The sequence below is a fragment of the Lactuca virosa genome, chromosome 4 (assembly GCF_052849685.1).
Source record: "Lactuca virosa cultivar CGN04683 chromosome 4, Lactuca_virosa_CGN04683_v6, whole genome shotgun sequence".
Taxonomy (NCBI): domain Eukaryota; kingdom Viridiplantae; phylum Streptophyta; class Magnoliopsida; order Asterales; family Asteraceae; genus Lactuca; species Lactuca virosa.
The window spans coordinates 8,151,492-8,223,580 of record NC_136429.1 but is presented as its reverse complement, the minus strand read 5'-3'; the positions used below and the strand labels follow the sequence as shown (position 1 = coordinate 8,223,580).

Genomic DNA, 72,089 nt, shown 5'->3' with positions numbered 1-72,089 from the left:
AACAAGAATTCCTTAGTTGATCTTGACTTCTGAAATATTAGTGTCTCAAGTGTTGCACCTCTAATGGAGTCACAAACACCAATAGCAAAGGATGAAGGAGAGAGGTGATGTAGCACTATGAAAATCGGTTAGGGTTCTCTTAGAAAGAATAGGGCCGAAAATCATATGCTAAGGGGGTCTTTATATAGCTGAGGCTGCTAGGGTTTTCAGGTGGAAACCCTAATTTCCTTGCTTAGGCCTTAAGCAGTCCATGGGCCTCCACATTAGAAGCCTTGGACAAAATTCTACAGGGTCTCATATAGATTTCTTCCACTCCCTTCTAAAGGAGTCCATCAGCCCAACATTGCAACTATCAATGATTTGCAATACTAGTCCCTGTTCTTTTAATCAGATCCTTTAATCCCAAAATTAATACCAAATTAATTTCTAATTAATACCAATTAAATAATATGATTTCTAATTAATATATTATAATATATTAGTAAATCATTAATTAACCTCTTTCTCCAAAAGTCATCCTATCAAGTTGCTATGGTGAACGCAACCCAAAAGGACCATGCTACTATCAAATCATGTACATACCAACTATAGTTATGGGCTTAGACACCTAATCCAACAGTCTCCCACTTGGATAAGTCTAATAACTATAATTTCAAGTATGACTTCAGAATATGATTAGAAATCGTAGCTTTCAAAAGCCATTGTCGAGCTCTGACCTAGTCAATGACGCGTCTTTTAGATAAGGGATCATATAATCCTCCATTCTGCAAGATATCGTGTGGACAAAGACATGGAACAGAATCATTCTCAATGTCCAACAGTTTGTTTCCCGATTTCAGAATTGTTTGACAACGAACTTAATTGAACACATCAATTAAGTCATGACCGGGCCTGACACATAATTCAACACAAAATCATCGAGGGGCCCAAGATATCGGTTTTACCCCTTAAGATAAAAGGAACAAATAAACTTTGACATATATGCTTGTACTATTTACTCATCAAATCGTACACAACAATACGTTTTATAACATCAAGTTACTGATGTATTTACGCATTATCAATGCACAACCAACTCGCAAACAACAACTCATATGTCTCGGGTTAAAGATTATACGATATTATCATCTCACAATCACTCGTGATAAATTACATGAAGTGGTTCAAATGAGCGTGAGTTTAATCCAATAATCAAATACTATTTCAGAAGTACTCATGAACGTTGCAACAAACTTTTGCTATGTCTAAGCACTTAGACAATCTACAAGCCAATTCCTGACAGTCTTAATTCACCACTTACTTCCAAAGTGTGATTGATTGTGGAGAATTTGAACAATCCAATTATTTAGGAAGTAAAACATGCAAAAGTGAAACACAAAATATACAATTGACAAAAGATAGTAAACTTTACTCATAAATAAATCTTCCATTACTTAATCATCAAATGTCAATTACATTTATATTGTTACAAGTTTATAAAATATCTATCTAATCACTAAAACTAATATCGTCCTTCAGACTAATGCCCCTCGTATGCTGAACGTGCTTAATCCTACTCAGACCCTTTGTGAGGGGATCTGTAGGATTCTCTTATGATGATACCCTCTTGTCGACGAGGAGTTCTTCTTCTACCCGATGTCCGATGAAGTGGTATTTTCTGTCGATATGTCTCGATCTGCCATGATCCCTTGGTTCCTTGGTTAAGACAACCGCTCCTTCATTATCGTAGAAAATCTCCATGGGCTCCTTTATGGCTGGTACAACTCCAAGGTCTCCAATGAAGTTCTTCAACCATATAGCCTCCTTCGACACTTCGCTCGTAGCTATGTACTATGATTCGCACGTTGAATCAGCCACGGTCTCCTACTTGGAACTTTTCCAAATCATTGCTCTTCCATTTAGGGTAAACACCCAGCCCGACTGGGAGCGGAAGTTATCTCTGTCGGTCTAAAAGCTAGCATCACTATACCCTGTGACTCTTAAGTCATCACTACCACCAAGTACAAGGACCCAGTCCTTAGTCCTTTGCAGATACTTAAGAATGTTCTTAACTGCTATCCAGTGAGCTTTACCCGGGTTCCCTTGATATAGACTTACCATGCTCAATGCAAAAGCCACATCAGGGCAAGTACATGTCATAGACTACATGATTGAGCCAACGACAGAAGCATATGGCACTCGACTAATTTCTGCTATCTCTGCATCGGTACTCAGGTTCTAAGTCTTACTCAGTTTGGTATTGCTCTGGATAGCTAACTCTCCTTTCTTGGAATCCTCCATGCTAAAACGCTTTAGCTCTTTATCCAAGTAAGTACTCTGACTAAGTCTAATTAGTCTTCTACTCCTATTTCTCAAAATCCTTATTCCCAGAATATAGGCAGCATCCCCTAGATCCTTCATAGCGAAACACTTTCCAAGCCAGGACTTAACCTCCTGCAAGGTTGGAACGCCGCTTCCTATGAACAGTATGTCATCGACGTACAATACTAGAAAGCTAACTATACTTCCACTAGCTTTGACATATACACATGACTCATCCTCACTCCTAGAGAAACCAAACTCTTTGACTTTCTCATCGAAGCAAAGATTCCATCTGCAAGAAGCTTGCTTCAATCCATAGATGGATTTCTCAAGCTTGCACACTCTATTGGGGTATTTAGCATCCACAAAACCCTCTGGCTGACACATGTAAACATCTTTAGCCAGTTTCCCATTAAGGAAGGCGGTTTTGACATCCATCTTCCAGATTTCATAATCATGATACGCAGCGATGGCTAACATAACCCTAATAGATTTGATCTTGGCCATTGGTGAAAAGGTCTCATCATAGTCAACCCCAAGGTTTGAGTAAAGCCCTTCACAACCAGTCGTGCCTTAAACGTGTGCACCTTTCCATCCATGTCAGTCTTCTTCTTGAAGATTCATTTGCACCAAACTGTCTTTCGACCTGGTACATTGTCAACCAAGTTCCAAACTTGATTGTCATACATGGACTGGATCTCACTGTCCATTGCCTCTTTCCATTTGGCAGACTCAGAGCCCACCATGGCTTCCTTGTAGTTAGCAGGTTCATCAAAATTTATTAGTGTGCTATCACTAATAAACGTTTCACCTTCTGCAGTTATATGGAAACCATACAACACAAGCGGAACGCTAACCCTACTGGAACGTCTAAGAGCTAACGACTCATCAACTGGTTCAACAGGAATCTCTTCCTCAGGTTGAGTGCTAGTTTTAGAGGTTCCTTCACCGCTTGATTCTTGAATCTCTTCAAGATCAATTGTCCTCCCACTGTCCTCTTGGCATATGAGTTCCCTTTTACGAAAAAAACTCCTCTCCTTGCTACGAAGACCACGTTATTACTAGGTCTGTAGAATAGATATCTATTAATGTATCCCTCAGGGGAACATCAAAAAAGAAGTCAAACTAACACCGGGATTGGCCTGGTCAGAACCTACTCTAAAGCCAAGTCTGGGCCTTCACCAACGCGAAGAGCGCTGATAGGCAGTTAAGGTGAAGAGCCGCGCCTTAACCCCTTTTCCAGGAAGTTATATCCCGGCAAACGTGGGACCAATCAGAGAGTCCCACTCGCCCATTAGACGATAGCCACGATCTTCATAAACGTTTAAAAGATCTCCTTCCAGCCAATGAGGGAATGAGGCAAAAGACGTGACGGAGGACCCACCAATATGGGTCTGCCACGTCGCAGCTCATGAGGGAATCCTCAACAGAATCAGTTGAGGGACACGCCTATTGAATAGGTATAAAAGGATCCTTCTTCCTCACGAAGAAGGGGATGAAATTCTCTCTTTCCTGTAATCTACTACAATCTCTCTCAGATCTCATACTAACTTGATCGTCGGAGCTTCGTCCCGGGAACTCCTCCCGGACGTCGACTAACGGTCATCACTCTCTTTTGCACCATCAGAAGAAATGACGACACTCCACCACCACCACCCCATCAATTCGATCCCGTTATGTTCCAGGCAGCTGTTACTGCTGTTGTGGCTGCCGCGATGTCACAGATTAATCCTGGCGGATCTGGCGGGCAGGGAGGTGGTACTCATCCTTAAAATCCTGAAGATGGTCAGGGACACCAGAAGGAGTGCTCTTATAAGGACTTCATGAACGCGAAACCCACATCTTTCAACGGCGAAGGAGGGGTTATTGCCATGACCCAATGGTTCGAGAAGATCGAGTCCATCTTCGAAATCTGTTCCTGTTCTGAAGTCAACAAAGTAAAATTCGCCGCTTGCACTTTTGCCAACAGAGCACTGACCTGGTGGAATGGTCGAGTCAAATACCTAACCCTGCCAGTGGCGAATGCTATGGGTTGGGAAAGTTTAAAGGAACTCATGCTAGCTGAGTACTTCCCACGGGGCGAGATGCAGAAACTGGAGCCCGAGCTATGGAACTTAAAGATGAAAAGTTCCGACATTTCTGCCTACACTTCTAGGTTCGAAGACCTATCACTTCTTTGCCCAGGAATGGTCACCCCGGAAAGCAAAAAGATTGAGAGATACATTTGGGGACTGACACAACCCACCAAAGGAAATGTCTTGGCTGCTAGGACAAACACCTTTGACAGCGCTAAGTGTCTGGCGCAGACTCTCATAGATCACGGAGTTGATCTTGATGATGTAACAGCCGCTCCTGAGCCAGCAAAGGTGAGCGGTGAGAAAAGAAAATTCTGGAAGCAGCGCAAGGGCCAATCTTCGCAGGAGCCCTCAAAGAAACAGCAAACGGTGGCAGTCCACGATGCTACTACTCCTGCCACTCAAGCGCCTACCAGTAAATATGCTGGTACCCTTCCTCGGTGCGACAAGTGTAACTATCATCATAATCCCGGCCCATACCGAGAAATTTCATGCACCAGCTGTGGCAAAAAGGGGCACACAGCTCGAGTTTGTAAGACACCAGTCCAACCAACCAATCAGGCATCTGGAGCAGGCGTCGGTCAAGCCTGTTATGGTTGTAGAGAAGTCGGGCACTACAAGAGAAACTGCCCCAATGCAACAACAACAGGTAGCACGGGGAGAGTGCTAGCGATGGGTCAAGAAGAGGCAGTCGCTGATCCCACCGTTGTTTCGGGTACGTTCCTCCTCGACAACTCTTATGCATGCATTCTTTTCGATTATGGTGCGGAGAGAAGTTTTATTAGTCATGCATTCAAACATATCCTCAAACATAAACCTCAACCACTAACTAAAACATTTACCGTCGAGATGGCTAACGGTGAGAAAGAGAGCACTAATGATATATACGTAGGTTGTACCCTTACCTTGAACGATCATTCTTTTCCTATCGACCTTATGCCCGTTTCCATAAAAAGCTTTGATGTCATTATCGGCATGGATTAGTTAAGCCCCAATTGTGCTGATATCCTTTGTTACGAAAAAGCTATCCGTATCAATATTTCCTCTGGTGAAACTCTCATAATTTACGGCGATAAACTCAGTTCAAACCTCCGTATCATTTCGTGCATCAAAGCCCAGAAACTCCTGCGAAAGGAGTGTCATGCATTCCTAGCCCATGTCATCAATGAGAAGCAGGAAGTTAAGGACCTCGAGAGCATCCCCGAAGTCTGCAACTTTCCCGATGTTTTTCCCAAAGATCTCCCGGGAATCCCTCCCGAGCGCCAAGTTGAGTTTCGCATCGACTTAGTCCCCGGAGCTACCCCCGTAGCTAAATCCCCATACCGATTAGCGCCAGCAGAAACGCAGGAGTTATCCAGTCAGCTCAATGAGCTGCTCAGCAAAGGATTTATCAGACCGAGTTCCTCACCCTGGGGAGCCCCGATCTTATTTGTGAAAAAGAATGATGGATCATTTCGGATGTGCATTGACTATCGCGAACTGAACAAGCTCACTGTCAAAAACCGTTACCCTCTTCCTCGAATAGATGACCTCTTCGATCAGCTTCAGGGAGCCAGTTACTTCTCCAAAATAGACCTAAGATCAGGGTACCATCAGCTGCGAGTCCATGAGAGTGATGTTCCTAAGACAACATTTCAGACTCGGTATGGTCACTACGAATTTGTAGTAATGCCCTTCGGTCTAACCAACGCACCGGAAGTATTCATGGACCTGATGAATCGGGTGTGTCGTTCTTTTCTAGACAAGTTCGTAATCGTGTTCATCGACGATATACTTGTCTATTCCAGAAGTGAGGAAGATCATCGACAGCACTTGAGATCGATGCTGGAAACCCTAAGGACGGAGAAGCTGTACGCAAAATTCTCCAAGTGCGAATTCTGGATTCGAAAAGTAACCTTCCTAGGTCACGTGGTAAGCGAGGAAGGCATACACGTGGACCCCTCTAAAATCAAAGCGATAGAGAACTGGTCAGCACCAAAGACCCCCACAGAAATCCGTCAATTCTTAGGTCTCGCTGGCTATTATCACAGATTTATCCAGAATTTTTCCAGAATTGCCAAACTCTTAACCACTTTGACTCAGAAAGGGGTACCCTTTTGTTGGAGTGAAAATCAAGACACTGCGTTCCAAACGTTGATGCAGGCCCTGTGCAGCGCACCTATCTTGTCTCTACCCGAAGGGATGGAGACATTATCTCTACGGAACCAAGTGCACTACCTTCACTGACCATAAAAGCCTGCATCATATCTTCGACCAGAAGGAACTGAACATGAGACAACGGCGATGGGTTGAGCTACTCAGCGATTACGAGTGCGAAATCCGCTACCATCCCGGCAAGGCCAATGTGGTGGCAGATGCCCTCAGCCGGAAGGAGTACTCAGGTCGTAGAGTGAAGGCACTGACCATGACTATCCATTCCCATTTATCCACACAAATCAAGGAGGCTCAGCTGGAAGCCTTAAAACCAGAGAACATGCCGGATGAAGCCTTGAGAGGAATGGAAAAGAACTTAGAGATCAAGGGAGACGGAGTCTACTATCTCATGGATCGGATATGGACCCCAAAGTTCGGTGGTTACAGAGAGGTTATAATGAACGAAGCTCACAAGACCAGATACTCCATTCATCCAGGTTCGGACAAGATGTACCTCGATCTCAAGAAACTGTATTGGTGGCCGAACATGAAAGCAGAGATCGCTACCTTCATGGGCAAGTGCCTGACTTGCGCCAAGGTGAAGGTCGAATATCAGAAGCCCTCAGGTCTACTCCACCAGCCGGAGATACCTGAGTGGAAGTAGGAGAGAATTACTATGGATTTTATCACCAAATTACCCAAGTCTCCGAGTGGGCACGACGCCATCTGGGTAATTGACCGACTGACTAAATCCGCCCACTTCCTGCCGATCAAGGAAAACTTCAAAATGGAGAGACTCACGCGAATCTACATCCGAGATATAGTTCAACTGCATGGTGTGCCTGTGTCCATTATCTCCGATCGAGATAGCAGGTTCACTTCGAGGTTTTGGCAGTCACTGCAGAAAGCTCTTGGAACTAAGTTGGATATGAGCACAGCTTACCATCCCCAGACAGACGGGCAGAGTGAGAGAACCATCCAGACCTTGGAAGACATGTTGAGAGCATGTGTCATTGACTTCGGTGAGTCGTGGGACACCCATTTGCCCTTGGTCGAGTTTACCTACAACAACAGTTACCACATCAGCATCAAGGTTGCGCCTTTCGAAGCCCTCTATGGTCGCAAGTGCAGATCCCCTCTGTGCTGGGATGAGGTGGGCGACACGCAGCTAGCCAAGGGGCAAGTCCCTGACAGCACTCTCACTGGCCCAAAAATCATCCGCGAAACCACCGAAAAGATCGTACAAATTCGGGAACAACTTAAGGCCTCACGAGATAGACAAAAGAGCTACGCCGATAAACGAGGAAAACCCTTGGAGTTCCAGGTTGGAGACCGGGTTCTGTTGAAGGTCTCGCCCTGGAAAGGCATGATACGCTTTGGAAAGCGTGGAAAGCTAAATCCAAGATACATAGGACCCTTCGAGATCCTCGCTAGAATCGGTCCCGTAGCCTACAAACTTCGTTTACCGCAAGAACTTAGCAACATTCATCCTGTCTTCCACGTTTCGAATCTTAAGAAATACGTATCCGACGAAACCCTTACGATTCCTCTCAACGAAATTGGAATCAACGAGAACCTGAACTTCGTGGAAGAACCAGTCGAAATCATGGATAGAGAGATCAAACGAACGAAACAAAGTCGCATCCCGATAGTGAAGGTTCGCTGGAATGCCAAGCGGGGACCCAAATTCACTTGGGAGCGCGAAGATCAGATGAAACAGAAGTATCTGCATCTCTTTCCTAATCCATGATTTGTATTCTATGTTCGAATTTCGGGACGAAATTCCCTCTAACGGGGGGATGATGTGACAACCCGAAACTTTTTCCGTTATCCTTAACCAATTTCCGTTAATAAAATTTGGGTTTTTATTTAATTCCGTAAAATTCCTTAGTTTGGGAAGGACTTTACGTTTTAAATAAATCAATTCGGATTTATTTCCATTCACGTTAGTATTATTTTTGGACTAACGGAATATTCTAAGTTCAGTTCAATTGAGTTTTGGATTCAAAAACGAGGTTTTCTAAGTCAAAGCATAGCATCCGGGCCAAACAACTGTTCGAGAGGAGTTTACGGCCGCAAACTCAGTTTACGACCGTAAACCCTGTTTACGACCGTAAACCCTGTTCACGACCGTAAACCCTCCACCCCACCCCTTGGCCGTAAACTCACCCCTATATAAGGGATGAGTGGCCTTCATTTCTCACTTTACACACTCCAGAAGCTTTCTCTCTCTACTCTCTCTCTCTCTCTACAAACTTCGAATTTGCTCAAGGATCCTCAAGAATGTAAGTGATTCTTCACTTTGATTGTGTTTCTATCCTTATTCTAGTGATGAATCCATGTCTCATCTCCTAAATTTCATCATTTTCTAGGTTTTCTCTCTCACCAAGAACACACACTAGTTCTTGGTGGCTAAAAACCTCATTCCAAGCTTCTTAACAGTAAGTAACTACCATCTGTACTTGTTATCTACTAGAAACCATCGATTTTCGCCTAAAAATCGACCTGAAACGCATGAACTGAGTGTTTACGGCCGTACACCCTTCAATGGCCGTAAACTCCATTTTTGGTCGATTATTGACATTTAAACTCTTCCTTGAGATGGGCACGAGGCTTAGGACACTTCCAGAAGGCTAGAAAGGACATTGAAACACCGAAAATCGCACTTTTCACCAAGTGTTTACGGCCGTAAACATATGGGCCGTAAACCCATGGACCGCAAACACTTGGGCCGTAAACATATGGGCCGTAAACCCTTTTGGGCCGCAAACCCTTGACCGTACACTCCTTTTACGACCGCAAACTCCCCATTTTCAAATCACATGTGATTCTAACACTTAGTTTTAAGTATTTCCTAGTCCCTAAGATGGTTCCTTCCATAACAAATAGTGTTAAGCTCTCACCTAATGCATATATGTACTTTTACATGCTAAATAGGATCCGTTTGTGCCCGAGGCTTTATTTGACACTCAGCAATTCCTAGCAACTTACACTCGAATCCCACGTCAAACAGTGAGTTCATACCCCTACGCTTTTTCCGAGTTTTTCATGTTTTCAGGGGGGGAATACAAGCAAAAGTACAAGGAAACTTGTGCTCAAGTTATATTATTTTGTATAAAATAATTATATGTTCAGTATGCTTTTAACACAGAAAACAGTTTTACCAAACGATTAAGAAATCAACTCGTAGAAACAATTTTCAAAACTAAAGCAAGGAACTTGTGAATCTTGTCATAAAATGTGATATTTTACAAAGCATTCATACAAAACATAAACAGGATTTTCGGTATTATTACATACAAATTGTTAGTCTAAAGTTGGAGACACGTCCTTGGTAACACTCCCACCGGATTCGAGAGTGTAGGACTAGCACTTGTAACCAGAATCTTTTGGAGGGAGAGCGTGACTATTGTGTATAGATCTATACGGGACTGAATATCCCGCACCTCGCTGTTAGCTACAGTTGGACCGTCAGGTCTACGGGTGACAAAGTCATAAAAGATACTGGCCCCCATTACGTGTCATATCAAGTCTAAGTACGGTTATGACACTCACAACCTAGATAACAGAATTTACTTTTGTAAAAATGAAACAAGTGAACTAACCTCAAAGTAATAACCGATTTGATTACTAGAGGGTATTAATAATACCCTTAGGATTTAGTTCACCACCTATTTATTAGTTTTATTTATGTAATAAGGCTAATACACCTCACAGGGAACAAACAGGATTTTTCAAGGAAACTACATCTAACGATACAAGTATGGTAGATACTTGTACACCTCAGACAAGAACATATAACCAACTATCAACTTTTAAGGAAAATATAGGATTTTTCTGGGATAACTCAACCTTACATAAACAGGCTGTTTAACATACAACTAATGGATAATCAAACATCTTTCATAAGAAAATATAGGATTTTCTTAGGAAACACTTTTCAAAGGATCAAAGAAACATTTCTTTCACCAGAACTAAACGCTTATGAACTCACCAGCTTTATGCTGATATTTTAAAACTGCTTGTATTCTCAGGGAAAAAATAGACAGGTACTCTTGCTAACTTTTGGAGAAGACGGAGCATTTTGGAGTCACGTCTTTTACTTTTGTTATATACTGTTATGAACAAACTATGTTTTCAAACAATGTAAATATTTTTATTATAATGTAATGGTTGTGTTTACTACGCTTACTATGATACAACTGTTGTGATACTACGCATGACGTCACCCATCCCCGGACGTTTCCGCCGTCCGTTCCGACAGTTCGGGGGTGTGACACCAGCTTTCAGACCGACAGGGATAATTTCCGCTCTCAGTCAGGCTGGGTCTTTACCCTGAATGGAGGAGCAATAACTTGGAAAAGTTCCAAGCAGGAGACAGTAGCTTATTTAACGTGCGAATCAGAGTACATAGCAGCAAGTGAGGCGACGAAGGAGGAAATATGGCTGAAGAACTTCATCGGAGACCTTGGAGTTGTACCAGCTACAAAGGATCCTATGGAGATTTTCTGTGACAGCGAGAGTGCAGTTGCCTTAGCCAAGGAACCAAGGGATCACGGAAGATCCAGGCACATCGACAGAAAATACCACTTCATTAGACATCAAATAGAAGGACTCCTCGTGGCAAAGAGAGTATCATCTGATGAGAACCCGACAGATCCCCTCACGAAGGGAATGAGTAGGGTTAAGCATCTACAGCATGCGAGGCGCATCGGGCTGAAGGACGATATTAGTTTTAATGATTAGATAGTTTTGAAACTTGTAATAGTTGAAATGTAATTGGCAGTTGATGATTAAATAAAATGTGTTCTTTATTTATAAGTAATGTTACTATCTTGTGTCAATCATTTACTATTGTTTCACTTTGCATGTTTTGACTTCCCGAATAATTATATTATTCAAACTATCACAGTCGATCATACATTGGAAGTAGGTATTGAATCAAGACTGTCATGAATTTGGCTTGTAGATTTGTCTGAATTGTGTTAGACATAGCAAAGTTTGCTACAACATTCATGAGTGCTCATAAGGTCTGAGTATTGGATTAAACTCGCGCTCACTTGTATCACTTCATGGAATTTATCTCGAGTGATCGTGAGACGATAATATCATGTAAGTCTTCAAACCAAGAGATATGAGTTGTTGACTATAAGTTGGTTGTGCATTGATAGTACGAAACCGCTTCAGTAACTTGATGCTATAAAATGTGTTGTTGTGTACAATTTGATGAGTAGTTAGTACAAGCATATGAGTCAAAGTTTATCTGTTCCTTTTAGTCCTTGGAGGATTAAAAGCGATATATTGGGCCCCTCGATGATTTTGTTTTTACTTATGTGTCTGGCTCGGTCAGAACTAAATCGATGTGTTCGATTAAGTTCTATGTCAAACAAATCGGAAATAGGGAAACAAACTGAGACATCCCCTAATTTCTCGGCCAGAAAAGACCGATTTAATTTATGCCTTTAAAAAAAAGTCAGAGAAATCCTTTTAAAAGATGTTGCGGAATTGGTCCCCGAAACAAAACATGATAAAAATTTATCAAAACCTTTCTTTAAGAAAGTATATATTTTCCTTTTATATCAAAACCTCGGGATGTCATGTTCCGATACAGATCAAAAGCATAAACAAGACATTATAAGCCTTACAACAGTTATTTACAACTACTGGCCTATAATCCAAAAATCTCTCATCATCATCCGACTATGCTCGGGGTCCACTACATGTAATATGAAAAGCTGAGTGGGTCAGGCTTGGGAGCCTGGTGAGCATATAGGGTTTTCAACCCACAATAAATAAACTTATTAATTTCATCAAACAACAATAACCCGATTACTCATTCCTGTTATCCTCACTTTACGTCCCTAAAACATCTATCACAAGGGACCTAGTCTAAGGATTTTCATCGGCGCGAAAACACTGCTTTGGGGGTTTCCCAACAATTTATGTCAAATAAGGCAACCATGTGGGGGATGGAATACAACAAATGAACACCCAAGCTCATTAACACCTACAAGTTGCGAGCCTGCCAGCGTTCCACTGGACTGTCTAGAAAAATCTGTGGTCGTCATCCATACTCCGCTAGATGACTGGATAACAATAACATCGAGGCATCTCATCATTTTAACACACATCGGCTATTTCGTCTACCCATGTTTTACCCAACATATTTGTAGATAAAATACATATACAGTTTAAAACTTGAATAAACCATCTATTCAACAGTCACCTCAATTAAACAATTAATATAATTACACATAGCACGTATTTTATAGAAAATACTTCATATCTAGGTGTAAGATGAAGGTGACTACACACTCACCTGATTTAATGATAATCGGGCAGCACTTTGTTTCCTAAAACGATCGTTTCTAATAAAACTTGGAGTTTTATTGAGAAACCGGGCTCTGCGAGGCTTGGGCTTCAAAACCGAAAAGATAAATTTCTCGGGCTTCTCGGGCACTTCGGGACGTGTTTCGGGTGTTTGGTATAATACCGGGGCTTTGGGGGAAGTTGGAATGGAAGAAATATTGTTTAAGGGGTGAAAAATGACAAATTTCCAAATTACCACGGGGGGGTCTCACACCCTTCTATTTATAGGGGCGAGACTTCTGATCCGAGGGCTGAGAAGCGGCCAGGTGTCAGCAGATGTGAAGAGAAGGCTGATGGCTCGCACGTGCGAGGGTCCATGTGGCTGCTTCTGATTGGACCGAGGTCTAGGGTCCGAGGGTGGAGTCGTGGCGCGCCTGCGAAGCTCGGACACGCAAGAAAAGGCACGTGTCGCTCCGCGGTTGGACCAGCACTTCGGATGCAAGGGAGTAGTTCGGACACGTGGCGCGCATGGAGCAAAGGTGACGTGGCCGAAGCATGACTATGCGAAATTTCTCGGTTTTAGCATTTTTTTCTCGATTTTTGTGCAAAAACTTCTAAAATCCATAACTTTCACATACGGGCTCCGTTTTTGACGTTCTTTATATCCACGCATAGGTAGAATTACGTTTTACAACTTTCGTTTAGACTTCGTCGGCTAATTTTGAATTTAATTTTAATATTATTATTTTTAACAGACTGGGACAGGAGATCCGTTAAAAATTCATAACTTCTTCATCTGACGTCCGTTTTCGTCTATCTTTTTACCGTTGTACTACTATTGACTAGACCTTCGATTCTCGTTTAGGTCGTGTCGGCAAAAAATCACTCAATCTAAAATTCGAGTTCTTAGTTGTCTACTGCTAAGCTGAAACTTAGAAAAATCATAACTTCCTCATACGAAGTCAGATTTGGGCGTTCTTTTTATACATACTCTCGGTTTAACGAACACTACGACTTTCGTTTAGATCACTAAGGCTAAAAAGTAGTTTATCAAAAACTCACTTTTTACGTCATTCGGCACCGTGCCGGTTTTGTCGCGGAACTTCGACAGGTCATAACTTCTTCGTTATAACTCGGATTTCGGTATTCTTTATGTATCTGTAATCCTTGTCACGACCACTACAACTTTCTTAATAGATATCGGCTTTATCTAATATTTATTTTCGACGCTCATTTTTATTATTATTTAATTAAATCCTAATAATTAAGCATAAAACACATAATTCACATAATATTCACATAATTCTTTTTCATTTCTTCAAAATGAGTTATAAAGGTTAACCTAGACTATTATGTCAATATTAATGCCTAGCCTAGAAACACGGGCGTTACAATTCTCTCCCCCTTAGGATGATTTCGTCCCCGGAATCACACATCAGCAAACAAATGTGGGTAGCGACTCATCATGTCACTCTCCATTTACCAGGTGAGATTTGGCCCATTCGTATGTTTCCAACGCACAAGCACTAAATCGACCATCTTGCGTCGCAACTTCTTAGTCTTACGGTCAACGATTGCCTCAGGTTGTTCAATTAACCTCTTGTTTTCATCCAACCTTAATTCAGAAATTGGAATTATGTCGGGCACATCTCCCATGAAGTTTCTCAAATAACACACATGAAAGGTGTTATGAATACCCTCTAGTTCTTCCGGTAACTCTAGCTTGTAAGCTTGATCCCCGATCCTCTGAAGAACTTTAAATGGTCCAATAAACCTTGGACTCAACTTTCCCCTTTTACCAAATCTTATAAGTCCCTTCCACGGCGAGACTTTAAGTAAAACCGAATCTCCAACTTCGAATGATATCGGTTGTCTTTTCTTGTCAGCATAGCTCTTTTATCGATCTTGAGCTGGTAACATCCTTTCCCTGATTACTTTCAACTTTTCAGCAGTCTGATGGACTATTTCAGGTCCCATAAACTGCTTTTCCCCAGCTTCCAGCCAACATGACGGCGTTCGACACTTTTCTCCATACAAAGTGTGATAAGGTGCCATCTTGATGCTCGAGTGGAAACTATTATTATAGGAAAATTCTACTAGAGGTAAGTGTTCATCCCAGTTACCTTGGAATTCCAGGGTACATGCTCTCAACATATCCTCCAACGTTTGAATTGTTCGTTCGCTCTGACCATCGGTTTGCGGATGGTAAGCTGTACCGAAACACAACTTGGTACCCAATTCCTCTTGTAGACTCCTCCAAAACCTTGAGGTAAAACAGCTGTTACGATCTGATACAATTCTTAATGGAACACCGTTAAGCCTCATAATTTCCTTCACGTAAGAATTTGCAAGCTTATCCATAGACCATTTCTCGTTGGCTACTATGAAATGCGCACTCTTAGTCACAAAATCCATGGTGATGTCTTCCCATTTACCCATGGGTATAGGTAAAGGTTCTAGACTCCCATATGGTTTTTGATGTTGTGCCTTAACCCTAGCACATGTCACACACTCGGCCACATACTTAGCAACATCGAGCTTCATCATCGGCCACCAGTAGTAGGGTTTTAAATTCCTATACATTTTTTTGCTGCCGGGATAAATCGAGTACATGGTCTTGTGAGCTTCTTCCATCAGAAGATCTCTCACTCCTCCCGTCTTAGGTACCCAAATCCTATCTTGGAATAACTTCAACCCTTGTTTGTTTGTACCGAATACTAACGTTTTGCCCAAACGTTCTTCCTTTCGGTCATTTTTCTCTAAAACTTCCTCTTGATCTTTCTTTATACTTTCCATAATTTTCGAGACAACTTCAATTCTCAACGCTCTTGGCCTTTTCTTTTCAAGGTTTACCTTCCGACTGAGAGCATCAGCAACCACATTTGCTTTACCAGGGTGGTAAAGTATCTCGCAGTCGTAGTCCTTGAGTAACTCTAGCCAGCGTCGTTGCCTCATGTTCAATTCCTTCTGATTAAAGAGATATTGAAGACTCTTATGATCAGTGAAAAGTTTACACTTTGTGCCATAAAGATAATGCCTCCATATCTTTAAGGCGAATACTACCGCTTCCAACTCCAAATCATGAGTGGGGTAGTTCTTTTCATGCTCTTTTAATTGCCTCGATGCATATGCTATCACTTTATCCCTTTGGGTCAGAACACAACCTAACCCAACTCCAGATGCATCGCTATAAACTGCGAAGTCATCCACTCCTTCAGGCAAAGAAAGAATCGATGCTTCACACAATTTCTTCTTTAACTTCTCAAAAGCCTCCTTATGCTTATCATTCCAACTATAAGTAGCTCCCTTGTGGGTCAAAGCTGTTAATGGAGTAGCGATCAAAGAAAAGCCTTGGATAAACCTTCGGTAATATACAGCTAATCCTAAAAAGCTTCGGATCTCCGAAGGACTTTTCGGTTGTTCCCACTTCATCACAGCTTCAATCTTCGCTGGGTCAACCATTATCCCTTCTTGGTTAACCACATGACCCAAAAATTGGACTTCTTGAATCCAAAATTCACATTTAGAGAACTTTGCATACAGCTTCTGTGACAACCCGAAACTTTGTTCGTTTCCGTTACGCGAGTTTCGTTAATAAAATTTCGAATTTGTTAACTTTTCCGTCAAACTTTTTGGTTTAGAAAATAATCTAGTTATATTTAATTAAATTATTTACGAGTCGGAACCAAAAATCGCGCGGAAACCCAAAAATCTCGAAAAATCAACATTTACGGTCTAAGTGAGGATTACGACCGTAAACTAGTTTACGACCGTAAACTCGTTTACGACCGTAAACCTGTTTACGGTCAGTGAAGAGTGGACCCCCACTACACCCCTATAAATACGATGCCTCCACCTTCATTAGAACATTTATGGCCAACAACTCTCTCTTTCTCTCTCTAAGAACCTTAACCGTAAACACTCAAAACGCCTTCAAACTTCGGAAATCATCGAGAAACCACGTTTGGAGTCACTTGGGAACGCCTGGAAACGATTATCTCTTCGAAATCAGCAATCAGAACCATTTTTCTTGAGTTTACGGTCCACCTTCAAGAACCGTAAACCCTGTTCTTGAGTTTACGGTCCAACCTTCAGAAACCGTAAACTCTGTTCTTGAGTTTACGGTCCAAGCCTTCAGAAACCGTAAACTCTGTTCTTGAGTTTACGGTCCAAGCCTTCAAGAACCGTAAACTCCTCTTCGACCGTAAACACCTTTTAAGTGGTGTTTTTGACTGAAAACTCACCTTCTTCGAATCGATCAAGTCTCGGTAACATTCCTCAACCAAATTCAAGTGTACCTCTAACACGTTATCTAACGAAATCGCTAATTTAGATACATATATGTATTTATTTGATAATAGGATTCCGTTAGGTGTCACGTGCAACATCTCGAGGATCTTCATTTCAGTCAACGATTTCACAACAAGAACTGTGAGTTCATACCCCTACATCTTCCGTATTTTTAATGTTTTCAGGGGGGAATACAAGCTAATCATAAATGTTTTCAAAACTTATGCAAATCTCATACTTTAACCCTTTTGTACTGTGTTGAGCATAAGGGACGTTTTCACAAAAATTTGCATAGTTTTCCGGACACGCTATTCACTATACATGCAAACTATAATTGGTATAGTTTGGGATTTTCTAAACATCACGAGTACAGAAACTTTCACTATTAAACATATGCACGAAGACAGAAATAGTTTACAGTTACATCACCACTTTATCATGGTTTTTTTTCATAACTGTAATTATCATTATATACGGTATACATACGGATTTTCACTACGGTAGAACGCTACTACACTACATGTAAACTAGATTGTACGATACTGTGAGGCGCTACTTCACTACTGTACCCTTAGGTGTACAGGGATCAATCCTACCACTGTATAACCAGAGTCTCCTGGAGGGAGAGCGTGAGATTTGTGAATAGATCTATTCGGGACTGACAATCCCACATCTGGACTGCTAGCAACAGTTAGGCGGGCACGCCTGAGATGTACAAATGTCATTTAACTCGACGCCTGAAGAACGTTGGAAAGGTCTCTAGTCATATCAAGCATGGTTATACGACTCACAATATGTATAAATCACCTTTAGTTTACAACTTAACACTCTTCAACAGTTTTATTTTTACTAAATAGGACTGATACACACTACATATACTGGCTAAAGCCAGGGTTTTCAAACAGAGCCGATTAGGCAATGGTTTCACATACAAAATACTTGCACTTCATGATTAGTTTTAGCTAGTCACATAAGGTAGTATTTTCGCATATCACTACAGTTTTCAGTAACGAATATTCACGGTTTTATCCGAAATCGATTACGCTACCTTTTCACTAAAGAAAATATCGGATTTTCTTTGAAACATACAGATATTCATGGTTTATCACAGAACTGATAACATTACATTTTCACTAAGGAAAATATCGGATTTTCTTGAAACTGTACAAATATTTTCCGAACTCATCAACGATTTTCACTACAAACCACCGCTTATGAACTCACCAGCTTTATGCTGGTACTCTTTTAAACTGCTTGTATTCTTAGGAAATCAATAGACAGGTGCCTGCTGGGTTTTTGAAGAGTTGAAGCAATAAGAGTTTAATGTTATATTCATACAAGTTATATGATGTAATTCAAACAAGTTTCAGAATTGATGTAAACATTTTTACTTAAGTATTCACTGTAATGGTTGTGTTGCTATGATTGCTGTTATTCATTGGTTGTGATGCTATACATGACGTCCTCCACCCCGGAACGTTTCCGCCATCGGTTTTCGGGTGTGACAGCTTCTCCTTTTTCAGAACTTCTACCACTTCACGCAGATGCTTGTCATGCTCCTGCTTGCTTTTTGAATAAATCAAAATATCATCTATGAACACTATCATGGATTTATCAAGGTATAGTTTACAAACCCTGTTCATCAAATCCATGAAAGCTGCCGGAGCATTGGTTAGTCCGAACGACATAACCATAAACTCATAGTGTCCATATCTTGTTCTGAATGCAGTCTTTTTGATATCCTGCTCTCTTACTTTTATTTGATGATATCCTGACCTAAGATCGATCTTCGAAAAATAGCTCCAACCTTGCAACTGATCGAACAGGTCATCAATCCTCGGCAACGGGTACTTGTTCTTTATTGTCGCCTTATTCAGCTATCTGTAATCGATGCACATTCTCATGCTCCCGTCCTTTTTCTTTATAAATAACACCGAGGCTCCCCAGGGTGATGAACTAGGTCGAATAAAACCTTTGTCCAATAACTCCTGAAGTTGTGTCATAAGCTCTTTCATCTCTGTTGGTGCTAATAGATATGGTGCTTTTGCTATCGGCGTCGTTCCTGGTAACAAGTCGATACAAAATTCTACTTGTCGATCAGGGGGCAATCCGGGAAGATCTTCGGGAAAGACTTCCGGATAGTCACACACCGCCGGAATATTATGCACCTCCTTCTTTTCCTTCTTAGCATCGATCAATAACGCTAGATATGATGTACATCCCTTGGCCAAACACTTTCTGGCTTTCATTAGGGAAATGATTCCAGAGTTTACTCTGCGTTTGTCTCCATACACCATAAACGACTCTTTCCCTGGCGGTTTTACTTTTACTATCTTATTTCTACACAATATTTCGGCATCATTGGTGCTAAGCCAATCCATTCCTAGAACTATGTCGAAACCATTTAACTCGATAGGTAATAATTCCTCGTGGAACTTATTCCCATTCAAGTCAATGAGGATGTTTTTCATACGATGGCCCACAGGTATAAACTTGCCACTAGCAACCTCAACTATTAAAGCATTAACTAGTCTATCAACAGGCAAAGCTAGTTTTCTACCAAATTCATGCGAAATAAAGGACTAATTGGCTCCAGAATCAAACAAAATTTGGGCAGGCAATTTGTTTACGAGAAAGGTACCTGAAGCGACATCAGCTTCTTCTTTCGCAGCTTCAAGTGTCATCTGAAAGGCTCTCGCCTTCGGCTTTGGTGGAAGATTGGGCTTTGCTGCATCCTTCTTCTTCGGACAGTCTTTCAAAATGTGCCCTTCTTCGTTACATCCAAAGCATACCCTCTTGTTGGACGGACACTCATTGGCATAATGCCCAGTCTTTCCACATTTATAGCAAGTCACCTCCTCACTACATTTCCCAGAGTGCTTTTTCTTGCACTTTCACACCATTTCACTTCGCCTCCTCCTCTTCCTCCAAACTTATTAGACTTTGAAAATTTGCTTTTCTTGTTGGAACCGGAAGTTCCTTCAAACTTTCTCTTTTCGCCAACTTCTGCCCTCTCCAGGCCCTTTTCTCTGATCTGAGTCTCAACATTCTTAGCAGCCCAGATGGCGGCTTTCAAAGTGGTTGCTTTCTTGACCATCGGACCAAAGTCCGCTGGTAATCCGAGGGCAAACTTGTTGATCTTGGAGAGTTCAGTTGGAACTAGATAAGGAACAAGCTTCATCTTTTCCGTAAAACTAGCAGCATATTCAGTAACGCTCATCTTTCCATTCTTCAAATTCTGGAACTCATTATTGATTTCCAGAAGATCATGCTCAGAGCAGTATTGCAATTTCAGTTGTACCATAAAGTCTTCCCAAGACATCTTGCTAGCTTCTACCTTGGGCATCGAATTAGCTAGTAACTTCCACCAGCTCAATACACCAGATTTTTAACAGAGGATTTGCAAGTGTGGTCTTCTGTTTGTTGCTACACTCACAACTTTCGAACATTGTCTCCATGTCGGAGATCCAATTCATGACTTCCACCGGTGTCGGGCTTCAAGATAGACACGGTGGTTTGGATGCCATGAAATCTTTGTATTTGCATCCACATCCATCAACTCCTCCATCCTGGTTGTTTCGTCTAACTATCGGTGGGTTGGCTTGACCAAGAGTCCCACTGTAGTTCCCTCCTTCTGATTGCCTTTCATTCAATTCGGGTTGTTCAACAGGTATCGTAGTTTCTTCCCTATTATGTTGTAGTAATCGCCTTGTCTCCTCCATTTGGCGATCCAACATCATCTGCATCATTGCTTTTATCCCATCCATCGTCATTGGCTCAGGTGCAGCTCCTGCAATAGGTACTTGCTCAAGTACTTGGGGTTGAGGTTGTTGATTCCTGTTTCCGTTTGCATTTCCAACTCCGCTGCGAGTTCTTGCCATTATAATCTATATACCGAATAAGACGAATTTAGGTCTTTATCCTCGATAGATATTTAAATTCTCCTTATCACTCCGAAACGTTTACATGTTAGTTCTAATATCGTAATCGTACGCTTAGAATCCTACACACATAAGGTTTCTAGATCCGGTCGGCAACAGACCATAGATCCGAACAAATAATGGCATATATGGCAAACATATAACATTTAGCACATAAAAGCATCTTAGGTATCTTTCCTAAAATAAAGTAGTGCTCGTGTCTAAAATATACTAGACACTCATCTCACAATCACCACTTAGCATTCTAAGTTTAAGTCTAGAAATCCTACAAATTCCTAGTTCGCTTAAACTAATGCTCTGATATCAACTGAGACATCCCCTAATTTTTCGGCCACAAAAGACCGATTTAATTTATGTCTTTAAAAAAAAGTCAGAGAAATCCTTTTAATAGATGTTGCGGAATTGGTCCCCGAAACAAAACCTGATAAATATTTATCAAAACCTTTCTTTAAGAAAGTATATATTTTCCTTTTATATCAAAACCTCGGGATGTCATGTTCCGATACAGATCAAAAGCATAAACAAGACATTATAAGCGTTACAACAGTTATTTACAACTACTGGCCTATAATCCAAAAATCTCTCATCATCATCCAACTATGCTCGGGGTCCACTACCTGTAATATGAAAAGCTGAGTGGGTCAGGCTTGGGAGCCTGGTGAGCATATAGGGTTTTCAACCCACAATAAATAACTTTATTAATTTCATCAAACAACAATAACCCGATTACCCATTCCCATTATCCTCACTTTACGTCCCTAAAACATCTATCACAAGGGACCTAGTCTAAGGATTTTCATCGGGACGGCAACACTGGTTTGGGGGTTTCCCAACAATTTATGTCAAATAAGGCAACCTATGTGGGGGATGGAGTACAGCAAATGAACACACAAGCCCATTAACACCTACAGGTTGCGAGCCTGCCAGCGTTCCACTGGACTGTCTAGAAAAGTCTGTGGTCGTCATCCATACTCCGCTAGATGACTGGATCACAATAACATCGAGACCTCTCATCATTTTAACACAAATCGGCTATTTCGTCTACCCATGTTTTACCCAACATATTTGTAGATAAAATACATATACAGTTTAAAACTTGTATAAAACATCTATTCAACAGTCACCTCAATTAAACAATTTTTAATATAATTACACATAGCATGTATTTTATAGAAAATACTTCATATCTAGGTGTAAGATGAAGGTGACTACACACTCACCTGATTTAATGATAATCGGGCAGCACTTTGTTTCCTAAAACGATCGTTTCTAATAAAACTGAGAGTTTTATTGAGAAACCGGGCTCTGCGAGGCTTGGGCTTCAAAACCGAAAAGATAAATTTCTCGGGTTTCTCGGGCACTTCGGGACGTGTTTCGGGTGTTTGGTATAATACCGGGGCTTTGGGGGAAGTTGGAATGGAAGAAATATTGTTTAAGGGGTGAAAAATGACAAATTTCAAAATTACCACCGAGGGGTCTCGCACCCTTCTATTTATAGGGGCGAGACTTCTGATCCGAGGGCTGAGAAGCGGCCAGGTGTCAGCAGATGAGAAGAGAAGGCTGATGGCTCGCACGTGCGAGGGTCCATGTGGCTGCTTCTGATTGGACCGAGGTCTAGGGTCCGAGGGTGGAGTCGTGGTGCGCCTGCGAAGCTCGGACACGCAAGAAAAGGCATGCGTCGCTCCGCGGTTGGACCAGCACTTCGGATGAGAGGGAGTGCGACACACCTCACCAGCTGGCCTCGATGATTCAGTAGTTCGGACACGTGGCGAACATGTAGCTAAGGTGACGTGGCCATAGCATGACTATGCGAAATTTCTCGGTTTTAGCATTTTTTTTCTCGATTTTTGTGCAAAAACTTCTAAAATCCATAACTTTCGCATACTGGCTCCGTTTTTGATGTTCTTTATATGCACGCGTAGGTAAAGTTACGTTCTACAACTTTTGTTTAGACTTTGTCGGCTAGATTTGACTTTAATTTGAATATTATTAGTTTTAACAGACCGGGACAGGAGATCCGTTAAAAATTCATAACTTCTTCATCCGACGTCCATTTTCATCTGTCTTTTTACCGTTGTACTACTATTGACGAGACCTTCGATTCTTGTTTAGGTCGTGTCGGCTAAAAATCACTCGATCTAAAATTCGAGTTTTTAGCTGTCTACTGCTAAGCTGAAACTTAGAAAAATCATAACTTCCTCATACGAAGTCAGATTTGGGCGTTCTTTTTATACATACTCTCGGTTTAACGAAAACTACGAATTTCGTTTAGATCACTAAGGCTAAAAAGTAGTTTATCAAAAACTCACTTTCTACGTCATTCAGCACCGTGCCGGTTTTGTCGCGGAACTTCGACAGGTCATAACTTATTCGTTATAACTCGGATTTCGGTATTCTTTGTATATCTGTAATCCTTGTCACGGCCACTACAACGTTCTTAATAGATATCGGCTTTATCTAATATTTACTTTCGAAGCTCATTTTTATTCTTAATTAATTAAATCCTAATGATTAAGCATAAAACACATAATTCACATAATATTCACATAATTCTTTTTCATTTCTTCAAAATGAGTTACAAAGGTTAACCTAGACTATTATGTCAATATTAATGCCTAGCCTAGAAACACGGGCGTTACACAAACTGTTGGACAATAAGGATGACGTTGTTCCATGTATTTGTCCGGCTGATATCTTGAGAACAGAGGATTATATGATCACTTATCTAAAATGGAGCATCTCAGTTCGACAGAGGCTTTAAGAGCTACGATTGCTAGTCGGTGTTTTAAGTCGTACTTGCAATTATAGTTATTAGACTTATCTAAGTGGGAGACTGTTGGATTTAGTGTCTAAGCCCATAACTATAATTGGTATGTACTTGACCCGAGAGTAGCATGGTCCATTTGGGTTGCATGGCACTGGAACAATTTGTAAGGATCGACTTTTGAGAAGAGGATATTTATGATTTATTAATATATTATAAGTTCTAATATATTAATATGAAATCACATTATTTAATTGGTATTGATCAAGAATTAATTTGGAATTAATTTTGTGATCAAAAGAGACTAATTAAATATATGGGGATTGATTGTGTAAATCATTCATTCTTATAAAGTGGGCTTATGATCCATAGTTCTTTATCTTGGGCTAAACCCATGTGGTGACCCATGGATACTCCATGGAGGTTAAAACCCATGGAGCCTAAGGAATGTGGAAAGTCATGCACATTAGGGTTTACATGGTGTAACCCTAGTTGTGTCACACTATATAAGACACCTCATGGCTACCAAAATCGGCACTTAAGTGAGATACAAGAGGGCTAGCCGATTTTGTGTGTGCAAGACAATCTCTTCTCAAGTCCTCCATTGTTGGTGGTGTTGTGTGAAGAATTTGAGGCATCACACTTGGGGTGCTAGGCTCTTAAAGGCTTAAGGTTTCAAAGCTACAACAAAGGTAAGTCATCTAACTAATTTTGTAGTGTATATACTCCATAGTATGCTAGTTAGGATGATGCCATGGAAAATTGAAAGTTTGCATGTATAATAGAGAAAAAAACAGATCCAAGGCATCTAGGGTTGCATGTACACCATAAGAGTGTTAGAATGCTCAAAACCCATCAAAAGAGTCATAACCTTTACCTACAATGTGCCAATAACATCTCAGAGCTGAGAATATATAAATCCCAATCAATGGCACAGAACAAGGGGTTCTAAAAGATTCATAACCTTTCCCCTGATAATACAACAGTAAAAGGTCTTGAGGTGACAATCTCGGCCTATGTATTGGTAGCTAGACCATACAGTACAGTCCATAGCAGTGACTAACATTTCACGGCATAACACAATAAGCCTAACTAAACATACAAGTCAACGAGCATAGCTCAATAGCAGCAACTATGCGACGTCTGAAGCACACATTAGTCGATTAACGCAAACCCTAGAACAATGGAGTGTGCAGAAGGGAATTGAAATAAAATAGCCTGTCCTTAAAGATACCACAGGACAATTCAAAATATGTGTATACATACAAAAAGAAAACAGAAGAGAACACTTCCATGCCAAGTACAAAACAAAATGCACAGTTTATGGTTATTAACAACCAACATTTTTTACTATACACATAGTATATAGAAAGGCAACTACATTACAGAACAAACAAAAGGGAAAAATAGAAATCAACATTCGGAGCCTGAGGAAGAACCTCTCGGACTCGTACTGCGACAAAACTGACGGAAACCATCATAATCCAGCTCCCCCAAGCGAAAGAGGCCCGCGAAATCCGTCTCAGCAAGGCACGATATAGCGACATCCACCTCTTAAGCCCTTCTCGCAACACGGCCAGGATCTGGGACTCCAAGTTCTCTGGCACCTGTGGAGCAACCACCTAGTTGCTTCCCCTTTTCAAACCCAAGGGCCTCACGGGCCTCACGAACACCCTGGATCCCGTTGGCGAATTCCGCACTCTGGATAACTTTATCAATTACACGAACCACCCCCTTCTCCAGCATCCATTGCAAACTACCTCGAGCGACCGCACCATCAACACGAGCACGAGCTAGTTTGACGTTGGCACCTGGACAACTCACTCGCCAACACACCTTTCTCCCGAATAAGAGAACTCACTTGGTCTTCAAGTCGCTCTGATCGGTCCTCCAAAGTGGCCACTTGATCCTCCAAAGCGTCCTTCTCACAGGCCACAATGCAGTTATGCTCGGAAAGAACTTGGCACTCCGCCTCTGAATCACGAACTTCCTCCCTCATGCCTGCCAAGGCACCCTGCAATAGTTTCAACTGCCGCTCATTCGCACCAGCGCGACAAACCCGGTCGACGGAAGCGACCATAAGGGCAGAAGTCTGGGTCGCGGCATAACAAAGGTCATCAGCCATACGAGCACTTGATTGACCCGCAAGCGATCTCATTGTAGCTGGAGGATGAGCGCATCTACTCTACTCTTGGGTGGTAATGTCTTCCGATAGTAAGGAATCTCTAGTAATCGCCCAACCCGGAGCATACGCCTCGAAAGACAGGGAGTGAGACGAAGTTCCTGTTTTGTCAACCAGGGAAGGCTTCTCGCGCTGAAAAGAACCTCCAGGCGAACTCGGCGCACCCCCAGACATCGAGTCGGAGCCAAGATTAACCAAGGGTAAACCAGAAAATGGTGAGGGCGATGTCTCCGTTAAACTAGGCACCACCACTATCTCTTTCTGCTCAGGCATAGAAAATCGATCACCAAGAATACCCCCGATACCGACAAGAAGCCTGGCCACAGATACAGTCCTACGCGCTTTACGAGGACGAAGACCCACATCATCGGACTCTGTCTCCTCATCTGACGATGGCACCACGTGCAAACTTCGACTTTTCTGGATAGGAGCACTACCTCTTCCTGCTTGTACCCCCACACGCAAACCAGAAGGAGCAGGAACCAGCGAATGAACGGGGGAAACGACCCTAACGGCTGGCTGGGAAGGCGATGCAGGCCCGCTAGAACCAGCATTTCCCTCTTCCACCAAGAGCAATCCAGCAAGCTCTCGCATGCGCCTTTCAGACACAGGAGGGGGAAGAGCCTCTACAAGATCGATCTACATGTGATAGAGCCTACCCCGATAGTGACCGCGCAGGGCCATCTCCAAAGAAATCTCGGCTTCAACACCTGCGCAAATAAAAGTTGAATATAAGGACTCATATGATACCCTGTTCCTACCCCCTTTTTTCCTTTTTTTTAAATATAATATAAAAAAGGGGGAGGGGAAGAAGGAGACGAGTGGATACCGTTTCTCACGACGTACAATTGCCCCATCTTCCCATGAGCTCGCCAGGAGGCACTCATACCAACCGCAACAAGAACGGAATCCTCCCAGTTCTCCCCAACAACAATGATATTTCCTAGTCGTTTGCTGAGGGTTAGGTTGCTCCCGAACAGTTTGGGAAGGCGGTCGGGAAAGTCTCGTGTTTTGCAACACCCACGCCCCACAAGGTTCCGGTTAACCCAGAGCCATTGCCTTTACCAATTTTTCTTCGGGGAATCTTGTTCAGAGATTAACTGATGAATGCCCCGCCTTTTCGCCGAAGTACGAACACCAGAATTTGTAGTTGAACAAAAGAAGTAACGGAAAACCCAGAAGGTGGGTATACAGCCCAAAGATCGGCAAATCAGTTCAAAACCGACGATTTTATTAACAGCGCTTGGGGTCAACTCGTCGACGGAGAATCCATAGTGGTCCACAATCATGTTGAAGAAATCAGATGTCGGCAAGCATAACCCCGCTTCGAATAGAGGGATCGGAACTCCTACCTTCCCTTGAGGGCAATCGTAGATCGATACCCCTTTGCCGAAATCATTACACCCTGCTCCAGTAAGAAGCTGAAGCGGTCTTGCAGAAACTGGAACTCCTCAACAGTAGGGACTCTACCGTAACGGTCCATTATCGAGAAAAAATAAGCGATCCAAAAGAAAAATTCTCGGAATGCCCAGGTAGATACAACGAAAGTGAAGAAAGGAGGTAAGGATGAAAAGTCTTGGAAATGGGGGGGTTTTAAGGAAAAAATTGGCGTCATGAACCGTCTCACGATGGATCTGACACACATTAACGGCGCTGCCTAAGGCCTGTCAAATGATAGAACTAATCATAGGCATACACGTGTTGAAATATAGGCTCAAACGGCGACGTTGTCAAGCCGACGCATACACCTACAAGCCTAAGGGACTTGTTAACGTATCCCTCAGGGGAACATTAAAAAAGAAGTCAAACTAACACCGGGCTTGGCCTGGTCAGAACCTAGTCTAAAGCCAAGTCTGGGCCTTTGCCAACACGAAGAGCGCTGATATGGCGGTTAAGGTGCAGAGTCGCGCCTTAACCCCTTCTCCAGGAAGTTATATCCCGGCAAACATGTGACCAATCAGAGAGTCCCACTCGCCCATTAGACGATAGCCACGATCTTCGTATATGTTTAGAAGATCTTCTTCCATCCAATGAGGGAATGAGGCAAAAGACGTGACGTAGGACCCTCCAATATGGGTCCGCCACGTCGCACCTCACGAGGGAATCCTCAACAGAATCAGTTAAGGGACACACCTCTTGAACAAGTATAAAAGGATCCTTTTTCCTCACGAAGAAGGGGACATAATTCTCTATTTCCTGTAATCTACTACAATCTCTCTCAGATTTCATACCAACTTGATCGTCGGAGCTTCGTCCCAGGAACTCCTCCCAGACGTCGACTAACGGTCATCTCTCTCTTTTGCACTGTGATAACAGGAGAAGATACCTGCATGGATCTCCCCTACGGTTTCAACTCAATCCTCTCCAATATATCACAATAATATCCAAAGGATTTTTGTGGGTAGCCGATGAAAATACACCGCTCACTTCGAGGTTCAAGCTTGCCGTGAGTCTCTCGTCTTACGAAAGCTTCACAACCCCAAACCTTGATATGTGCCAACGAGGGAACCTTCCCTGTCCACATCTCGTGACGTGTTTTGGCAACCTTCTTAGTTGGGACTAGATTAAGGATATGGGCGGCAGTCTCTAAGGCATACCCCCATAATGAGATTGGTAGCGAAGCTCGACTCATCATGGAACGAACCATGTCCAACAAGGTTCGATTGCGCCTCTCATCCACACCATTAAGTTGTGGTGTCCTAGGAGGTGTCAATTGTGAAACAATTCCACATTCCTTAAGATAGTCGTGGAACTCGATACTAAGATACTTACCACCTCTATCAGATCTGAGCATCTTTATCTTCCTGCCCAATTGATTTTCTACTTCTTTCTTAAACTCTTTGAACTTTTTAAAGGTTTCTGACTTATGCTTGATTAAGTAGATATATCCATATCTACTATAATCATCAGTAAAAGTCATATAGAAGCGATTTGCATCCCTTGTGGTGGATCTGAAGGGCCCACACACATCTCTGTGTATGAGATCCAACAATCCTTCACCTATTTCACAAGTACTAGTGAAAGGTGTTTTGATCATCTTCCCAAGCAAACAAGACTCGCATGTGTCATCGGACCTTATGTCAAATGACTCCAACACTCCATCCTTTTGGAGTTGGGCAATGCGCGTCTTGTTGACATGTCCAAGACGACAATCCCACAAGCATTCTTGGTCTAAATCATTAGACAAATCAATATGCAATACATTATTTCCTAAGTTATCTACAACCGTCACAGTTTCATATACACAATTACAAGGAAATGCTTCAAAATAAAAAGTACCATTATAATAAGCATTTATAGAACCACTTTCATTATTAAATGAATGTCTAAATCCTTTTCTGTACAAACCATGAAAATAAATAATATTCCTCATCATTTCTGACGAGTAGCAACAATCATTCAAATCTAAACCTAACCCACTACTAAGCAATAAAGAGTAAACAACGATCTTGGTAACAGGCGACGATTTCCTATTGCCCATTATCAGGTTCATTTTCCCATGCTCCACGTCCGTACTTCTTCTTAGCCCCTGTAAATCAGAACAAATGTGAAAACCACATCCTGTATCAAGGATCCAAGAACTAGCATGTGATGAGTTTTTAGATAGAATAGTATAAATACCTGCAAAGGTGGGATTTATCTTCCCATCCTTGATGTCCTGCAAGTACTTCAGGAAACTTCGTTTCCAATGCCCCTTTTCATGGCAGTAGAAGCACGTTTCTTCTTTTGGATCAGAGGAGGGAGGGGCAGAACTGGTTTTACCTTTGGATGCACTAGAAGAAGATCCATCATGAGACTTTCCCTTCCAGTTCTTTGAGGGAGCTTTCCTCTTTTTCCCTTTTCCATGTCCAATAGCCAGGACTGGGGTAGCAGCAGGAGTGGATTCAACACCTTTTCCTTTTAATCCACATTCAACAGTTCTTAACAAACCTTGAAGTTTGCTCAAGGTGACTTCCTCCTTGCTCAGACGATAAGTCATCTTGAACTGATCATAACAGGGAGGCAAAGAGTGCAAGACTATGTCTACAGCCAGCTCTTCATCAAAGTTGATATTCAACTTGAGCAAACGATCCACATACCTTTGCATCCCTTGCAGGCGGGTCGTGATGGACTCTCCATCCTTCATCTTGGTTGTTATGACTGATATGACTATTTCATACCTCTCTTGACGTGCTCTTTGATGGTACTTTTCCATCAAGTCCGGGTACATCTCGTAAGGCCAAAAGTCCTCATAGAACCGCTGCAGCTCAGGAGTCATAGTGGCCACCATAATGCACGACACTTTGGTCGCTTCCTTGCATTTGGCCCTATACTCAACCATTTCTTCGGGAGTAGCAGTGGCTTCATCTATCTCTACAAGTTCCTTGTTGAGAATATGTTCCTTATCCTCATAACGTAGGGCTATTTTGATGTTTCTGATCGAATCATTGAAATTGGATCCATCAAAGGTGACCCTCCCACAAATGTTCAGGAGCGAGAGTGGGTTCGAGGAGTTGTTGTTGGAGGATTTGGAGCCATAAACGTTGTTTGAATCAAACATCTGAAAATAAGAACAAGTTTTGATTAGATAGGAAATCCTTAATATAACACCCAAATGAAAATAAGGCTAGGACCCAATACAATAGTTCACAATTCAGAAAATGGATGTTGTAATCCAATTGTAAATTATTATGAAGGTAGGTAAATGACGATTTACCATTTCCACCACGAAAAACGAAATTTAAATAAATTAGGTTTTATTAAATGAAATTCCTAGATCTTTTGAGATTCATTGAACTTTTCAATGGCATGTTTAATCTCGATTATGCCCTTCAAGTTTGTGAATGGGATACCGAGGATCACAAACAAGGTGTGAATAACCATGCAAATTAGCTTGGTAGTCTCGATGTCATTTACCACCTAATCAATGTGCCGGTTAACCACACACGCTCCATTGATCAATGATAATTTACGAGCTACCCATTGCCACTCTTTGTTAGTCCAAGTTATTGTGCCGGTTAACCACACATGCTCCACTAACGACATGACAAAGTGTAATGTGCAATTTCATGGATTAGCATCAAATTCACATTTTCCTAAAGTAACTAAGATTGTGAATTTATAAAAAAAACATTTAGTTACTTTATATTTATCATTATACTTTTTAATGAGAGAATTAATGTCCTATCCTACCCGTTTGGCTAACGACCCTCCACCAATAAAGGAAGCAGTGGGTGAGAGTGGACACCCACTCAACCGCCATTTTATAGGCAGTTTCCTTATTCCCCCTTTATAGATCGGCTTCGTGAATGAGGCCTACTAACGGTAAGACTCAATCATCTTATACATATATATAAATTAAACTTTTAATATTATAATAGTATAAGGGTGTATTTTAAACTTTTAAAATACTAGGGTTTTAGAATTTAATATTTCAAAATTAAACATTTACTTAAATTTTAAATTCCAAAACTTAAAGGGTGCAATTTGAAACTTTTCAAAATTACTAGATCAAATTTCAAATTATTAAATTAATCAAATAATTTTGTCATTATCTTAAAATTTGACCAAATCCATCTTATTTGATAAGGAAATTAGATTACCATTCAGAAAATTCAATTTATGGTGATAAAAACGAATTATGGTAATTATCCTAATCCAAACAAGATCTGAAAATCGAAAAATCAGCTAACAGACGGGTCAACTCGTCGAGTCAGGGCATGGACTCATCGAGTTCATCATAGAACTTGTCGAATTTATCATACATAATGCGAATTCTGTTTTGCTTTCGATTTGGACAAATCACTATTGCATCAAATATAACATATTAACATCCTAGGCTCTGATACTACTGATGGGTTTTGAGCATATCTACATTCCTATGTGATCATGCAACCCTAATTTCTTTGGATCTGAGTTTTTCTAGTTATACCTGCAAATAGAAATTCCAAAGCAATAACCCTAATACTAGCATACAATTTCGAAATCTATATGAAAACAAGGATTAGAAGATTACCTTGCTTGCTATCTAGTAATAACAAGAATTCCTTGGTTGATCTTGACTTTTGAAAGCTTAGTGCCTCAAGTGTTGCACATCTAATGGAGTCACAAACACCACTAGAAAAGAATGAAGTAGGGAGGTGATGAAGCACTATGAAAATCAGATAGGGTTCTCTTAGAAAGCCTAGGGCCGAAAATTAGATGCTAAAGTGGTCTTTATATAGCCGAGGTTGCTAGGGTTCAGGTGGAAACTCTAATTTCCTTGCTTAGGCCTTAAGCAGTCCATGGACCTCCACATTAGAAGCCTTGGACGAAATTCTATAGGGCCTCCTATAGATTTCGTCCACTCCCTTCTAAAGGAGTCCATCAGCCCAACAATGTAACTATCAATGATTTGCAATACCAACCCCCGTTCTTTTAATCAGTTCCTTTAATCCCAAAATTAATACCAAATTAATTTCTAATTAATACCAATTAAAAAATATGATTTCTAATTAATATATTATAATATATTAACAAATCATTAATTAACCTCTTTCTCCAAAAGTCATCCTGTCAAGTTGCTATGGTGAAGGCAACCCAAAAGGACCATGCTACTATCAAATCAAGTACATACCAATTATAGTTCTGGGCTTACACACCTAATCCAACAGTTATGGCCTTCGGAAGTTTAGCGGTTTTAAAGTTTAGCCAGGTACACGGGGTGTACACAGGTGTACGCACAACGTACTAGTGAAAAGGGCAGTATGCGGGGCGTACGCTGGGCGTACAGATCAGGATGGTCGTGGGTGTTCTTCGGAGTATGTTGGGCGTACTCCAATCAGACCAAAACCCTATTTTAGGGTCTTGGACCCTATTTAAGCTCTTTATCTCATAACCTAACCTTAATATATTTAGCCTCCGTCCCTCTAAACCCTAGAAATCGACCATTAGCCCCCATTTGAGTTATTTTTGAGCTTCAAATTGATTTATGTGTGTTTTTGGTGCTTGAGGAGGAAGAAGGAACTTCTTGAAGAGTCATTGCTTGACTTGGAGCCTTTAGATCCAGGATTTGTTCACCTAGATCTAACTTTTGGAGGTATAAAGTCTCAACCTTGGCAACTCCTTCTTGTAGATTTAGCTAGGTGGCACTTTGTTATGATTTTGGTCCCTTTGTGGTGTCACTTTGTTATGATTTTGGTCCCTTTGAGCTTCATATTTGGCATTTTTTGGGGTTATGGAGTCATAAAGTTTGTATCTTAATGGGTATAAACCTTCCATGCATGATTTGGTAGTCTTTGGTGAAGCTTGGGACTTAGGGTTTTGATTTGGGTCCCATTAAGTAATGCTAACTCATAAACTCAGGAACTTTATGACTTAAGAAGTCCCTTTGAATCATATCTGGAAGTTTGGAATAAGGTCTTAAGGTTTTAAGAAGGTTTTTTTAGACATTTTGGAGTGATTTTCACCTTTGGAGTTCATCTTTGGTGTTGCGCTTCATTAAGCCTTGCAAACGTTTAAAGCCTTCGACTTTATGGATCAAGTCACTTATATTTAGCTATTCTGAGGTTTTGGACGTCTTGGCTTAATGTATTAAGAGCTAGAATTGAGATTTGGTCAAACAGGAGGAGTATGCTGGGCGTATAAGCCTGTACGTGCAGCGTACAAGATCTTAAACCAGTCTATTTAGCATACAAGCTGAGTACGCCCCGCGTACTCAACAGAGTGGAATTTCGGTATTTGCGCTTCGGTTTGGGCCATCTTTTGGGCTTTGTTGTTTTGGGCCCTGTTGGGCCATCAGGTTTTGGGTTGATATTTATTTGTGGAGGCCCACTATAGGTTTGGGCCCAATTTGGAAAGTTGGACCATGGATTAGGCCTTGGGTCAAATTGGGCCCATGGATTGGGCCTTTGGTGGTTTTTGGTATTTAGGCCTTGTGGATTATATGGTTTTGGCCTAAGTCTTGGTCCAATCTAGGTTTGGGGTAAAATGGTGTTTTTACCCCGAGCATGGATTTATGGATATAGATTGGAACCCAATTATTTATTGGGTGTTGTTTTGATTTTGACAGTTCGGGGATTTGTCGACTAGCAGCCATGGATTTTTTGTATGATTCGGCAGTGCAAGGTGAGTTTCCTCACTAGGTTTAGCGGGTCTAAGGCACCAAGGTCGACCCTCGATTGGTTATGTTATTATACTTGTTGTTTGTGTGCTACTTGTATGTGCTTGTATATGTATGTTTATTGGGCGGGGCTCGTTATTCGAGTGTGGGCAGGGCCCGTATCTCATTGGGGGGCCCGTTATGCGAGTGTGGGTGAGTCCCGTATCTCATTGGGCGGGGCCTGTTATGCGAGTGTGGGCGGGGCCCGTATCTCATTTAGGTGGGACCCGTTATATGATATGTATGGTATGTGGTATCTTGGGGAACTCACTAAGCTTTGTGATTACAGTTTTTAGTTATGTTTCAGGTACTTCAGTTTTCAAATGGAAGAGCTCGGGATGCTTGCAGGGCACACACCACATGTTTTCCGCATTCTGTGATTTACTCTGATTCGATGATGTTTTGCTAAATCTTGATTACCATGGTTTTATGGAAATGATATGTATTAACGATTTATTTATTTGATAAACGAAAATTTTATGCCATTATTTTTGGGACGTTACAAGTTGGTATCAGAGCCTTGGTTTGAGGGATTCGGACATACTATCGGGTGTGTCTGAACTCAAACTGAGGATTTGGTAAAGTTTTCAAAAAGAAAAGTATTTTTAAGAAAAGAGTTTTCTAAGATAAGAAAGGGTGTGGTTCATGCAATCAGCCGAGCTCAAGTAAGTTTTCCCAAAATACCCATACATGTTATCTATTATGTTTTGATCCGTGAATCTGTGAATCGCATGCTAGTTAGGGCTAAGGATCTACTCAGTTTTTGCATGAAAGAATTCTAGGAGAGATGCCTTTGTATGCCTATTGTATGAGCTTGTAGAATTGCTTTCTAGTTCTGATTATCCAGTGATAGGTTGGCCTGATATGTGATGCCTGGTATCCTAGGAAGCATGGGATGTTGGATTTGGTATGATTTGCATCCGTAAGGTAATTAGTAGCGGGAGTGGGAGCTCCTAGTATGGTTTGTAGTATGTGGGATTGGATGCTTGTGATTATTCTATGGATTAGAGTGTCATTGCACGAATATTGCTTGCTTTTTGCTTTGTGGAACTCATAAGTGAATATGTATAGTCACATGTGGCAAGGGTTAGATAATCGCAGAGTGACGGATTTGACCCTATTGCGCAGCTCTCGTTTGAGTCTAACCATTTTAGGGATGAGTCTGTTACTCGAAGGATTATCTATGCTTTGTTGCATGTGATTGTGTTCATGAGGTAGCTAACTGACATTATGAGGAGTTCTTTAACAGCTGATGGCAGGGTGAGGTCGGGAACTTAGGAGAGCCTAGGGATTAATTCAATTGGATTTGTTGCGCTGTTTAGCGAGTGTTGGTGTATGGGTTTGAGAAGGTGACTCAGAGGATTCGGGAGGATTCTTGAGGAAAATATGGATAGGTGTGGAAGGTAGTATTGGGCCCATACTACTAGAAGCACATGATCCATACTCGAATCGGGGAGTATTGGAAAATCTAAGAAGTCTGTGGGATGAGGATTCTTGGGTATAATCGGATCTTTTGCATGTCGTTTCGGTATGGTGATGAGCACTCAGGAATGAGATTCAAATTATGGTTCCAACTCAGGAGGAGGTACTGAGCCGACCGATGCGTGGTTGCGGGAGTCATCTCATCAGAGATTACTCGCGGTGTTATGGAATGGAATCGGGGAGTCTTGGAAAATATAAGAAGTCTGTGGGATGAGGATTCTTGGGTATAATCAGATCTTTTGCATGTCGTTTCAGTATGGTGATGAGCACTAGGAATGAGATTCAAATTATGGTTCCAACTCAGGAGGAGGTACTGAGCCGACCGATGCGTGGTTGCGGGAGTCATCTCATCAGAGATTACTCGCGGTGTTATGGAATGGACCACGATGGTCTTTGGTCATCTCAGGGCCTTTCGGGCCGGTATTGTGGTAGGGCAGTTGGGGGCTCATCTAGAGCCCAAGGCTTGTGGATCCCTAGAATCCTTCAGGAAGGAGGATCTTATTGTTAGTTCTTGCCATTTGGGATTGGAGGTGAGTTTTGCACCATGACCTCAGGATGGCCGGGGTAATTCAGGAGGAGGAGGTCAGGATTTCCTTTAGATGCTTTTGCAGGTATGCCATCTTCTGTTTTCTTATGGGTTGTTATCGGGAAATTGTATTGCGTTGGAATTTTGCTTGGGTATGGGTAAGTTATATTTCGGGTTGGTTCTTTGCTATTTTCTGGGTTATCATAGATTGTTATATGCCATTCTGCATGCCGAGAGTCTTCGATGAATCTTCAGAGGGTCGTATATTGATTGAGTGGGTTTCAGCGTGTTCAGTGGTGGATCTGGGTCTTGGTCGGGATCAATTCAGGGGTGTTTCTTGGAAGATATTTGGTCAGAGTTCAGTGGTTTTATCATTTGTTCTGGTATGATCGACGGTTGTCTATGGAAGAACTTTTAGGTTCAAACCCTACCGTTGCTTGGGAGGAGCGGTAGCAGGAAGATGGTGATGTCAAATGCATGAGTTGTTGGTCATTGGAAGTGCCACAAGAGTTTTATATTCGCATGGGTTGTAGTCGGTTATAATTCAATGATTCTTTGAGAATGGAAGCTTGGGTGAAGATTCGTCCGTTCAAGGCAAGGATTATGATTTTCTTTATCTCTAGCATAAGAACTTAACAATTGGTTTGGTATCATGGGAGGTAACTTGGAGTATCAGATTGGTTAAGATTTCAAGATCATTCTTCAGGATTTCAGAAGTCGAGCGATCACTGGATTTGGCTAGTAATGGTACGCTAGTAGTGAGATCTTGAGTTGGGCATCGCAAGTGTGATTTACTCTGTGATTTACTCTGATTCGATGATGTTTTGCTAAATCTTGATTACCATGGTTTTGTGGAAATGATATGTATTAACGATTTATTTATTTGATAAACAAAACTTTTATGCCATTATTTTTGGGACGTTACATCATCCTCATTGTAGTTTCGTGTTACTTATTATATATACTATTAATTCTCATTGTGCTTATGAATAATGATGTTTTTCACTTTTGGACTTTTACTACATATGTTTTAGTCCCTGCAACAAAATTTCTCAATTTTGATAGATTTAGTCCCTACAAACAAAGGTTTTACATTTTAGCAAATTTAGTCCCTACAAAAAAAAGTTTTATATTTTGGCATATTTAGTCCCTACAACAAATGTTTTACATTTTGGCAGATTTAGTCCCTAGAAACCTTTTGGCAAATTTAGTCCTTGCAACAAAGTTTATACATTTTGACAAATTTAGTCCCTACAACAAAGGCTTTACATTTTGGCAGATTTAGTCCCTAAGTAAACATATATATATATATATATATATATATATATATATATATATATATATATATATATATATATATACACACACACTTAAGTTCAAATGAGCACAATTATATAATTAAGAACGCGAAAACAAATCTGGGTCATATATTTTTTTGCCTCAAAACCCTCCTGCGTAGTATCGCGACGGAGGAACTTAATATTCATACGTGAATATAAACCACCACCAACGCAACTAGGCGGGAGGGTTTTGCGACATATATATATATATATATATATATATATATATATATATATATATATATATATATATATATATATATATATTGCCCAGATTTGTTTTCGTGTTCTCCATTTCATATTTGTTCTCATTTAAACATTCCTCATATATATATATATATATATATATATATATATATATATATATATATATATATATATATATATATATATATAATAGGTTCATGCGAAAACATAAATATTTTGCGAAAATGCGAAAACAAATTTTATCTTCTAAAAATCAAACACATGTACTTTAGAAATCAAATTTATTAGCAATAAATTAAAGATAATAAGTTTACATTAGAGGGTGTTATAGTAACATAGATTTAAATGTGGTTTTAACAATCGTTTTTTTTTCTCACGTTCTTAACAACTTTTAAATTAAAATTTTTATAGTAAAAATGTCAAAAAAAAAAATGCTTCGCTAATATGAAATACTTTCTCATGTATCATCGATTATCATCATATAGTTCAAAGTTTGGATGAATTCTTGTCCAAAATATAAAGTTGGTGTGACACAATCTCATATGTTTTCCTTGTTTTCGCGTATTTGCAAATTATTTGAATTTTCGCATGAGCCTTTATATATATATATATATATATATATATATATATATATATATATATATAAAATTCTCTTTGTGTTTGTGAATAGTGATGTTTTTCAATTTTGGACTGCGATAAATGCTTTTATATTTTGACAGATTTAGGGGCTGTTTGTTTGGCCTCTTAATGATCTCATAAAGAGGCTGGCTCTGAATCGTTCAGATTCAGAGCGTTTGGTTGACACTATTTCAGCCTCTTAATCGGCCAGACATTAAAAAAAATTCTCTTATTCGGTCAGATGAGATAAGGAGTTTGGATGGTAATTATTCCTTTCATACCCTTGCCCTAAAAACAGATACAAGACGTCCGCCACTTTTTTTCTGCGCCCTTCTTCTTCTTCTTTGAGCGTCTTCTTCCCAAAGTTCTCTTCCCTGCGTCGATTTCAATCAGCCACCGTCGGACCTCCAACGCCGGACAACCTCTGCCTTCGTCGCTTCCTTCCTCGTCGTCTCCCCCTTCACCGATACTTTTTTCTATTTTGTCTAGCATACCTCGCTTCCTTGTTCTTCCCTGCGTTGATGTGCTGTTGCTGTTTCATTGTTATATTGTTGTTGTTTCATTGTTATATTGTTGCTGTTTTGTTGTTGTTTTCATGTTGATTTGCTGTTTTCATGCTGTTAGATGTGATTATAAGTTTGAAAATATGTGTTCTTGCTGTTTTGTTGCTGTTTCTTGCTAATTTGCTATTTATCTGTGATTGGAAGTTCAAAAAATATGTGTTCTTGTTGATTTGTTGCTATGATTTTTTTTGTCATTGCTGGATTTTGTTGCTGAAACATGTTGTTGGTGAATTTTGAATACTAGACATTGCACAAATTGCACAAAAAAGGCCAAGAATTAATTGGAAACAAATAGAAGGTGTGGAAAAAACATTTCTTGAAGCTTGTATTCAAGAAATTACTACTTATGGACGTGAAGGGGGTAGTTTGAAAGCGAACTCATGGAAGAATGTAGCTGAAAGATTGAAAATAGATTACAATTTTTTAGTTGATCAAAAGCAGATGAAAAACCGATACGACTACTTGAAATCAAAATATTGTGCTTGGTTGAAATTAAAAAACAAAACAGGCAACGTCTATAACCCCATAACTAACACGTTTAACATAGAAGAAGACGAATGGCAACTAGAGATCAATGTATTGTAATTTTTGATAGGAAATAATATATAATAATATGTTATAATATTTAATAATATTTATAATATTTTCAAGCAGTCGAACAGAATGGTAGAAACTTTGAGGACTTCTCCACTAGTGAATGCTATCAAAATGTTATTGGAATTTGTAATTTTGATATGATATTCACGTTTGTATGGGCCGGTTGGGAGGGCATATCACACGATTCACGAGTTCTAAAAGAAGTTGTATTTAACCCAACTTCCGACTTTCCATTTCCTCCATCATGTTTGTAATCTTTTTTTTTAACTTTGATTAATAAATACATTATCTATTTTTCATATAACAATTGCAAAATTAACATTTACAGACAAATATTACCTTTGTGATGCCGCATACACCAACACTCGTGGATTTATGGCTCCCTACCGCAATACGAGGTATTGGTTATTCGATTTCCGAATACAACGTGCATTAACCAAGGAGGAAAAGTTCAACCATGATCACGCACAACTCAGAAATGTTATTGAGCGCGCTTATGGAGTTTTAAAGGCGAGATTCCCAATCCTAAAGCAAATGGCTCCTTATCATTTTCCAATACAAAGAGACATAATGCTTGCTTGTTTTGCAGTCCATAATTTTATTAGGAAATGTAATATTCGTGATCAATTATTTATGGACTTCGAAGAGGAAACTATGTTTACTACTGAAGAAAGTGGAGGAAGTCATGACCAAAGCGTACATGACATTCAATGGAGTAACCAAGACAACGAATATATGGCTAATTTGCGTAACCAAATTGCTAATCAATTACTTTAAAGTTGTATGCTCACGATTATGTTTAATTTGGATGTTGTATGATGTTTAATTTGGATGTTGTATGAATTTTAATTTGTATTTTTGTTTTATGTTTAATTTGGATTTTATATGAAGTTTTGTATTTTATTTATAATTATTTACAAATTCAGTATCATTCAGCACAATCATTCAGTCCAACCAATCAGTAACAAATAGTTCAGAAGGATAAAATGGTCATTTTCACCGTTAAGAGACAGATATTCAGATGTCTGACCAAACATCAAATTATCATTCAGATACAGATTCATACAGAGCCTCTACATCATCCAGACATCTGCATCATCCAGATATGAATAATCCAGATGCTACCAAACAACCCCTTAGTCTTTATAAAAAAGATTTTCTATTTTGACAAATTTAGTCCTTATAAACAAAGGTTTTATAGTTTGGTAGATGTAGTCCCTGCAACAACGGTTTTACATTTTAAAGATTTATTCCCTGAAACAAAGGTTTTATAATTTGGCAGATTTAGTCCTTGCAAAACATTTTTGGCAGATTTAGTCCCTAAAACAAAGGTTATATGTTTTGATAGATTTAGTCCCTGCAACAATGACTTTTCATTTTGGCAGATTTAGTCCCTATAATTTTTTAATTTGTAGAAATAGTACCTGTAAAGTTTTTTTTTCAAAAACAGTCCATATGTGTAAGATTTTTGTATTTTGGCAGGTTTGACTCCTGTGTACAAAACTAATTACAAAAATTGTCCCCGTTGGCATTTACTAAACTGCTGATAATACATAAAAAAAAACCGACCACATTGCATAGCTTGAGTTTTTTTCTAGTTACAAATTAAATCGCAAATTTTTTTCAACACTTCTTGTCTTAAGAAATGAATTCCATGAATTTCAACGTCTAGAGCATCCACAATGGTGATTTCAAGAATTGAATGTGATGATAAGTTTAGTTGTCATTCAATGGATGCAACATTATCAGTGTGAGATGTCATCTTAACAGTCAATGGATTTAAAGTTCAATGTCACCATTGAACTTTTCAATAGGAAAAAAAGTTTTCTAATTCTTAATAATACTAAAAATTAATTTTTGTAATGTTCTATTGAAATTGGTAAATTTCAATACATTGTAAAAAATATTTGATAGAGTTTTATGGAATCTAAAAAATGACATGACAGATGCATAAATGTTTTAAATTTCATGAGTTAAATGGCGCTTGCTAAAATAAATAATCTTTTAGCAATCTTATTAACTTGTTTGCTAAAATAAATAACCTTTTAGCAACCTTATTAAGTTGTTTTAAATACAACATTTTCGATCATGCATGTGTTGTAGTTTAGTGTGTTTCTGTCATGCGTCAACCTTAATAGTATTTTCCAAAACAAATGTTGATCGGTTTAGTGAAAGGGGGTGGTTTTGTAAATTGTAAAAAGAAGAAGTCTTGACGTGTTAATATTCATTGTTCCGTGTCCAATGGGCTATTTGGGTAGGTCCAAAGTTTTCCTAATTTTTTTGGGCCACGACAGGTTCCTTCATCCTTTAGTGCTAGGTCAACCGCTAATCCAAGAAAGCGCGTTTACGAGACAAAGTCCACCATACCAGTTGACCAAACTGAAGGATACACTTTCCATTGTATAAATTGACCAAACTATCCTTTATAAGTGGTGTTCGTTCTATAAAATATTTAGATTAGATGTAATAATTATATCAAATTAAGAATATCAAAAACTTTGTCAAAGATTCAAGTGGCTTTTGGTTTATGCATTTTATTTGTATATTTGAGGGTCACATAGGAGTTTCTAATAAATAGAATTAAATTGTAAAACTACCGATAATAAGTGACTGATAAAATTTGTACAATCCCATAGTTACCATTTTTTTTTTAGGTTTTTATCAAACATTAATAAACCAAAATACAACTTTATATACTAATTTAATCCTATAAGGACGTCAATGTTTGCATAAATACAATATCATATCCAACTCATAATGCTTGGAGAACAAAATCGTAAAAAAATTGAACATATATATAGACGTTGTCAAACAAGAGTTTACTAATCGGATTCAAATTGAATATAAAACAAATGGATTTAAAATATAATTATGCAAAGGAAATGGTAAACTCCAACACCAAGGTCAATTTCGTCAATTCCAACAAATATTCTCTATCAAATTCCATGTATATATACTACCATCATTAGATTACATTGCATTCAATTGTGTGTATATTCATGGTGTAATTTACAGGAAAGAAAGAGGTACAAGACAAAGAAAAACCGGCCACCCGATTTCCCAGAAAGAAAGACACCTCTGGATTCTTGATTCTTCTTTGTTTTTATGTTTAAATTTGGGAAATCAAATCTTCAATTGGATCGCAACAATTTATGGTAGTCTAATCTCGATTTTTTTTCTCACTCTCTTTGATCAAAATATCCCAATTTTTTCGGTTGTTACTGGATTCGAAATCTTGAGACGGATAAGGCGTGTGAAGAATTTCCGATTCGCCCTCTGATTGTGATTGATTTGGGGGTGGTGATATATCTGTGTAATTGATTGGGAATTTAGGGTTCGAAATGGCGTTTCATTTATCAAAGTTCGTCGATAAAGTTTATTTGATGGCTGAAGGGGGATCTCATTATTGTTCAAAGAAATCCGATGATATCTGCAGCGATGTTTGCGATGAGGTAATTCGATTAACTTATCAAAACCGTTTTACGTTAAATCAGAAAGAAATTCTCGATTTGCGAATCGCATTGCGATTTTTAGGTTTAATCGATTTTGTTTGCTGAACGAATTAACGTTGTTGGAATTATAATTAAAAAATTAGAAAGCCTTTTCAGCTGTTAATTAAAAAATTAAGTTTTTAATTTTAAAATGTCAAAAAAGTTGTCTTTTTCCAGCTTTTAACGTGTGGAGGTTGGGGGCTCGATTGTTCGAATTGAAAACTTATTCTCTCTCTCTCTCTCTCGCCCCAAATTTTGTAGGTTATGATCATGAATTTGATATTTGTATTCACTGTGTTCTTCATATGAATCTGTTTTGTGTAGAAGCTTAACGAAAATGTCCTATTTTGTTTACAGGATTCGACGATATCTTCAGCAATGTCAAGAGTTCGTTGCATTCTACGCGGATTAGATCTAAAAACCCTAATTTTTCTATTCGTATTGGTACCAACAGTCATCTTTGGAGTGTACATTCACGGTCAAAAAATCTCCTACTTCTTGCGTCCACTATGGGAATCACCACCAAAACCATTTCACGAAATCCCTCATTATTATCACGAAAACGTATCAATGGAGAATCTCTGCAAGCTTCACGGATGGAAAACCCGCGAGTTTCCAAGGCGTGTATTCGACGCAGTCTTATTCAGCAACGAAGTCGATCTTCTCACAATACGATGGCATGAGTTATACCCTTACGTTACAGAGTTCGTACTTCTAGAATCAAACTCCACCTTCACCGGTTTACCTAAGCCTCTTGTGTTTTCCGGCCACCGTGAGCAGTTCAAATTTGTGGAACCGAGGTTAACCTACGGGATGATTCCGGGAAGATTTCATAAAAAGGAAAACCCGTTTGTTGAAGAAGCGTATCAACGAGTGGTGTTGGATTATTTACTGAAAAAAGCTGGGATTGAAGATGATGATTTGTTAATCATGTCAGATGTTGACGAGATTCCAAGTAGACACACTATCAATCTTTTAAGATGGTGTGATGACATTCCTCCTGTTCTTCATCTTCGTCTCAAAAACTACTTGTATTCATTCGAGTTTTTCTCAGACAACAACAGCTGGAGAGCATCTGCACATAGATACAAGTCTGGTACAACAACATATGCTCATTTCCGTCAGTCTGATGTGATATTAGCAGATGCAGGGTGGCACTGTAGCTTTTGTTTCCGCCATGTGAGCGAGTTCATCTTCAAGATGAAAGCTTATAGCCATTTCGACAGAGTGAGGTTCAAAAAGTTTTTGAACCCTGAAAGAGTCCAGAAAGTAATCTGCAAAGGGGCTGATCTTTTCGACATGTTACCAGAAGAGTATACTTTTAAGGAAATCATTGGGAAGATGGGACCCATTCCACATTCTTATTCTGCAGTTCATCTTCCTGCACATCTTCTTGAAAATGCTAGCGATTACAGATTTTTGTTGCCTGGGAATTGCTTGAGAGAAAGTGGGTGAAACAAACTTGAATGATTATTATATGTTTTTCTAAATGGTTGTAGAGGTAGATGAGTTGATGGATGTGTGTATATAGAGTCTCTCCCTTTTCCATTTATTTGTTAGTTTGAGGAACGAGGACTCCCTCTTTGATATATTAGGAAATTTTGAATCTATTTCATATCTGTATTCAATTAGTGCTTTGATCTTCATAGCTTTTGGTTTTTTGGATCTTTATTTTGATGGGTTCATGGCAATTTTTAAAAGTGTGTGGTTTGTGAATGACAAGTGTGACGATAGAATCAAGAAAAGAACATTGAAAGAGTTGATGACAGTATGATTCTTGGAGTCATGGTGGAGAATTATGTGAAAAGATTAAAGAATTTGATGATTATGTGTTTTGGGGTTGTTGGATTCTTGTTGCAGCTGGTTATTGGAGTGTTGGAACCGACAAGAATCGAGTTTCCGATTTAATTTTTTGTTGGTTTTTGCTAAGTGAGGTCATATGAAGTGATGTCATATGAACTAGTTTGATCATATCAAAGTTTGTAACCCATCATTTAAATTAAATAAATTTTCATCAATAATGCAAATTTAAAATGTCATTTTGTATAAAATGTTGAATATATCTCAAGGAAATTAACTTATAATTACATCTACGTTTTATACAATTACATATGATAATTATGACCGGCTGTAGCAAAATACACAGCTTATATGACATACATGTGACAACAATAATTATCCAGGGTAATAGACTATTGGTTTGGTTCGTATCTAGGCAAAAAAAAAATTGTTCATATTCGCCCATCAAACTTGTTGAAGTTTTCATATAATACCACTGTTTCATAAATTTAAATCGGTAGTGGAAGTCGTTCGTCCAACTTGTTGAAGTTGTTCACATAAGATCATTATTTCTGAAATTGAGACACTTGGTTCGATCTGACACAAGAACATCATTTGTTTCTTAGGCTAGGGGTCGAACCAGACGATTAAACTTTTGTTTTATGATTATTATCCTAATTGAAGTTTGAGCTCACTCCTCCATTGCACCGAGATTGGGAAACAAGGAGCATAGTGGGTGATTAGGTACGAGGTTTAATAAGTGGGAGAGTGGAAGCTAACTGAGGTTTTTGGTTTTGGTCTTTCATAACAAGTCTAGCCAGCCTAAAATCACTAAGGTAGTGTTGTAGGTTTGGACCCAATAACACATTCATGACTTTCACGTCTCCATGTAAAATAATAAACACACAGTCATGATGTAGATACGCGAGAGCATGAGCCATGCCTAATATAACCTCGTACCTAGTCTTCCCACTTTGCTCCTCGTTTCTTAGTCCCTGCACCATGGAGGAACGAGCTCAAGCTTCCATTAGGATAATAATCGTAAACATAAGCTTAATCACCTAGTTTGAACCCCATCCTAAGAAACAAACGATGTTCTTGTGTTAGATCGAACCAAGGGTCTCGATTTCGGAAATAATGGTATTATATGAACAACTTCAACAAGTTAGACGAATGAATTTAACTATCAATTTAAATTTTTGAAACAATGATATTATGTAAATAACTTCAACAGGTTGGATGGTCGAATGTGAACAAAAAAAAAATTGTCCAGATGTGAACAAAAAAAGAAATTGCCTAGATGTGAACAAAACCAATAGTTCATTACCCTCCTAGATAATTATCTATCATTTATACGCCACATAAGTTGTAACTTGCTATAGCCGGTAATAATGGCCATATATAAACACTAACAAGTTTGTTGTCTACATGTGTACAAAAAAAGGTTATCAAAATGTTCACAAAAAGAAAAGTAAATACCCTGACAAAACAGTTTTCCTATATCTTACATAAATTGATAAAAAATTTAAATTTTTTAATGTGTCATATGCTTAATCAGAGTGTCTATTAAAACTTTTTTTTATTGCATTGGTATTCTTAACTTCGTCAATTTATTTTGTAAACCACGCCCTAGGGTGGGGGCAAAAAATGGAACCAGCTACATTTTTAAAGGAATGTGTTTTAGGTACACTGTATAAAAAGAAAAGAATATGTATGCTGGATTGAAGAATTCAAGCTCGAAGACGAAGATAAGCGGATTTTTTTTTGCCAGAACAGAGGCCTAACACAATCCTATTTCTTTCTCCTTTTTTTCCGTTCAAAATATTAGATGCCCCCATAAATAGTTTTGGAATAACTATGTACTTTTTTAGAAGTATGTAAATATATATAATCCGTCCCTTGAAATTTAAAAAATTAAATAAATAAATAAATAGAAAGCAATTCGATTTCAAGAAGATAACAAAGGAAAATTAAAGCTATATAAACTAAAATGAAAGCAACATAAATTTAAAAAGGTAAACAATAGAGTTGTACTCGTATGAAAAAAAAAAAAAAAAAAAAAAGACTACTCGAGAACGAAATTACAGTCAGAGAAAAATAACATTCCTCTTATACCCTTGCACATTTGATCCATCTAGACCACTCCAGCTCGATGATAATCTATTTATTGTCGAGAGTCTCAATTTCTACTTTATTGTCATGTTCGTAATTGTGATTTAAAAAAAATCATTTTATCGTTTTCTTCTAGAAAAGAAAAAACTAAAATAAAAATCACTTAAGGAAGAAGAAAAACTCCATGTTCTTGGATAAAATTAAGATTTTAATTATTTATATAATATTTAATATATTATTATAAATATTTTTTATGTAGAAATAGATCCTATCTAACTTACTCTACATATTATACATACAGTATATTTATGTTTGTTAATTGATTTATTGTATATTAAGTTTTTAATCAATTTATTATATATGAACAAATGTTTCTTTGTTCATATTTGTTTTAAAAGTCACTAACATAAGTTAAATAAGGGATTTTCTTGTTTATTTTTATAAAAATATTATACATTAGCTTGTTAATTGTGATTTTGAAAAGAAAAAAAAAATGTTATTGACAAAATGTAAAAATAAAAAGTTTGTTATACTGAAAATTTTCTAAGACCTCAATACATAACATCCAAAGACAATCATAAAATACCTCATAATCATTAGTTCATTACAAACAACCCCATGCTCATAAATCTTTTTACACATAATATAATCCACCTCACCTATTAAATTCTAGCTTGCTATTTACAGTTCCCTTTCACGTTGGGAGAAAACACACCTAAAAATACACATACACTTATTGCAACAAGCATGTATATATTTACATAGTGTTTCACAATTAAATATTTGTTACCTGTTTATAACAACAACAATCTAGACTCCCATCCTTATGCAGCCTGAGCAGGCCCATCAGGCGAAGAAGAGGAGAAAACCGGAAGCCATATTTCCACACGGGTCCCACCAGCTCCAAGTGCCGCCTCCATGCACCGAGGCGAGATCACTCTAAGGACACAACCGTAATTTTCCAATATCTCTCGCGCCACTGTCAACCCCGCCACAAAGTTCCATGTCATGTTGTCTTCCACCATACCTTCCGATAAAAGATCCGCCCCAAACGGTGTCAACGAATGCATCTGTGTCTGCAATACCAAATAACCGTTACGTACAGTAACCAGTAGACAGTAAACAGTAGACAGTATACCATACCATGTAGTGCATATCGGGTCCATCATCGTCAATTACGATAAGGGCACCGCCAGCTGGCGCTTTGGTGGATGCGATCTCAACCATTCCTCCAACATTTGTACGCAATAAAGCACCCTCGATTAAATTGCTTAAAGCCTGGCGAAGTGCGGGTTCTTCAACAGCAACCTCCAAAGTTTGAGGAAGTTCACAGATTTGTATGACACGTTGTTGCTTATGAGCCAAGGGTTCGAGTGCATCCGCCAGGTCAGCGAGTACATCAGAAGCATTGCATGGTCTTTTTGAAATAAAAAGACAAATATTAGTGTTTATTTATTTATTTATTTATAAAAACTAATGATCAAATTTCAAAAGGTTAAATGGAAACTGTACTTGATGTTTTGGTGTAATAAAGGTGAAAGAGTCAAAGGTGGCATTGGCATTTCTAAATCTCCGGATTTAGAAAAGAGAGAGAATGGTCCACCATGATCGTGTGAGAAGAAATTGGATAACTGAGTCCTCACTGAGTCACGAGTTGACTCGTCTATTTTCATTAGGTTTTCTTCGTTGTAGCGAACTATATTAGTCTGAAAGAAATCAAGACTTGTTACTTTATCATATGAACAAACACAATTCTTAACGTATATTATTATAAATTTATGATTATATACCTTTGTCATATGAACAGCATCTTGAAGTTGTTGAAGTGTCTCTCTCATATGATCACCTAGCACCATCATGTCTTCAACAATATCATATGAAACCTGTAATATATTCAAGTAATCACAATGTTGCCTTCAAATTAAAACTTAGAGAGACGATTAATCATTAAAGGTTTGGGCATACACCTCATTTTTCTTCATATTGGCTGATAACATTTTGCTTAAAGTCCGAATGCTAGAAAGTGGACCACGGATCTGTAGATAAACAGACTTATGATCATGATATTGTTCAACAAGTTTATTTCCAGAATGCGGTTGTAGGAGGAAGAAGAAGAATCTTACTTGCTCAACCAAATTATTCATTCTGACATTGTTTTGCCATGAAGATTGTTGAAGCAACATTGCTTTCTGTAGGAAGAACATAAGCAAATTACTCATTGTAAGATGTTTTTGGATTAATAAAAGATAACTGGTGGTTTACCTGGTCCATAACATACGCCATAGCAACAGAACGGGAGATGTTTATTGCATTTAATCTCTGTTCAGTAGAAAAGTTGTGCATTTCCAATGTTTTATCTACAAAACTTTGGAGTTCCCATGATTTAGGAATTGCATATGGATAAGATTCCTCAGGGGATGAGCCTTGTTTTACTTTTACATTATCTTCTTCCTTTTGCAATTCCAGTTTTGGAAGTTCAGCCACCAAAAACCCCACAACGAATGGATGCTTCACCATAGGGAAAACCAAAGCTCTGGATTTGGGAATGAATTCTGCCTACAATTTACATTAATATCTATCCTAAATTGAACAAACAACAATCAGAGACAAAAGAAATATACTATATCCTACTTTATGGTAACATGTAGATTGCATAAAGAGCATACCTGCTGTTTCAGAAGAGAAGCTTCTGCTGCCCTTAATCCAGTTGTGATGCTAAAGTTCCCAATTACAATTACAACATCGGCCACATTCCTTCCAGGATACACAGTAACTCTACGCAACTCTAGTCTGTCCATAACATAACTACCAGCTGGTCTCACATAGACCTGAAGATTCAAAATTCATGACAGATTGATCAGGATTCACACAAACATTTAACACCATAGTAGAATATGTCAAAAGCACATGAGTAACTAAGGTTGAGATCAACCCTCTAATAATTAGGAACAGTATGCTTTCCATCGAAATGTTTCTTTTCCTTCCTCCGACTTGCGTTTTATGAAGTAGTTAAGCTATCGGTGTGAATTACACTCGATTATAGTTTATACATAGTAGAGCTTATAAACTTACCGATAGAAGAGCTTCGGGATCCACGATACGACGAAAGAGATCCAACTGTTCCACACAAAGCGTTTGGAAGTCGGAGCTGGGAAGCACTAGTCCTTTGTTCTTCCCGTCTTGCTCAATCCTCTGCACGAATTCCACCGGAGATGTTGACGCCTTACGAATAGCGGCAGCTACAGCTACAGCGGAGGATACCGTGACTACATCATCTTCACATGTGTTAGTGTTACCGTTATTATGATTACTACTGCTCACGTGACGGAGAGCCGGGACACTGTTAGGAATGCTACAGTGGACGGCAGTCGTAGAGGTGGCTGATCTGTAAGCAACCTGACGACGAAGATCTTTATGCAGATGATGAAATTGAGGAGCAAATGAGGAGAGGATCATGTCTCCCAGACCTCTGCACAGTAGAGAATGAGCAACGCTGTAACTTGCGGCAGCGGTCGGCCGATTTCCCCAAATTGGATAGAGGGTAACAATTTGTAAAATGCTAGTTTCTTATTCAAGCCCTTTCAGTCTTTTTAAATTCCATGTAGGTCCCTATACATTTATGTGATGCGTAAATGGTGTATACCTTAGCTTTAAGTCCTATGGGTGTCATACAAGTCATGGACACTTTATTTATTTTTTTTAGGGATGTCAACGGGGTAAACAGGACGGGAAGTGTATCCCCCGCCCCCTCCTCTGAAATTTCCCTGTTCCCCGTTTCCCGTCCCCGCCCCCGCCCTCGCCCCGAAATGTTCAGCCTTCATATCCCCGTCGCCGCTCCCGAATCTCATTTATTACCACCGCCCCCGCTCCCGATTGATTTTTGGCTACCTTTTTTTGGGTTAAAAAAAGTTGTTATTTATGCTAAAAGAAACTATTTTTTAGGTAAGAAATAATTATTTATACTAGAATTTTACATGTTAAAAATAAAAAAATTATGGCATCTTAAAAACATTATACTAACAACTTAAAAACATGTTTTTTTATGAATTTTGGAAGCTCAAAATCATGTTATTGTTTATTATATTTATATAATTAATATATGTAAACATATGTGTAATTTATTAACGGGGTCCCCATGGGGGTTTCGGGACGGGATTGCCTACCCCCGCCCACGCCCCCGAAATTAAAACGGGGGTTAACCTTGCCCCCACCCCCGTCCCCGCCCCCGATTTTTTTAAAAAAAACTCCCCCAAACGGGACAGGGCCCCCACGGGACTTTTTGACATCCCTATTTTCTTTGACCCACGGAAACGAGGGTGTCGTACCATGCTTTTTTCTTTAATCGAATAAAATGTAATTATATAAAATTAATAAAATGAAAATATTTCATTAATTAAAAAAATACATATTAAATAAAATACATAATTGCAACGTAGTAAAATAATACATGACGTCTAATCATCGTCGCTCACCATGTCATCATAATCATCGCCCGAATCTCCTTCAAACATTTTTGATTCGTCATATGTATCGTCGAACAAGTCGTCTTCAACAAAATCGTTAGCAATGGGACTCAATCGAACATTGAAGACGTATTCAACCAAATCAACGCGAAGGTTGTGGTGTCCAACTTGGTCAGATATTTCCCCTCTGTTTCGCCATGTACGCATGTGTATCAATACTAACTCCTTCGACATTTGGTAAATTCTCATTTCCATTGTAGCGGCAAATCGTCTTCCCCTTATTTTCTAAATTCATATTATGCAATATGATACATGCAGACATCAGGCTACTTATTCATTTACGCTCCATAGATCGTGTCGGTATTGCGAGTATCTGCCAACGTCTCTTTAGAACACCAAAGGCTCGCTCGATATCCTTCCTAGCAGCTTCTTGTGCCAACTTAAACTCTAGTCGCTTTTCATCATTTGGACATGAGAATGATTTCACAAATATTGCTAACTCGAGATATATTCAATCAGTAAGGTAATACTCACGCTTGTACAGGGGCGGAGCCAGGATTTTATGATAAGGGGGGCTTACACCGAAATAAAATATTAAAATATTCTTTATATCCAAATAACATAATAGAGCTTATAAGATTCAAAAAGAAATTGATAAGAAAAAACGTCCAAATATGAGCTACATCGATCTATGCAATGAATCAATCTTCATTAGTTTTCAAACGATCATAAGTACCGATTCTCATCCATTAACCTTCTAGAATTAAAATAATTTGTTGGAACATAGATACATATTGTATTATGCTTCATTTCATAAGGACTCAATTATATAGAATTTGTAAAAGTATAAGAAGTAGTCCCTTGCTCACTTTAAATTGGGTTCGTCTTTGTTTCATAAAATAAAAATCATTTATAATTTTATCTGTGAAAAATATATCTTCTCTCTCTCTCTCTCTCTATATATATATATATATATATATATATATATATATATAGAGAGAGAGAGAGCTAGGTTCAAATGTTTCTAGCAACTATTGTGTGCCTAAATGCACCAATGAGAATTCAAGAAATAATAAATAATTAAATAAATCATTAAAGGGTATTTTGGACCTTTTTTACTTTTAATTAAGGAAATCATTTAATTAAAATCTTGCAATTAAGGAAACAAAGTAAATATATTTGACCTAGTCTCTCTCTATCTTATATCCTCTCTTATATTTCCTACGGTTCTTCTTTTTCACCTAGATGGAGGATGAAATCAAAATGAGGAGGTTGTTACCTTCGCTTAAGCCGCCAAGAGACACCCCCACCCGCCGAGGATCGCTATTGATGTCTACCCTTCACCTTCGTTTCCTGCCTGGTACACGTCTTGTGTTTCTTGTTATCTCTTTCCTCACTCTTAACGACTAATCCCTTGGCTCCAATCACCATTGATGCTCTCACGCCTTCCTCACTGTATGCTGGAGACGAAGGTCCAGGACACCTTGCGTCCCTCTGTCGTAACGTAGAACAAGATGCTTTAATGGCACACGTCTTACACCAACAATTTTGGTTTTTATGGTTCTATGGTCGTTTTCTGTCTTCATCGATAACTCAATTTCATCTCCTTTTTTTCAATTTCCCCCTTATATTGGTTCTCGTAACAGCTTCAATTTGAAGAAATTGAAGGAATTAGAAGCTATTCATCTATCGATTGTATAAGATGTATGGGATTTGAGATCTTGATGTGGCTAGGTAGGAGTTTTTGTTGGTCCACCACATGTTCGATGAAATGCTTAACAAACAATACTGGGTTAAACCAGATGACAATGAATCCAATCTCAACTATTGACTTAAGATCTATCCACATGATGGAAACTGGAAAGGTGAATGTGGTGTGCAGGGGAAAACCTTTCCCAACTCGACATTTCGTACCTATTATCCTTCTTTGTTTATTTCTTCATAATTTATTTAATGTAGCTCAACTTACGGGTTTTCATTCAAATTAGTTCTCAAGCTATCATCTGTGATTGAGTTTGAGTTTTTATTTGATTGATTTTGTTGTAGAGTCAAGTTAGGGGTTGTTGGTGACAATCAATTATACGAGGGCATTACCGAATCATCATTATAATAAAAGAGTGAAGCAGGTCGTACTAGACAGGTAAAGCCACTAAAACACTCATTAAAATCATTTTGTTGACCCGTAAATTCTTTCAGAATGAGGGCAATATTCTTTTATAATAAAGAGGGCTTTAGTTTGACGAAGGCTACTATTCTTTCAGAATGAAGAAGGGTAATATTCTTCACATGTAATCCTGCAAATTGATCAGACCTAGACAACCAAAAAAGGCACGGAAGCTTTAATTTTATTCTTTTACAATGATATTGTTCTCTAAGAATGAAATCGAATTTTATTCTTTAATTTTTTTTCATATCAGAATGCAAACACGTGTTCATTCTATGAGAATATAAATATTACATAAAACATGTGTTGCTAGTAATTTTGACAGAATACATTTATACATGCTTTAGAATGTTTATTCATATAGAAGAAAAGACTATGATTGTTCATTCTGTAATAATATTATTGTTGTATTCTGATAGAATTGTAGTTAATTATTTGTATGTTTAATGTGCAGTTGTTACAAGTTTATCACTACAAATTACTTGGCAATGAATTTATGGTAGAAATGGCTTGAAGATCTGATGGGAAAGGCTTGAAGAATGAATTAAAGAATGATCACACTCATTGTTTTAAGAATGTTGTTATTTTTTTAAGAATTATACTTGTTATTCTTTCATAATGTTTGTTATTATTCAATGAATCGCAATCATACAATGTAATTATTTGGTATATTATTATTTCAAGAATCGATTTTATGTAGTCTTTCAGAATGTATTTACTAGTTTATGGTTGGCATTCTGTCATTCTGACAGAATAAAATCGAAAAATATATTTACTAGTTTATGGTTAAAATTCTATCATTCTGACAGAATAAAATCGGATTTTTAATTTTAAATTAATTTAAAATATTCAGATTGTTAAAAACAAAAGAAATTAATTATCCCTAAAAATTCGAAAATTTCCTTTTTTAATATAGGTTAATTGACTAAAATGCCCTTATGCTCAAATTTGTGTGATTATATGGTACATGTTATCCTATTCTACTATCATAGACCCTCAGATCATGTGACATCCCCAAAATCACGGCCAGAAAAGACCGATTTTGTTTATGCTTTATAAAAATCAGAGTACTTCTTTTAATAAAAATGTTGCAGAATTTGTTCCCAAAACAAAATATGATAAGAATTTATCAAAGCATTTCATAAAGAAATGTATTTTCATTATATAACAAAACCTCTGGATGTCATGTTCCGATACAGACCAAAAGCATAAACAATACAAAATAGACCTTACAACAGTTATATATAACTACTGGTCTATAATCCAAAAATATCTTGACAATGTCATCCAACTTATGCTCTCGTTCCACTACCTGTAATACAAAGGAAAACTGAGTGGGTCAGGCTTGGGAGCCTGGTGAGCATATAGGGTTTTCAACCCATAATAAATAATTATATTTAGTTCATCAACCAACAATAACCCGATTACCCATTCCCGTTATCCTCACCTTACGTCCCTAAAACAACATCTATTACCAGGGACCTAATCTAGGATTTTCATCGGGATGGACATTACTGCAAAGGGGTTTCCTTAACAATAGATGTCCTAAAGGCAACCATGAGGGGGATAGAGTACACCGGTGAACACATCGTTCACAACGCCTACAGGTTATGAGGCTGCTAGCGTTCCACTGGACTGTCTAGAAAGAGTTTGTGGTCGTCATCCATACTCCGCTAGATGACTAGATCAACAACAACATCGAGGCCTCTCATCATTTTATTTCATCACACACCAATTGTCTACCCATGTTCTACCCAACATATTAGTAGATAAAATATATACATTTATATACAGCTTAAAATGTAACGCCCCGATTCTCAGGTATTGATCTAAATAAGAAATTCCTTGATTTCTAAGGTCTACTCGACGAGTTGGTTGCCCTACTCGCCGAGTAGCAGCGGATTGGTCCACGTATTTTAGTGACCTACTCGCCGAGTCCAAGAATGGACTCGACGAGTAGGAGCTGGCAGATGAAACCCTAAATCTCGGGGTTTTGCACCCTATTTAAAGGATCATTGGCCTCCCCCAGCCTCCCCTTTACTGCTTCTTGTCCCTCTCAAACCCTAATCGTGTGTGTGTGTTCCATTTGTGTATTTTTGGAGCTTGGAAGAGGATTTTGTGGAGAAGGGAGCTTGAAGAGCAAGTATTCAGAAGCAAGGAGCTTGGGGATCTGAAATCTACCTTATTGGGCATCTTCTAGAAGGTATAAATCGTTACCCTGACCTCATTTCATTCTAGATCCCCTCTTTGGACAAATTCTAGGGTTTTCATGGTATGAATGGAAGCTATTCTTGTGTGCAAGCTAAGATCTGGAGTTGTCACTTCAGAACTGGGCTCCCCTGGGCTTCTTAGTCCATAAATTTTCCAACTTGTGCAAGAATCAGACTCTCCCAAGGTGTAAAGCTCCATTGGAAGCTTAGATTGGTCATTTAGGGCCTTTAGAGCCTTGCATGTGCGTAAAGTTTGCAACTTTACGTGATAAACATGCCTTAGAAGCTTGGATCTGTAATCTGGAACCTTGCCATGGATTAAAAAGCGTCTGCATGGATAAAGGTCTGCAAGGACTCGACGAGTTGGATGAACAAATCGGCGAGTCCGTTGAAGATGGCCATGAACTCGACGAGTTGATGAACAACTCGGCGAGTCCGTTGAAGATTGCCTTGAACTCGACGAGTCATTCGAAGACTCGGCGAGTCGGCTAGGGTTTCTCCCAATTCTTGGACACGTATGAACTCGGCGAGTTAAAGGGGAACTCGCCGAGCCAATCAAGGATTTCCCGACTTCTCGAGTTCAGGAAGGACTCGACGAGTCGGTGAACTGCACTCGACGAGTCGAGTCAACATGGACTGTTGACTTTGACTGTGGACTTTGACTTGGACCAAGGGTTGACCAGTTGACTTCTGAGGGTATTCTGGTAACAAGATCGGAAAACATCCATGAGATCTCACCGATGTGGTTGCCGGAGAACTCGCACAAGCACTCTGTGGCACTATACATGTGTACACTCTCAATTCGGATGTTCCTCTCACTAAGAAACCAACGGAGATCATACCGATCATTGTTGGTGATTTTTTCATAACCAAAACATAAAATGCGGAAACATAAACTTTGGATCTTTAATCTCGAATCTGATTAAAAGAAAACTTAAACATGAAAGAACGATTATATACCTGATTTCATTATGATCTTTGGATCTGAAGAACTAGAGTTGGGTTTTCCAGTTGATCTCAAGAGCTCTCTCTAAAATCCCTCAGCAAACCCTAAACGAATTTACATGTGTATTTTCGTGTGTCTTGATTGCTCCTCATCACATGTATATATAGATGGAGATATACCCTAATGTGATAGATGGAAGGGATCTTGAGGATCTTGAGTCAAACCGGGAACTCAACCCACAAGGTAAGTGAATATTCTATAAATCGGTCCATCAACAATTTATATTCTTACCATAATAATTGGATTTAAAAATATACCGTACATATTTATGAAGTGGTCCATAATTATCCAACAATCTCCCACTGGACCACGAATATATAAATGTACGTATAACTGTATAAGCGCTTTAATGAATGTTATTATAACATTGGTACCCTTAAACAATCTCGTCCACTAATCATAATAGTATAGGATCAAAGCGGCCTTCGTTACAATTTCCGTAACTAAACCTATCAATGGTCACATATACATATATAACTAACGACATAGATTAAACATGATGTGTGGTTTTAAAATCTAAATAGATTTCCAACGAGTTCCTTTTTAACTTGAAGTGAGATCAAACTTCAAATAAGTGCAGCTAATAATGGAGTTAACCGAACTCTTAATTCTGTACAGAAAAAAATAATTGTTGTTAAACAACAGATAAAGCACCATAAAACTCTCACTAAAACCAAATATCACACCAACATGTGTAGTATGCTCATGAAAGACCTAGGGAGGTAATCCCTTTATGAGCGGATCCGCTTTCATGGAGTTTGTTCATATGTGCTATATATATATATTTCCATTTTGCACTATTGTGTTAACAGAAGAAAACTGATGTCAATACGAACGACTTAATAAAACTTCTGTTGTTGGAATATAACATTGCTGACTTATTATCACAACTTTAGTGGTCTTTCAATACCAATAATGTGTAGCCTCGTGACAAATTTTCGCAACCATATTCCATACTACAAATTATTCTGCCATTATGGAAGAAGCTACCGAAGTCTAATCCATGAAATGGCTCATCATGTTAAAATGTAAAAATATCCCGATATGGATCGGTAACCATTTTTGGCATCTAATAAAATCAGATTTTTAATAAAAATGATCTCCAAAATATCTGATTTCCTATAGTTGATCATATAGCCTTTTGTTATATATAGATATCTTAAAATCCATTTGGCTACTTTCTTATGATCCAAAATTAGGTTCGTAGATATCTGCCCAAAACCAGAAAGATAAATTTATTCCCACTTAATCTGTGATACACAAAATCATCTATTGTATTTATCTCAAAACCAAAAGAGATAATAAATTGATGAAAAATGTGGTACCACACATAGGATATCCAAAGTTGAGGTTGTTGAGTTTGTGTATTATGAATAGGAGATTGAATAACATTGTCAATCATTGATTCATAATCTGCATATTATCGAAAGCAGTAATAGGAATCAAGATTGATTCCTCCTTAAGGACAATGTTTTAACCTTGTTTCTCCCCCAAACTCAACATCCTCAAGTAATGTTGCTATATCCAAAATGCAAGGTCTAACATCCAAGCAATTGAGAACTAACATAATGCCTTCATTCTATTACTTAAAGTTAATCTCATTGAGTACATGAATCATAAATGTGATCAATGTTAACATATATAATACCATAATTCAAACATAAATAAATCTATTTTTATGCTCGTTAATCCATAAACTGTAATCAATAAATTCAATTTATGACATATTTACAAGGTATCAACACAACATTAATATCATGTCTTTGGACAGTAATACTAACTTGCAAGAGATATCCTTGTTTTAGAGATAAACATTGACAATAAATCATATCAATTAACAAGCCCCTCTTTGGATTGACTTATTAATCACATTGAACCAAAAAACCGTCACATGTTTATCACCATATATAAGTTTATTCGGCCAAATATCAGTCTACCTTTGGGTCGGCTAATACCCGCATTAATAAACACATAAACTATAAATTTTGATAATAAGAATTGACAATATATCATATCAATTAATAAGCCCCTCTTTGGATTGACTTATTAATGACATGTAACCTAAAAATTGTCGAATATTTATCATCAAACATGTGTTTATCTGGTCAAATATTAACCTACCTTTGGGTCGATTAATATCCGCATTAATAAACACAAACCATAAAATTTAAATTCTCTGTAAATTAATTTTCACAAAAGATATCACTTTGGCGATATATTGTGTCAATTAATTTACTCTGAAAATAAATAAACATGTCATAATTGTAGTTTATTGACAATTAACCTAAAATATTTTGAATGCGTCTACCTTTAGGTCGAACACAGTTCACATAAACAATATCATATAAAACTTTAAGTATTTGCAACCAAATTAATTAAACTAATAGATGTCACATAGGTAACAATATTATATCAATCAAAAACCAAATAAAATATTAAGGTGTTGTATTTTCTGCCAAATAAAATATTAGGAAGAAAAACAAGGAAAAGCTGAGTACAAGCAAAAGCAGCTATTGGCCTTGGCACCAAAAGATTATTTTAACATATTATATTCAAGAACCAAATAATTTTCTTGAGAAACGAATGCCCATACTATCATTCTCTCATCGCCAGTAAGAAAACAAATGCGATCTCGGCGGAATGATGAAAAGAAAAGGCTCTTGGTTTGGGAAAAATATAATGTTGATGGTTTTAAACCGATCAAACTTTTTTCTAGTATCAAATTTGAGTAAGCTCTGATACCAATTGTTGGTGATTTTTTTTATAACCAAAACATAAAATGCGGAAGCATAAACTTTGGATCTTTAATCTCGAATCTGATTAAAAGAAAACTTAAACATGAAAGAACGATTATATACCTGATTTCATTATAATCTTTGGATCTGAAGAACTAGAGTTGGGTTTTCCAGTTGATCTCAAGAGCTCTCTATAAAATCCCTCAGCAAACCCTAAACGAATTTACATGTGTATTTTCGTGTGTCTTGATTGCTCCTCATCACATGTATATATAGATGGAGATATACCCTAATGTGATAGATGAAAGGGATATTGAGGATCTTGAGTCAAACCGGGAACTCAACCCACAAGGTAAGTGAATATTCTATAAATCGGTCCATCAACAATTTATATTCTTACCATAATAATTGGATTTAAAAATATACCGTACATATTTATGAAGTGGTCCATAATTATCCAACAATCATCTCTATTCTGTCACAACTCTCATGACCGGAAACCCACCAAAATCACATTTCCTTTTCCTCTTTCTTTTCCAGTCGAATGCAACATTTAAGGTGAAAGAAGTATGGCTTTTATGGCCAAGATCACATTTCCTTCCGATAGTATCTCAAGTTGCAGGCATATTCTGAAGAAAAATACACGTCTGATGCGCTGCAGAAGAGATACAGTCGCGATCTTTGATTCTTTAAACCTGAAGTTACAGTAATGGTCCCTGCGTTTATCTTCTTATTACACATACAACCCCAAGTCAATATATCTTTTAAGTAAAACCTCTCTCTATCACTCCTATATATGTAACGAATTTCAAACTTATTTACTGAATTTACATATAATCCATTATTATTAACACGTTTGAACTTTTTCCTTTTTTTTTTGAATGGTCATCGGTTACCGCTGAAGCTGCTACAACAAAACAAATGAAATTTATGAAAAAATTTATGGTAAGCTTTAACTGATAGCAAGTTAGTGGTCGTTTGATAGTTGCTGATTTGGTTAGAGTTGACTGAGTTACAAACTGATTGGGTTAGAAATGCTGACTGAGTCCACATCTGACTGAGTTTATACTGTTTGATTATTTATCTGACTGATTGTGCTGAATGATAAAAAAATGACCATATTATCCTTGTATTGTCCCTTGTGCCGGATAAAATAATTATAAAAATACAAATTATCACATAAAATCCTTATTAAGCATACGTCATTTAAAACCCAAATACCAAGTGTAATACAAAATCCAAATACACATTGTCATACATAATAAAAAAGTACATCATTTAACGTGAACCATTTGAAAGTAACTGATTAGCAATTTGGTCACGCAAAGTAGTCATATAGCCAACGACTTCTGAACCTCATTCTATGTCTTGTATGTTTTGACCCTCACTTCCTCCACCTTCCACATCAAGAGTAACCATAGTGTTTTGTTCAAAGTTTGTGAATAAGTCATCTTGAATATTGTATTTCCTTATAAAATTATGGACCGCAACACAAACAATGACTATGTCTTTTTGCACTGGAAAATGATAAGGACTCATATGTTTTAAAACTGGAAATCTCGCCTTCAATACACCATGAGCACGATTGAGCCTTTCTTCCTTAGTTAAAGATCTGTTTCTTCGAAAATCGGCTAACAAATACTCACAAATATACACATGATCTCACGTATCCTTTTCAACCCACTGAGGTTGAAATTGGATGTAGAAATCACACTATGAAATAAATACACAAGTGAGACGCATATGTACCTAGATTTATTTTTGATAGGCATGGTAAACCATTTTAGTCCAGACCTTACTTTGAAACTTAGTCAGCTAATATTAATGTCATATGTTGATTATTATTGTTCATGGGCTTGTTAGTTATCAATTTATATCATCAGCTAAAGCTTGCAGTTGCTGAAAAGGATATTGTGAAAGATGATGATTTTGATGAATGGACATCTAATTCATTATTAGTTCAAGATTATGATGATTATATATAGAAAGAGGATGATATCGTGGGTACTTTTGATATCCAGTATGTTGATGATGATCATGATTTGTCGACTAATCATAACATTCAATCACATAAAATTTAAGAAGAATTTTGAAAGAGAAGGAAGGAAAAAAGGAGAACGATAACTGTTGATGTTGTTGCTGTTGATCACGGTTGCTCCTCTGTTGCTTTTGACCGCGACCGGAACTCTTGTTGCTTCGTCGAGGGGATGAAATCAGAACCTCAGTCGCAACATATGTAAACGTTGTTTTTGTTTTTTTTTTCTCGATCCATCAGATAGAAAGTAAGGACCGAGTTTGGTGTTTTTATTGGACCAAGTCCACATATTGGACCGAGTCCCTACATCTATAATCTCTATCAAACATGTCAATTGGTATTTTATGGACCCATTCCCTCTTTAGACCTAGTTAGACACCATATCAAACGACCCCTTACTCTTAATTTTTACATGTACTTGAACCTAACATTGAATTGAATCTAGCTTAGCGAGTTACTGTATGATTTATATTTTATTTTTGTAAATAAAACTTAGCGAGATACTGTATGATTTATATTTTATTTTTGTAAATAAAAGTTGATAATCTATAACTAAAATTATACATCGTATCTACATGTCATATCAAAATATTGGTATGAAAGATTATTCCATTCGGCCAATGAAACCGATCATAAAATGTCATTTATTCTATCCGATATCCTATCCTACCAAACATGCACTTATTAGTTATTATTAGAGTCGTGCTTGTACAATTTTATTGATCTGAATTCCTATGGCAAGCCATTTGTAACGGGAGTGATGGGTCAGAAAATGACCCATTTACAATATGATCGAAAACCCATCTATTTGCAGCTTCGGTATAATGAATCCCATCCCATATGATCATAACCGAAGGATCTTTACATGATTTGACCTTCCCTCCACATCCAACGTGTGTGTTGTAGTTGTACTTCCCGCCATGCCCACAACAAGCTCTAAGGGGATGCTCAAATCCTATATTTTCAACAAATATAGAACCATAAAAAACAAAAATAAAACACTTTATATGTTTAACTTTCTATATTTACCATATTTGCTTGCTTGATTAATGAGTTTGTATCTGGCTTTATAGATGTCAACGTAGGTGATTGCAGCTTCGTGTAGTTCCTCACGTAATCGGTCCACAAGATCTTTCAATTTACTGTTAAAAAATTGGGCTAATTCGTTAAACGGATTACCACATCCGACTTTATCCATTTGTTGGGCTGTGATTGGTAAATGTTCCAACACGTATGGTAGACACCCAATCGGGCCCACATTGTGTATCCAAAAATATCGTCCTCCTTTATCGTGTACACTCTATGGGGAAAACAAAGCCGAAAAAAAAAATAAGAAGAAACAGATTATTTTGGACACAAATTTTATAATTTGAAGCCATTTTGTGATTTAAAAATAAAAAGGTTACAAACCCTCACCTTAACTACGGTTTTGAATTGGCCTAAGATATCGGGAATGGATGCTTTAACTTGTTGGGTAGACAAGTTTAGTAACAAACCACCCGTCAAATCATTTTGTCCGATATCAAATGTGTATAAACCACGTGAAAATGCTTCGGGTTTCGGAAGTAATTCCTTAAATATCCCACCGGCTGTTTCGAATATATGCAATTATAACATTGAAAGCACATAAGGATGTAATATATATATATATATATATATATATATATATATATATATATATATATATATATATATAATCTTGTTTGGGTGTGGTGTTATGTTACCTTTGCGAATAGTTTGAGTTCTAAGATGAAAATCGTTGAATTGATATGATTGAACATTTAATGAAATGGGGCTCAAACCACTTTGATGACGTGTCGTGTTTTGTGGTCTAATGGTGGAACCACCGGTGGCGAAGTTGGCTCCATGGGTGAAGTTGGAACCCAGAGCATCTAGGTATGCACTAAGGTAGGGTAACCCCAGACTCTGTGCTGTAAAAATTGGAATTTCTTGATTATTTTATTAATAATTAAATATTAAATATAATTTGTATTTTTTTTTTTGAATAATACAATAATTAATTCAAAAAGGAAACCGCAAATGCGGATCTTCCGTTGTTTTGATTTTTGGAAGCTTGCGCCAAAAGATTAGGATTCACGTGAATGGTGGAGTCGCATACCTATAAAATCGATGACTAGACGGCCGTCGGAGTACCTACCAGCCGGACCGTGGAAGAAAGTTTCTCCATTGGGCGGAGGAGCCTGCCCAAACGCCGCCGACAAGCCACCAGTATCGGAGTTTGAGTCGCCGAAGTTGAAAACTGCCGGAAAATCACACGAGGACTTGCTGATAGTGGCATTTACAAGCTGAGTTGCTAGTATAACTAGTAAGAATAGAACATAAGGTTTTGGTAGAGGAGTTTTCCGGCCACCGTGGTCCATGGTAACTTATCGGTGAAAGAAAGAGGGTTACAGATACAGTCACTGAAGCAGTATGATTGGCTCTTTTACTTTCAAAGAAACTACTAAAACTAGCACTAAATATAATAGACATGAAGCCCACCCGACCCGTTATCGCTTACGACGTCACACACCCATTCACTTTCACACTTCTAGTTTCGATACATATGTTATTATATTGCTTTCTAATATTTAATTCGGTTAAATCTGATATATGTTTGGTTTGCCGGAATTCAAGATTCCGGTTTGCGCACAAAACACAATCTTTTTACTAATGTAATTCCATTCTAATTTCAGTTCCCTCCACAATTTCATTCCTTCCAAAAAAAAATTACGAATCAAACGGTCCCTTGTACTTGTAAATAATCTAACATCCTATCTAAAGTGCAAAAGAAATAAGACAATGAAGGTAAATAAAAGACTAAACTTGTGCAACTTTACATAGTCTCAAATCTCAATCATTAAAAAGAATAGATAACATATATATATATATATATATATATATATATATATATATATATATATATATATATATATATATATATATATATATATAAGTGTGTAAAAGTTACCAAAAAAAATGTCAATCTGATCTACTTGTCAACAGCAGCTTTCACCATCTTTCCTTTGAGTTTGATCTGCAAAATTCACAAGATTAGTTTTAAACACATAATATGTTGCTATCAAATGCTGAGTTGAGATGATAAACATTAAACATACCTTCCAAATCCTCCTCTGTCATCACCCTTTCTTACCCATGAATGATCTCTATTACTGCCACGTGTCTCTGATGAGTCAACACTTCTGGAATCATCAATTGACCCCAAAACAGTTCTTTCAACTGGTTTTTGACTGAACCGGATTTTGTTATCTAGATCATGGTTTAGTTGTTCCAGTTTCTTTTCTTTTTCAAGTATTCTGTCACTTAAACTACTACTGCTTTGGTTTCCATTTCCATTAGATTCGTTGTTTGCATCTGAACCAGAATTATATTCTCTCTTCAGATTATCTATCTTTTCCTTCAATTTCTTTATCGCTTCATCTGTATCAGACCTGACAAAAAATTAAAAGGGACAACTTTTATAATCTAATTTACTCAATAAGTTTCCATTCCATACCAAATTACAAATAAACAATCAACACTGTTTGCATAATATTGTAACTATACATTTATACTCAAATTCAATCAAAACGTCACCATCCTTTAAGACCTGATAAGTAAACCAACGATACAACGTAAAGCACAGGCTTGCTTCAAAGGCGCTAATTGTAATTTGTTTCAACAATTTATTATGGTTTCTTTATGACTTCATATGTTTTCATTCAACCACAAAGAAAATTACTACATTTTCACCAGTCCGTCAGAGATACAAAAAGATTCATGTGAACTATCTCAGTTTATGGATGCTCACCATTTCAAAAATGAAGGTTACTTGTTTTCAGAAGACTCAGAATCATAGACATCATGGAGGAACATGCAACCTTCTCTAGGGTGCGGGTGCGGGTGCATTTGCTTCTTTTATAACCCACAAAGCACCCAATGCTCCTGAAATATTGTGATAAACAAGAATCACCTTCTCATGTTCATATGTTGTCTTTAAAGATTTGCTAACCTAGCTTTCGTTTTATGATACATTGCACTCATCACTCACCCCACCCAAAAACTATTATTTACTTGCACTTTCCTACTTCCTTAGCAGCTGGGTAGCTCTTGACAACTTAAATTTCACAATAGAAACGCCAAAGGTTACTAAAAGACCAAGTACAAAGATTAATATGCAATATTTCTACAGTTTCTCGATGATGATGATGATGATGATGATGATGCTTCAGTGGAATACCCAATTTCACACAGCCAGAGATCAGAGATGTTCATCAAGTATCAAGAGAAGAATAGAAGATAATGGATAGGAATACTAACCTGCCAAGCCTACGACGCTCCAACTCTACATCAATCTTTCTGTAATCAATACCTTTCTCTTGAAGCAAAACTTCTCTGGGTTTAGCATCGCCAAAAGGGTTCACCTTAGGCCTTGTCTTCTCTAATCCCTGCGGCTGCAATGCAGTCCGGCCATCAACTGAACTGCCGGAATGTGAACTCGTGGGCCGACTACTACTTTTCTTAGCATCAATTTCCAAATCCACTTTCTTGTGATCCAAACCTTTCTCAGCCAATACCTCTTCCCTGGGCCTAGCTGCCCCAAAAGGACTCGGTTTATTGGTGTGCGCCGATGGCTCCACTGGAGCACTTTCACCCTTTGGTGGATCTAACACCAAACGCCGGCGTTCCGTTGGCCGTTCCTGATCACCATCACGAGGCACAACGCCCCTTTTCCAACGGTCGTCTTCAGAACCACCGGAATCCCGAAAACCAGGACCGAAATTAGAAGACCTGGTGGGTGGCATGGGCTTCTTGCTCGCCGCCCAATTATCAATCTCGTCAGCTCTAGAAAATCCGCCACCAACGCCACCGCCTCCATCGAGAGAACCGTAACGGCTAGGTCTAGTGAGAGCGTCATAAGAAGGCGTGATAGGCTTCTTGGTCATTGCCCAATTATCGACCTCGTCTGCCCTAGATGGTTGATCATATTCCGAAATCCGAGGAGATGAAACTCTACGATCATCACTAAACTCACCATAAGATCTCCGATTATTACCCCATGCAGCGTCGCCATCTCCCTCCCTATCACGCATCCTCGGCCCTCCGCGACCACCTCCATAGGACGAGAAACCACCTCCGAGCCTCCCATATTGCATTTCCTCCGCCGAACGCTCTTTTGGCCCGGTCGGGAGCCGCATCATTTCTTCAGGAGTCAATCCTTTACGGTCATAAGCCAATTCACGAGACAAAGCGCCACCGCCTAGACCTCCAGACCCTGCCATCGTGAACTCATGTAACGTCATTTTCGTCTTCTTCTTCCCTTTATTAGTGTTCACCGCCTCTTTCAGGCTCGGATAGCTCTGGGGTGGAGCGGCTGCCGCCGCAGCAGCTAGTTCTTTCTCTTCCGCTTCGGCGCGCTCGGCTTCCGCCGCCCAGGCGCCAATATTTCCCCATACTTTCGACATTGCAGATCTATAATTTCATACACCGAGAAACTCGAGGATCAGATAAAAAAAAAAATACGAAACACAAGCTTTAAAGATATGGATGAGTGTTGTTATAGCAATACATGCATAGTATAGTGCATGCCACAGTCTCCGGCGTACGGCGGAGATGGTAGTTGTAGTGCTGCTGGTCAAATGGAATAATCTAAACCGTAGCTAATTTATGGTTCACGGAGTTTGTAGAGAGAGAAAGTATAGGGAAATTGGTGCGGTGAATGAGACGCGGGGGTCGAGAGTGGAGAACACGGACCATTAGATTTGTTTCAAGGATGAATTGTAGCCACTAGATGGTTCGAAATGGGAGGTATGAGAGCGCGTATGAAGGCTTGATATGTAGCTGATCTGTCCACTTTTAATTGGTTATTTATGGGAACACAAAATATTATAACATGATTTTTTAAAAACCTGAGTAAATTACAATCTAGTATGCAATAATAGTTGAGTAGGATGGTAATTAATATTGAATAAAAGTTGAATGGAGTGTGGGTGATGACATGGAGTAGAGTTGAATGGAGGAGTTCAATGATCATTGAATGGTTCAATAAAAGGAATAAAATGATGATTAGGATTGAATATGTGTTTAATGGGTTGTAAGTGGTGTTGTATAGATGTTTAATGGATGATGTGACAATTCATTGAACTCTATAGAGTTCTATAGAGTTCAATGGATTGTGGATGCCCTAAAGGGTAACTAATGTGCGTGGTTCTAACCTTTTTTTTTTAGATATATCGTCTACTTTTGACTTTTGAAGTTAATTTTGACATTAAATATTTTGTTCTTGATATATAATACTTTATACAAAATATATGAATGGATTGTGTTTTAAATGTCTTTTCATTTTTATAAGTTTCATCAAGTAATACATAACACAATTAAAAATATTTAAGGTTAAAGTTGATGAATAAAGACTTTAAAAGTTAAAAATGGACAATAATTATGGATCGGAGGGAGTATATCTTTTGTCTCACCCATCAACACACTCTATAACTCTCACGTACAAATCAAGAATACCATAGCTACAATGAACCCTTCTTTCTTTCTCCGTTATCTCTCATTTTACCAGTGGTACTTACACCACCAACTCCGACAACCAATGTTTAGACCAGGGTTTATATCTAGGATTCATCATCAATTGGGTTTCAAAAAATTCAATTTCTGTGGCTTCAGATGCAAAAAATAGAACACGATAGTAGGATCTTCGTGAAGCGGTGAAGCCTTCACCGGAAGGTTGTTCTTTTGCTACCGACGAAAGGGAGGTTTCAACTCGTGGTATGTTGTAGGATTCGTCATCATTTCATGTTTTATTTTGGTTTTGGATTTGAGTTATTGGTATGGTTTTAGATGTATTTTCAGATTTATTGATGAATGTTAGGTAGCTTTTTGTTGAGTTTTGGGTAATTTATGTGATATTGGATCTATGGCCGAAGACGATGATCATAGTTGGTGCCAGAAAATGGATATGTTACCGGAGATGGCGGCCGGAGGTGGTGGTAGGAACCGTAGAAGATTAATTAATGTGGGCTGGTGTAACATCACAAAAATTTCAACAAATTTAAACTTTTCAAAACAACTCATTTATTAACAAAAGTGTTTACAAAAACATTGTCTCCAAAACATGATTTAAAATCAGAGTCTCCGAAGATCTGATCCGTCGTAAAACTGAGGATGTGTTTCACGCCTTCGCCTTGCCACAGATCATATGAAGAACCTGAAACCATAAACAAACTGTAAGCACGAAGCATAGTGATTTCCTCCAAAATACCACCGTACAAACAAATAGCACATAAATAACAACAACATGTACTGGGTCCACAACTAAAATACTAGATTACCCCTGAGCCCATAGTATAAGTCTGGCTTGCCTATCAGGCCCACAACTCATATTTAGCTTGCTCCCAACTCAATCAATCATCGGATTAGAATACCAATGTTCAACCCTCAGTACAAGTCTGGCATACCAACTGGTCCACAACTCGTATCTGGAATGCTACTGAGCCCTCAGTATGAGTTTGGCATGCCTTACCCGACCCTCAGCTCATATTTGGATTGCTCCAATACCCTCAAGCCCTCAGTACGAGTTTCGCATACCAACCGGGTCCTCAGCTCGTATCCGGAATGCTACTGGGCCCTCAGTATGACTCTGGCATGCCCTACCCAGCCCTCAACTTATATCTGGAATGCTCCAGGGTTTGTTGGCTACAACACGAAGCAGTACAACCTCAACCCAACACATTATGATGACGGATAACCAACATACACAGATAATCATGCATACAAAATCATATGTAGTCCTATAGATCTACCAGACTAGCATATCAATAACTAGCATACTTATGCATATCTATTCCATATTTAGCATATCAGCAGTATCAGGTTATCAAACCAAAGGGCCGGCCTTGGTGCCTTCGACCGGAAAGTACAGTGAAGAAAACTCACCTCGACAACTGAACCCACGAATAATCTCTGACTGCAGATCCGCTAGAAACCCCGCGCTATCAAACAAACAAAACTCAATTAAAAATTGAGTTTCAAACCAAATCCATAAACGGTCCAACTAATCATGCCCCCTAATAACCCAAGCCCATTGGGCCCACTAAGGCCCAACAAGGCAAGCCCAATAAATAAATACAACTCTAATGAAAGTCCTCAGCCCAACCAATAAAGCCTAGAACTCAACCAAAACCCAAAATCAAAGCCCCAAAGTCCAATGATCCAAAAATCCCAAATCCCATCTGATCAGACGTACGCACGGCGTACATGGCTTGTACGCACGACGTACGACGTTGGTCCAAAAATGGGCATCATAGCCGGAACGTGCGACGTTCCCCAGTGGTACGCACGACGTTCCCGGCGGCCACCCAAAAGTCATTCCAATGACTTAATTCTTTAAGCCAAACATCCAAAACCTCAAAATAGCTAAATATACGTGACTTATCCATAAAGTCGAGGGCTTTAAGCCTTTGCATAGCTTAATGAAGCCCAAACACCAAAGATGAACTCCAAAGGTTAAAATCACTCAAAAAATGTCTTAAAACTTCTTAATACCTTAAGACCTCAATCCAAACTTCCAGATCTGATTTCAAGGGACTTCTTAAGTCATAAAGTTTCCAACTTTATGACTTATCATAAATCAATGGGACCCAAATCAAAACCCTAAGTCTCAAACTTCATCAAATGACTACCAAATCATGCATGGAAGGTTTATACCCATCAAGATCCAAACTTTATGACTTCATAACCTCAACAAGGACCAAATATGAAGATCAAAGGTTCTGGAGTAACTTCTACTCACAAGAACCACCTCAAAGGGACCAAAACCATAACAAAATACCACTTAGCTAGATCTACATGAAAGAGTTGTCAAGGGTGAGACTTTATACCTCCAGAAGATAGATCTAGGTGCACAAAGCCTGGATCCACAAGCTCTAAGTCAAGCAATGACTCTTAAAAAAGTTCCTTCTCCCTCCTCAAGCACCAAAAACACACAAAATCACCATGAAGCTCAAGAAATACTCAAATGGAGGCTAGGGTTTCATTCTTAGGGTTAGAGAGGATGGAGGCTAGAGGAAATTGATGGGTTTTAGGTACAACAAATAAACTAGAAAACAATTCCTAAGTTCACATGCAACCTACTTTGGATCTATGTTTTAACTATTGAACATACAACTTTGAATTGCAAAACAAGAACCCTAGAGGAGAGAGGCTAATTTCGAAATTAACAAACTAGGGTTTAGGGTTTACATACCTTTCAATTGTTATAGCAAACAATTGATATTCCCTCTTGATCTTGATCTTGATCTTCTTGGAAGCTTTAGCACCACAAGTGTAATGCCTCTAATGGAATCACACCCAAACTAGCAAGAAGGAAAGTAGAAGAGAGAGGGGAGAGGGAGTATGCAAAATCTCGGCCTTAGGGTTTCTTCAAAAGAAAGAGTGACCAAAAACATGAACCAGGAGGCTCCTTATATAGCTGAGGAATCTAGGGTTTAAGGGAAACCCTAGTTATCCTTTGCTTAGGGCCTAAGCAAACCCAAGGGCCTTATCCAAGCCCCTATGGACGAAATTATTAGGGTTTCCCCTAAAGATTTCGTCCACCCTCTTCCAAGGGGGTTCTAGAGCCTTCCACTCAACTATTAGATAACTCCAAACTAGTCCCTGCACCTTATAATTAATTCTTTTAACCCCAAAATCAATTCTGATTAATTTCTGGCTAACAATTAATTAAACATAATGATTTCTAATTAATATATTAATCCAATAACATATTAATAAATCATTTATATATATATATATATATATATATATTAATTTATTAATATCTCTCCTTTCATAATTTCCTTGTCCAGTTGCTAGGTTGAGGGCAACCCAAAAGGACCGTGCTGCTATCAATTCAAGTACATACCAATTATAGTTATGGGCTTAGACACCTAATCCAACAGTCTCCCACTTGGATAAGTCTGTAACTATAATTGCTAGTATGCCTTCTAAATTTGACCAACAAATTGTAGCTTCCAAAAGCTGCTGCCGAACTCTGACCCAGTCAGTTACGTGTCCTAAGATAAGTGATCATATAATCCTTCGTTCTGCTAGATATCCCTAGACATAAGACATGGAATGTAATCAATCTCTTTGTCCAGAATCTATGTTTCCCGATTCCTGATTTGTGATGATGTAGGACTTCTAATTGAACACATCAATTTAGTCCTGGCTGGGCCCAGCACATAAGTCAACACCAAATCATCGAGGGGCCCACAGATATCGCTTTTCCTGTTAGGGCAAAAGGAACGAATAAACGTTGACTCATATGCTTGTATCTTTTACTCATCAAATTATACATGACAATACGTTTTATAACACCAAGTTACTGATGCGTTTTCGCATCACCAATGCATAACCGACTTGTAAATTACAACTCATATATCTTTGTTTCAAGATTATAAGATATTATCGTCTCAGTATTACTCGTGATGAATTCCATGAAGTAATACTCTGAGCGAGGGTTTATCCAATACTCAAATCTCAATTTCTGAGTACTCATGAACATTGCAGCAATTCTATTGCCATGTCTATCCTTAGACAATCTGCAATCCAATTCATGACAGTCTTAATTCACTACTTACTTCCAAGAGTACGAGCGACTGT

General features: G+C 38.5%; 4 protein-coding genes across 7 annotated transcripts; 1 reads left to right on the top strand and 3 right to left on the bottom strand.

The window, feature by feature from the left end:
• Nucleotides 1-42,437: 42,437 nt before the first annotated feature.
• LOC145169287 (uncharacterized) lies at nucleotides 42,438-44,569 on the top strand. Of its 3 annotated transcripts, none has more exons than XM_079087852.1 (2): nucleotides 42,438-42,899; nucleotides 43,296-44,569. In XM_079087852.1, exons 1-2 carry the CDS (start codon nucleotides 42,789-42,791, stop codon nucleotides 44,391-44,393), a joined length of 1,209 nt encoding a protein of 402 aa, XP_078943978.1. In that variant the 5' UTR covers nucleotides 42,438-42,788; the 3' UTR covers nucleotides 44,394-44,569. The 3 variants fall into 3 exon arrangements, with proteins under 3 accessions (XP_078943978.1, XP_078943980.1, XP_078943979.1); XM_079087854.1 differs by lacking the exon at nucleotides 42,438-42,899 and adding an exon at nucleotides 42,937-43,195; XM_079087853.1 differs by lacking the exon at nucleotides 42,438-42,899 and adding an exon at nucleotides 42,937-43,199.
• A 2,819-nt stretch (nucleotides 44,570-47,388) lies between these two features.
• CSK (chloroplast sensor kinase) lies at nucleotides 47,389-50,371 on the bottom strand. The gene is made up of 9 exons (XM_079087850.1): nucleotides 49,902-50,371; nucleotides 49,496-49,657; nucleotides 49,092-49,385; nucleotides 48,953-49,018; nucleotides 48,797-48,865; nucleotides 48,620-48,712; nucleotides 48,342-48,535; nucleotides 47,973-48,246; nucleotides 47,389-47,905 (listed from the first exon to the last, which is right to left on the bottom strand). The coding sequence occupies exons 1-9, from the start codon at nucleotides 50,283-50,285 to the stop codon at nucleotides 47,654-47,656; spliced, it is 1,788 nt and encodes a 595-aa protein (XP_078943976.1). The 5' UTR covers nucleotides 50,286-50,371; the 3' UTR covers nucleotides 47,389-47,653.
• Nucleotides 50,372-62,148: 11,777 nt separating this feature from the next.
• On the bottom strand, nucleotides 62,149-63,927 carry LOC145169284 (GDSL esterase/lipase At3g26430-like). The gene is made up of 5 exons (XM_079087849.1): nucleotides 63,562-63,927; nucleotides 63,167-63,373; nucleotides 62,859-63,031; nucleotides 62,472-62,742; nucleotides 62,149-62,397 (listed from the first exon to the last, which is right to left on the bottom strand). Exons 1-5 carry the CDS (start codon nucleotides 63,821-63,823, stop codon nucleotides 62,159-62,161), a joined length of 1,152 nt encoding a protein of 383 aa, XP_078943975.1. The 5' UTR covers nucleotides 63,824-63,927; the 3' UTR covers nucleotides 62,149-62,158.
• Nucleotides 62,524-67,081, bottom strand: LOC145169282 (eukaryotic translation initiation factor 4B2-like). Of its 2 annotated transcripts, XM_079087847.1 has the most exons (5): nucleotides 67,012-67,081; nucleotides 65,763-66,914; nucleotides 64,562-64,894; nucleotides 64,414-64,479; nucleotides 62,524-62,584 (listed from the first exon to the last, which is right to left on the bottom strand). In XM_079087847.1, the coding sequence occupies exons 2-4, from the start codon at nucleotides 66,905-66,907 to the stop codon at nucleotides 64,455-64,457; spliced, it is 1,503 nt and encodes a 500-aa protein (XP_078943973.1). In that variant the 5' UTR covers nucleotides 66,908-66,914; nucleotides 67,012-67,081; the 3' UTR covers nucleotides 62,524-62,584; nucleotides 64,414-64,454. The 2 variants fall into 2 exon arrangements, with proteins under 2 accessions (XP_078943973.1, XP_078943974.1); XM_079087848.1 differs by lacking the exons at nucleotides 62,524-62,584; nucleotides 64,414-64,479 and adding an exon at nucleotides 65,254-65,387 and having other exon boundaries at nucleotides 64,783-64,894; nucleotides 65,763-67,077.
• Nucleotides 67,082-72,089: the final 5,008 nt, after the last annotated feature.

Excerpts from the sequence above, each read along its gene's own strand:
- LOC145169287 (XM_079087852.1), top strand. The coding sequence starts at position 42,789 with ATGGCGTTTCATTTATCAAAGTTCGTCGATAAAGTTTATTTGATGGCT. Across the intron at positions 42,900-43,295 it reads GCAGCGATGTTTGCGATGAG|GATTCGACGATATCTTCAGC; the intron begins GTAATTCGATTA and ends TTTTGTTTACAG.
- CSK (XM_079087850.1), bottom strand. The coding sequence starts at position 50,285 with ATGATCCTCTCCTCATTTGCTCCTCAATTTCATCATCTGCATAAAGAT. Across the intron at positions 49,019-49,091 it reads TGGCGTATGTTATGGACCAG|AAAGCAATGTTGCTTCAACA; the intron begins GTAAACCACCAG and ends TTCTTCCTACAG. Across the intron at positions 48,713-48,796 it reads CCAATATGAAGAAAAATGAG|GTTTCATATGATATTGTTGA; the intron begins GTGTATGCCCAA and ends AATATATTACAG.
- LOC145169284 (XM_079087849.1), bottom strand. The coding sequence starts at position 63,823 with ATGGACCACGGTGGCCGGAAAACTCCTCTACCAAAACCTTATGTTCTA. Across the intron at positions 63,374-63,561 it reads TCTAGTCATCGATTTTATAG|CACAGAGTCTGGGGTTACCC; the intron begins GTATGCGACTCC and ends CAATTTTTACAG. Across the intron at positions 62,743-62,858 it reads AATTCAAAACCGTAGTTAAG|AGTGTACACGATAAAGGAGG; the intron begins GTGAGGGTTTGT and ends TTTTCCCCATAG.
- LOC145169282 (XM_079087847.1), bottom strand. The coding sequence starts at position 66,907 with ATGTCGAAAGTATGGGGAAATATTGGCGCCTGGGCGGCGGAAGCCGAG. Across the intron at positions 64,895-65,762 it reads GAGCGTCGTAGGCTTGGCAG|GTCTGATACAGATGAAGCGA; the intron begins GTTAGTATTCCT and ends ATTTTTTGTCAG. Across the intron at positions 64,480-64,561 it reads GACAGAGGAGGATTTGGAAG|ATCAAACTCAAAGGAAAGAT; the intron begins GTATGTTTAATG and ends TGAATTTTGCAG.